Source organism: Cebidichthys violaceus, unplaced genomic scaffold (genome assembly GCF_023349555.1).
Source record: "Cebidichthys violaceus isolate CVI_PGR_0920_01 unplaced genomic scaffold, fCebVio1.0.p SCAF_14, whole genome shotgun sequence".
NCBI lineage: Eukaryota > Metazoa > Chordata > Actinopteri > Perciformes > Stichaeidae > Cebidichthys > Cebidichthys violaceus.
In genome coordinates, this window is record NW_027176307.1 from 11,431,728 (window position 1) to 11,503,816 (window position 72,089).

General features: G+C 41.8%; 3 protein-coding genes and 1 non-coding gene across 5 annotated transcripts; 2 read left to right on the forward strand and 2 right to left on the reverse strand.

Moving 5' to 3' along the window:
• Window positions 1-315: 315 nt before the first annotated feature.
• LOC137871432 (small nucleolar RNA U3) lies at window positions 316-524 on the forward strand. The gene has a single exon (XR_011102802.1). It is a non-coding gene; the product is annotated as a small nucleolar RNA U3 (small nucleolar RNA).
• Window positions 525-21,387: 20,863 nt separating this feature from the next.
• On the forward strand, window positions 21,388-23,927 carry mrps18a (mitochondrial ribosomal protein S18A). Its single transcript, XM_068708267.1, has 6 exons — window positions 21,388-21,544; window positions 21,907-21,938; window positions 22,664-22,768; window positions 22,883-23,006; window positions 23,243-23,315; window positions 23,427-23,927. The coding sequence occupies exons 1-6, from the start codon at window positions 21,409-21,411 to the stop codon at window positions 23,569-23,571; spliced, it is 615 nt and encodes a 204-aa protein (XP_068564368.1). The 5' UTR covers window positions 21,388-21,408; the 3' UTR covers window positions 23,572-23,927.
• A 111-nt stretch (window positions 23,928-24,038) lies between these two features.
• rsph9 (radial spoke head component 9) lies at window positions 24,039-27,866 on the reverse strand. The gene is made up of 5 exons (XM_068708268.1): window positions 27,302-27,866; window positions 27,089-27,203; window positions 26,603-26,732; window positions 26,315-26,458; window positions 24,039-24,303 (listed from the first exon to the last, which is right to left on the reverse strand). The coding sequence occupies exons 1-5, from the start codon at window positions 27,526-27,528 to the stop codon at window positions 24,143-24,145; spliced, it is 777 nt and encodes a 258-aa protein (XP_068564369.1). The 5' UTR covers window positions 27,529-27,866; the 3' UTR covers window positions 24,039-24,142.
• Window positions 27,867-31,769: 3,903 nt separating this feature from the next.
• Window positions 31,770-45,213, reverse strand: tmem63a (transmembrane protein 63A). 2 transcript variants are annotated; one of them, XR_011102783.1, is made up of 24 exons: window positions 45,092-45,213; window positions 42,903-43,104; window positions 42,554-42,633; window positions 42,365-42,434; window positions 42,097-42,134; window positions 41,755-41,897; window positions 41,462-41,513; window positions 41,243-41,351; window positions 40,967-41,037; window positions 40,773-40,853; window positions 40,276-40,393; window positions 39,915-40,048; window positions 39,036-39,179; window positions 38,554-38,707; window positions 38,355-38,461; window positions 38,180-38,266; window positions 37,798-37,863; window positions 37,262-37,424; window positions 36,980-37,085; window positions 36,399-36,566; window positions 36,143-36,258; window positions 36,006-36,056; window positions 35,300-35,550; window positions 31,770-32,197 (listed from the first exon to the last, which is right to left on the reverse strand). XR_011102783.1 is itself a non-coding variant. In XM_068708838.1 (23 exons), exons 2-23 carry the CDS (start codon window positions 43,077-43,079, stop codon window positions 35,410-35,412), a joined length of 2,376 nt encoding a protein of 791 aa, XP_068564939.1. In that variant the 5' UTR covers window positions 43,080-43,104; window positions 45,092-45,213; the 3' UTR covers window positions 31,770-35,409. The 2 variants fall into 2 exon arrangements, 1 of the variants encoding a protein (XP_068564939.1); XM_068708838.1 differs by having other exon boundaries at window positions 31,770-35,550.
• Between the last annotated feature and the right edge of the window lie 26,876 nt (window positions 45,214-72,089).

Below are 72,089 nucleotides of genomic sequence, written 5' to 3' on the forward strand. Positions count from 1 at the left end.
ACAGCTGTTCTGTAGAAATGAGTCTAACTCCTTGCTCAAGGACGACTCACCAGTAGCGCTTGAGAAAGACTGCTTCTTATTAAATGCTCCCTGACCAGCATTGCCAACCTTGTCTGGGGATTTGAAGTAAATCCTGTAAGAAGCCTGCAACCTTCGAGGTTTGATCCCTCGTTTTTTTGTATCCTGTCTTTCACAATAAAAGTGATTTAACTCATTCCCTGCTCGTGAAGTGAACCATCTTTGGACCATCTGTTCACTGTCATAATAATATAAATTAATGTCACACTGTGACAGATTTGTAATCTGTGCTCTGAAAAGACTGAAAATTCAGGGATTGTTTTTATAGTTTCTGACTTGATCAATGTGTTTCTAAAGTGTTTGGTCTCACTGACTATGATGATGAGTTGTGGTGTTCCCTTCCGAGCGTGGAGCAGATAGAGAGTAATGATTCCGTTCTTTATGCTCTTTGTCCTTGATGGCCGTTTTGTACTTCCTTAGGGGCGGCTGGGGCTCAGCTGGGTAGAGCGGGTCGTCCTTTAACAACAGGTTTGGCGGTTTTATCCCCGGCTCCTAGCGTCTGCATGTCAAAGTGTCCTTGACTGAAACACTGAACCCCTGTGCACCTCACAGCAGCCCACTGCTCCTAAAATACTGTAGAATGGTTTCATTTCATTTCATGTATGTACCTGTATGTATATGATTGTTTCAAAATAATATACAATATGTATTAATCTAATATTATTCTCTAGAAAGCTAGCTATGAGCTTACTGTTTGAGGGACCTCAGTAGAGCTGCACATGTCCGAGTCTTCTTTTCTTCTCTTCTAATAGTGTAAAACTAGAGGCCTTGTTTTTACGCTCACACTTGAAGGCATCGCGGGCCCTCACAATCAGCAAATGAGCGACCTCCGCCCGCCACCGAGTGAGGGGGAGTAGGAGCGAGAGACAGAGGGAGGAGGAGAGGAATGCTAGATGGAGTGGGGCAGTTCAGTAGTCATGCTTACTTAACTTTGTGGGTTAATTACCATACTGACAGATTGATTACTGAGAGTGACAGAGGAGGGGGGTCAGGCAGCAGCTCCCAGCTGTACTCCTTAACCTTCAAACAGTGTGTGTGTGTGTGTGTGTGTGTGTGTGTGTGTGTGTGTGTGTGTGTGTGTGTGTGTGTGTGTGTGTGTGTGTGTGTGTGTGTGTGTGTGTGTGTGTGTGTGAGAGAGAGAGAGAAAGTCACTGGAAATGGTAATTGGGGAGTGATTGAAATTGTTGTGTGAATAATAAATGGTTAAAAAAGTATTTCCAGACCTCCATGGATGTACAACATTGGATGGTTGACTGCAGAATTTGTCTCTCTCTTTGTGTTTGTGTGTGTGTGTGTGTGTGTGTGCGTGTGTGTGTGTTGGACACCTGGAGCTTGAAAAGAGTGTTTAGGATGTCTGTGTCCGTATACTTTTCAGTTCAAGGGTCGTTGCAAAGGTCCTCCATGCCACTGCAGTTGGAAAACAAACACATCAACACACACGCACACACACACACACACACACACAATCATTTTCTTGTCAGTGGGTTCTGGCACTGGTCACATGATCGTGTTATTATCATTACTGCCAAACTGTGGCAGATAGAACATACAAACTCTTAAAACTATCACATAGACTCTGCCCAACACACACACAGGTAGTAACCGCAAATGTGTATAGGAATACACTGTAATTGCACACTTGGATTCGAGCTGTGTTTTTTAATATTTCAAACATGGTTGAATGAAACAAGTCGCTTGACCTCACGCGCTGAACCCGACACACAGATGTGTTGACACTAGTTTTAACACAGCTGTTTTTTGTTGAGTCTTTAAGCTTCATTTGGTACACAAGACGCAAACACATCAAGTGTCTGACTACTGCATGAGGTCTGTGTACGGTTATGTGTTCCGTGTATGTATTCAAGTGCGTTCATGTGTACCTCAATATATAATAAATGAATAAATAAGACGTAACTACCAATGTCCGCACTCTAATTTAGAGCTTTCACATCTGCCCCGCGCAACCCCACTGGCCTCATCCCTCTGACATTACAGATCTTCTGTGCAGCGGTGCGAGGGATGAGACAGGAGACGAAGAGGGAAGTAGCTTAAGTGTTTTTTTTGGTCTTCGTCTGTTGGGGATCAAAGCTGGCTCCTGCTATACGAGCTGTCTCTCTCATAAGGAGGATTAGTACGAAACAAATGCAGCTCCGGAGGAGGAGGAGGAGGAGGAGGAAGAGGGGCGAGTTCCCATGCGAGCACATGTGGGTGCATTACAAGCACAAGGAGGCCAAGACGACAACTCATTTGGAAAATATCCTGTAAAGGATTTTGATAATGATATCCACAAACACAATCTCACACACACAAGCCATCCTTTTGATGCTGCGATGGGTCAGTTTGCGGAAGCCCTTGTTCAGCCAAGCACCAAAGCAAATGAAACTCCGGAGAGTTGAACAAGTACACCCTCTTTGGTGAGTGTGTGTGTGTGTGTGTGTGTGTGTGTGTGTGTGTGTGTGTGTGTGTCTGTGCAGTATCTGAGTTAATGGGTGCTTTAGACAGAATTTGAAATTGCCAACAGTTGGGCCCCAATTTGTATTGACCAGTGTTGAGATATATCTAGAAATCTATAATCTGCATTTGTTAAATTCGGTCAATACATATCAGAAACTATTATAGGTAGAAGGGCAGACCCTGTCTCCATGCCTATATTAGGCCGTCCTATTTGATATCAAACTAAAATAGAGTCGTGCAGCTGTCTGCCCCACCTGGCCAGCACCCTCACCGCGCAGGTGACTGCCATCAACACCAGAACACACATTGTAAACTCCTATACAGTATGTCTATCAGTGTGTGTATGTGTGTGTGTGTGTGTGTGTGTGTGTGTGTGTGTTCACAGTGTGTGCCTGTGAAGTATGCGGGACAGGAATGGCTCGACGGATGCCTCGAGTAGTATTCATTAATAGTGCTGTTCGAGCAGTGTGACACATGGCCTGTGCCTTCTTCACACGGTGTTTGTGCCAAAACCAGCATGGCCGCAAAGTCCTAACCTTGTCGGACCATGACGAGCACACATCACGCTGACAACCATCATATCTGTGCATGTGTGGTCAAAAGATGAGTCATGAGGCTGACACTGCAGGGGGATTCTCACTTGTTCCAAATGGACTAAATGTTGAAGCATTTATGGCACCATGAGGATGCTGGGACGTCTGGTACAGGCAGTACGTGGTAGAACACACCGACATGCAGCAGACATGCAGAGGGACATGCAGCAGAACTGGTCATTTCATTGAATCAGTATGGAACCCCGGATGGGTGGTGTTTACTGGACTGGAACTGATCCAAATGTATCATGTTGTTAATCCAACACAGAAAAATACACATTGACTTCAAACATATGCATCATAATCACTCTGATTTTGTTGCTCTAATTAGCAAATTAAAATAATAGACTTAAAGGAATAGTTTAACGTTTTGGGAAAATACACTTTGCTTTCTTGCAGAGAGGTAGATGGTAGGTCTTAAAGAGACAGGAGCTCTTCAGACATTATGAGCTTCAGACATTAGATACATACAGTTATATTCAGACAGACAAATAATGTGTTTTTTGAAAATTAAAGCATGTAATCAAATTCTAGGAGAAACCCAAGTATGAACCTTAAAATGAGCATGATATTATCCCCTTTAAAGCTCATTAATTAACACGTAGTATTGAATTAGTTAAACTTGAAAAAAATGGCATCCTTTTTTTCTTCTTCTTTTTTTAATGTAATGCTAACTGGCTGTTGCAGTAGCTTCATTTTTTTAGTGGACATACATAAGAGTGGAATTGATCTTCTCATGATACTCTCAGTAACAAACGTATTTTACAAAATGTTAATATAATTTAAAAAAAAGCCACTAAGAGCAGCATAACAACATTAAGATGATATATAATTATAAAAGGTTTCTTGGCTGGCTAAACTCATAAAGTTCATTTAAATTCTGCCTGTGTTCAATCTAACTATATGCAAAATGAAGATAAACAAAGTTAAGAAAGCAAACCCCAGACTGAAGACAGCAAATTAACTATGTGTGCACACACAAGCCTCAGCACACTACAACAGTGTTGTTTGGGGGTTACCAGGCTTGTAGTTGTGCCGGGTCAACACACATTTCTCTCTAAAGTGACAAGCAGCGGGGCTGACATGTTCAGAGCTGTTTCACTTTGTTTCCTTTTTGTACACAAACAACGTCCCACTGTCATCACTCCATCCTTCAAATACCAAAGGGCCCCCTTAAGAGTGCGGCCTCAGCGTTGGTCTCTCGTCAGGGCCCCATGGTTTCTCTTGGAAAGCACGTCCCCAAGGAGGGAACTTTTACTCAATGCGAGCTCGGAGCCTCACATCCAGAATAACACAATACACCCAAACATGCTCTGCTGATCTTGCTGCTTTCATCACATCCTCACACGGAGGGTTTTTCTTCATTGAAAGGTGCCTTCCAAAGGACAATGCCCCACCTCCCCCCTCCTCATGTCTTGTGACATTAGGATTGCATTACGCTCTGACTGACAGAGCAACACACCCTCCCTGATTGTATTTTACAGCTGGCAGTCAATCTCTCATCCTGTAAACCTGCCGGCCTGTGTTAGTGTTAGTGGGAGTTTTCTCACAGGTTATCACTCGATCACAGCTGTTTTTTCTTGCTCTCTGGCTGTAATTTAAGCTACTCTGCGATGATAATGGATTTAACAGGTTCCTTTTAACGGCACTCTGACCAGATGTGCACGGCAGCCTCGGGATGGACTGGTAAGTATGACTTTGTCTTCATTTCGTGGTGGTCCTCCATTTTCAACCAGGTAAATCTCACCTGGAGGTCCTCGCCACGCCTCTTGATTACACTAAACATTCATGACTTTCTCCTCATCTGATCCTCTGAACTCTTTTCCTCACAGCTCATCAGACAATCTCTGGTAATCAGGTATTTATATCCCACTTGAAGCAAATTGACTTATAGGAATAGTAATAAGGAATTCAGAATAGTAACATTTCGACAAATATGCTTACTGTCTTTATTGCTGCAGAGAGTTGAGTAGGAAGATTAATACCACTCTTGTATTTGCACATTAAATATGTAGGGCGAGTTTGAAGATGGACAGCGTAGCTTAGCATGACGACGGCTATCCTGGCTCTTCCAAAGTGAACAAAATCGGCATGCTATAAAGCTCTTTAATTATCACATTATACATCTGCGTGAAAAAAAAGGTTTAAGACTCTACATCCCCTCACAGGTGTTTTCAGTTCTGTTGCTGATTAGATCAAGCTCCGCTGGGATTTTTGTGAGGACATTAGGTATTTATAAGAGTGATAAAGTTATAAATTGCCCCACAACAAAACTAACAGGAGAGCCTTACGAAGTCCTAGAACAATTATTTGCTATCATGTTGCACATGATAATGTACAAATAATTATGTTTTGTGCATTAGATAAAAATATATATATATATATATCTCATCTTTCGAGACCCTGAAGGCTCCATAATGTAACTAAGAAAGGAGTCATTTTGCATTGTGAGTACTGTTTGATACTTTAAGTACATTTTGCTGAAACTTTTACTTCTAGAATTTGGAATTTCAAGACGTTTACTTGTATATTCATACCGTGGTATTTATTTTCAAAATCCACTGAGGCGCTCTTGGCGAAGAGATCAAGAAGGCAGTGTGATGCAGCCAGGGGGAGGACGTACGGGACGGGTACAGACACTTTTTCCTTCAGACATGTTCAGACTACACTTCTGTTTAAAGCACATGAAACCCAGACATCTGATTGCTCTGACTGTGCCCTCTTATTTGTTATAACGGCTGTTTCATCCAAATAGAAGTAACAATTTTGATAAGTAATATTTTCCAGGTTCACACATTTTCCTACATCTTAAGAACACGGATGAGAATAGAGTTCTTGCATTCACTTTATGAAGCATCTCAACCTAAATGACCACAAAGCCAGCATCTCTATGCTCCTAACCTTTCCCAGATGTGCGAATCAACAGAGAAGAGGAGGGTGTGGACAAAGAAGGTGCAGCGACGAGATGGGAAAATATCGCTGAGAAGAAAGAAAGAGCGGAGCAGTGAGAGAAGGAGAATATAGCGGGGTGAGCGAGGAGGGGAAAGAGGCTGTCACTGCCTCCAGGGGTGAGGCGGGGGGTCGGAGGTGAGAGAGATGGGGGTCTCTGCTGTCTGGGTGGTGGGACCACAGGGAATGACAGAATTATTAGGATGAGCATCTGACAGGAAATAAATACAGTTTGGGCAGAATCGCCGAGAGCCAGCCAGCCAGACATTGTTGAAAACTACAATAAACTGTGCAGTATATGGGTTAAGAAAACTTTTTATATTGTGCTGCGCTGAATATTTCATAACCTTTGCTGCTCAGACTGAGAGTAAATAATGTATTTGTTCCAGAGGGCCTTAATACTCTCATTCGAAATGTTCCTTGGGGTTTCTTCATTTTATTCATGAACTACACTGTTGACTTTACCGAGTTTAATCAAAACTGTTATTTAAAGATCAGTCTTACGGACTTTTTCAGTCTGTTTTGAAAACATTGCTTCATTAATCTTGTTTCTGGCCGTGTTTGTTGGGACGTCACTGCGGTGGGGTTTACGTTCCGTCGTGTTGTGTCTGGATTTGTTGTGATGTGTTGATTAACAGATGGAGCAGGGAGACAACTGGATACCTCAGTAGCTCCACTGGTTAAGGGCCATCCATCCTCTCTGGCATTTGTACAAGGATATTTGAGAGGAAAAGAATGAAAGGCATGAAGCGCGGTGACTTTGAGGGATCCTCCTCGTATATGTCATTGTCAAAAGATTTCAGCCGAAGCGGTCTCGGTTCCCCCTAAGCAACACAAACAAACAGCTGAAACACTCCACGGCACTGCCTCTGACAGTCGACATGACTGAACGACATGAAAGAACATTTTTGTCATTCTGCCGGCATCCTTTTCATATTGTTGCTTTTTTTTTTTCAGGCAGCATTGGCTTGGTTTCCAACAACCCCCTATGTAACAATTAGTTTGGCCAACGGAAAGGCAAGGAAAGAAATCCCAGAAAAATGGTCAATTAGCTTCAAACAAGTGAAACATTATCTGGCCGTGTTCACAATTTTACTGGCTTAAATGTCTGGACGTAAAAATTGAAATCTCCTTGTAGCTTCAGGGAAACTAGACGTGTTGCCTTGATGTGGTTTCGCCATCCCAGAATGACTCCACCATAATGAAAGCAAATGACTGTGCTAATTCTTCCTGGCCAGGAGATCAGGATATCGCTCATATAATTTGTAATACTTTCAGACCGCTAAACACACCAGACAGCAGAGGCCTTTCAAGAGCTGTGTATGAAAAGTAAATCAAAAGAAATGGATGTAAGAGTCTCTTGAGACAAGGTCGGAGTCAGTTTAACTTAGTTGTGTTGGATCAAATATTGCCTCCAATGTTTTGTTTTACATGCCAGTTACCTAGGAGCTGGTTGGCTGTCTCAAGAACATTGGATCCAAGTTGTTTTGATTGAAGACTTTTCATTGTTTATCCCAGCGGTAGTCTGGTTCCAGACCTCTAAGTTTGCTGCTCTGATCTCCAATTTCCGTCAGTGATTCAAATGGGTCACTGGTTGTGCTCAATGACTGCCGTTGGTCTGCTTGGAGAAACCACCAAACATCCAATCATAGCATTGCAAAGATGATTTAAAATGAGAACATCATCTTTTTGTGCCAAAGCCAGAAAAGTGGCTACATAAAAATTGACAACAAAAACAGTGACAAAAATGAACGTAATTGACGCAGCTTTGCAGGTTGTTACAAGTTGATTTACAAATATAATAATTCTTAAAACATCATATTTCTTCCATTGACGTAAAAGAAATGTTTAAAAAGACGTCCAGATGTCTGAAAGCGTGACCGACCTGACTTCATGGGAAGGCATAATGATATACAACATTTAAGGCATTCTGAGAGTCATTTTACATCAAGTTGTTACTGTGAAGGAGCCGCAGTTAGGTTTAGGAAAAACAGCTGAGCTAGATATCATTACTCAGACGATTTAAGATTCATCCCCTGGGGACCATGAATGTCAGTCCAAAATGTCATGACAATCACTCCGATAGTTGTTGAGACATTTCAGTCTGGAGCTGCTGGTGTTGCTACAAATGTGAAAAAATGATGCTGCATCAAAAACTTCCCCTTTGGTTCCTCAAAAAAATGTTACTTTAATAAGTTAAAAATTCACAAAATAAGATCCAGAATACAAACATGACGCATGACTTTACAGTTATTATACTGAACATGTGTTTTGGTACAAGAACAGAGTTCTTCAATTAAAGGGGGTCAAGCAGTCACCGCTGTGCAACAGGCATGAAGTTAGAGCAACATCCGTGAAAAGTATATTTTCCGTTCTGCACCACACAGACAAGATATCACTTCAGTATGTTGACAGTAAGTTAGCATGTAATGCAAACAAGAGTTTGCAACAGCCAAAGGGAGCGTGTGTCTGCTCATCAACATTATCTTTAGTGATCTAAAAGTAATATTATTCTTTATGTTTTTGTAAATGTGACCACCATGCCTCGACGAAAAAGAGGTAATTCAATTTCCAGCAGGGCCCCAGTCCGCCGAGGCGTACTCTGCGAGGCGTACACTGCTTGGAGCGGATCCACCAGGATCCCCTGCCAGGATGTAAAGATCACAGACCAACACAGACTCTCTGTTGGGAACAAGGCACGGCTCTCGCTCTCGGTACTTTTACTTTAATAATAACATTTATGTCTTTATAGTACCTGCAGAGGATGACAAAGATCATTTCATTTCCATGTTAAAAGGCCGGTTGTGAAGGCTGAGCCCTTGGACATGTGCCCTGAGGTCCCTCTTTAAAGTTATTGTGATTTTCATTATCCTTCAGTTCACTGCTGGGATTCAGCCATATCTCAAGAATGAGGTAAGAAAATTATACCCCTGTGTGGGACGAAAGATAACTGTAGTTGTAGTGCTTCCAATGGGCCATTGTATGAGCTACATAAACACATTACGAGGATGTTGGCTATTGTAAAATTTAAAATTGATAAAGCGAGCTGTTCTGTTTCAGTGTGTCTGCAGAAAGTGTATTTGAAAATAACAAAAAAACATTGCTAAAAACAGTCCTTTCTAAAGTCAGACCCCTGGGGTCTTTGGTTTGATTGGCCGTCAGTGTGATTGCAATCTGGCAGAAGTCCCGGAGAAATGTTCAGAGACCAGTTTCATATACTGTATATGGTCAGGTTAGAGGTTGTCTGTGTCTTGTTCAACAGAATTAGCGCCTGGATAGACAGCTTTCTGTTGAATCCTCTGTAGAGACATATTAAAGGAAAATTCCGGTTTATTTTAAACCGGTGTATTTTCCATAAATTGTGGCTATCGTGGCTCTGTCTTGTGCTAACTTTGCACTCGTCACCTCCGTCGTAGAGATTTGGAGGAAACGAGGACTCGCGCAAGACAAGGTACAAAACAAGCTGCATGAGTCTAGCTCCAACACTGACAGAAAGTAGCACCCCTAGAATGGCCACATGCATTAATAAATGTATAGGGATCTACAGATGGGGCAACTTGACTGCTGACCTTATCACACATGCTAGTTTGTTTGTAAGTGTGATGCTGACTGTCATTGCTGTTATACTGTTCTAAGAAAGCTCAAAAAGCTAAATAAAATAGTGGATTATTGCCATAAATATACTCATTTTATAGTCCTTCACACAGTGGAAAGGAGACACAAAGAATGGAGGCAGAGAGGCAACAAGGGGAAAAGTTTTGCTGCAGAGAGTGAGACTCGGAAAATAGACATGTCCACGAATGAGAGTGATCCCAGCTGTGTAACTACAACAAATGAATTTGCAGCGCTTATCAACATTATCGTCCTGCACACTTTGTTTCACTTTCCCAAAATCCACTGGAAGTATAGGTCTTGGCCAGCTGCACCAAACGGTCAGCAGAAGTGTTAGTCGATGAAATTGTTATTTCTTGTTATTTCATTCTTTTATTTGTTTGTTACTTCTTCTCTCGCACGAACACACTCTAAAAAAAAAAACCTAAAGACTAACGCATGTAGACAAACTGTTGTGCAGGTTTCCCTGGATGTAGATCCCAACCACTCGCTTGTGCAGCTTGCCCCGAATCTCTATACAACAGAAGTGACAAGTGCAAAGTTAGCATGACCCAAACAGCCACAATAGCCACAATCACAGGAAACACGCCAAGTTAAAGTACACCATAATAAAAGGCAACCAAGGCACATGCCAGATGTTTTACATCTGGGTTCATTTTCATTAAAACAGAGTAGAAGGACAAATCACTGCGGAAGTAAGGTCAGTTTAAGTATTTTTAATTTATAGACCAATTCATGTTAGTACAAACAAAATCTATTTGAACGTTATACACAGACTTGCAAATTAAAATATAAAACACAAACTTGAGGAGTGACAGTCCCCCCGGATCACTTTTCTAATTATAAAATACAACGTGATACAATTACTAATATTCAAAATGAAGAAAATGTCATATTTAACACAGGTATACTGTAGTTAGACATGCCGTAATTGCAAAACAACTTTTCCTACGGGATCTGGTGCAGTTGGGAAATGAAACTGTAAAGTTCAAAACACTAAATCCCACCAAAGATAGCGTGGAGCCTTCACTTACTTGCAACAGAGTTGCAAATATTTTGACAGTGCATGAGTTGAATGATGTTGGACTATCCTATTACTAGTGGCATGCAAACCCTATACCTCCCGTCGGTGAATGCTCCGTTGCCTCGGGCTAAGCAGATATTACTTCAGGGAAAAGAATCTCATTCAGCAGGCAGGTAATACTGTCTGCGTCCTCAGAGACTGTTGTCTGCTATCTGGATTTGAACCACCGTGTTCACTGCCCAGAGCGCAATACTTTAACATGATTTTCTGGATGATGACAAAGGTATGTCTCCCTGGTAAGTGTGGCCTATTGTGTTAAAGATATGGCATTTCTGTTTCACATTAGCTTTACCGTGCAACTCATTCAACATACAGCTCGGATAATCAGAGCCACATTTCTGCTGCAGGGAGGGAGCTTTTCGGACTGGGATACATATATATATATATATATATATATATATATATATATATATATATGAGGTCCAGGTCGTGATCATACTGTCAAATTGCAGTGGGCGATTATTCGGTCCTGGATCGAGCATATGCAATAAGTGCAAAGCGGGGTAAATGCTCTACAGTGTAAATTCTTCTCAGGAACAGTTTGAAGCTGTGGGGAATTGTGGGAAAAGATTGCCAGCAGTCAGTTAGCGTAGCTTAGCATAGAGACTGGAAACAGAGGGGAACAGCCTGAATCAAAATCCCCTTACCAACACCTCTAAAGGACACTACTTAACATGTTATATCTTGTTTGTTTCACACGTTTAAAAGCCACAATTTGCTGTTTTATGGCGGGTTGTGTCCAATAACTTCTTTACGTTAATATAACCTGTTAATAAGTGAGCTTTAGAGGTACTGTAGGTGGAAAGAGCCAGGCGAGATGCTTCACTGTTTCCAGTCTTTATCTACATGGCGCCTTTATGTACAAGTGTCTAGTTACTGTCTTTAAAGCTATTAGTGGCATGGCTTTTGTCCAGGTACATTTAATTTTTTGGCTCCGGGTGCAGCACGGACACATGTTCCTTTTGAACTTTCAAAGAGATCTTCCTCAGATCAAATATCTGCAGATTTCCTGTGGATCAGTAGAAGATGAGCTCCAGTAGTGATTGAATCATACAGAACACTTACAACAACAACAACAGATAGATCTCCTTAACTTCTAACAGGTGGAGTCGTCAATGTGAAATCAGTGTCGTGGAAAATGTACTGTACGTATACGTACGTATGTGTGTAAGTCAGATAATCTATGTCCTCAAGGAATATGAAAACAAATTGTACAGGAATGGCCATCATTTACTGCTGGAAAGTATGTATGTTAAAATTTTTTTTCATAAAATAAGCTTTTATTTGAGATGTATAAATCTGTCAAAATACAATTATTTCAGGAGATGAGTATGAGATGAGCTATCTCTGTTTAAAAATGGAAACGGTTCTCATTGTTCACAAAGGGAGTACAGATATGATCCAGATGCAAGTAGAGAGCAATTTTTAGGAAAAGCCTTCCGAGACACAGAACATGAAGTCAGCCTGAGATTAGATTATGGACGCAAGCAATCATTCAAACCCAGAAGCACAGATTCAATGCAAAATCTACATTCATATTTTTGCTATTATCTTTTAGTTTAGTCTATTTATGTGGTCCGTGTTGGCCCACCACTTTGGTTCGGACTGAAATATTAACTACTGGTTGGATTCCCATGTAATTTTGTAAATGCATTCATGCTTCCCAGAGGGTGATCCCTAGCGATGCTGGTGATCCCCTGGATTTTCCTATTGGTCTATTGACAACAATCAACTTTAAATTGGTGGTTTGGCGAAGTGCTGTTAGACACACACATATACACACACACACACACACACACACACACACACACACACACACACACACACACACACACACACACACACACACACAAGCAGACGGACAAAGAGAGAGGTGGGGGGAGGAGAGGAGCAGAATCGTCTGTTGACCGCATAAAGCGTGAATGCAATCGGCAGAAGTAAATTGCTAACGTTAGGCTATAAACAAACTACACCACGGTCACATAAGCTTGAGTTTACACAAGGCTGTAAAGGCGGACTTATCGGCCTGACAGCGTTTTGTAGTCTCATTTACCCACTTGACAGCAACAGGCCTTTTTTAAGAGACATACAAGCTTCAAAACAGGGGTATTTGCCAGATGCATTTCATGTTGTTGGAAAAAACCACAGGCCTCATTTCAGGCATCTAACTCATTCAGAAACTCATTCAAAATACCCATTCACTTCCAGACTAGGGAACCGGAAGTGCAAAAATAGTAACTCTTTTCCCAGTTTTAGGACTCTTGCAGCGCTCTATACTTTGGTTTATGACCAATTATATACCTGCATGCTAACATCAGCATGTTAGTAAGCTGACATTAGCATTTAGCTCAAAACACAGCTGTAGCCTTTTTAGAGCCACTAGTCTGCCTGTAGACTCTTAGTCTTGGTCTAGTTTGTGGGATTCAGTCACGTAGTGATGCTACTCGTATTTAAATAAGAAGCTTCGTTTGTATCCATATTAACTGCATTACTTATAATGAAAAGAATATTCTTGCTAGAAATAAAACAGGTAGAAGTCTCCCATCTCTCAAACAGCTGTGGGGTCAGAAACATAAAAGAGCACATGAGACACTGATCAAATGTAGGGGACATGAGGGACCAGAGTCTTTGATGCTTTTGTGCTTATTCTTTTTCCCTGTGAGAGCATAAGGGGAGACTCTGACAACAGGGTGTTTATCAGACATAAAGAGACTCAAATCAGCTGAGAGGACTTTGTTTGTTCTTCCCGGTACATCACTGTGTTCCTGTGTTTCCTCACTGTTCACTCGCCTCCTTAATTATTTCCTTTATTTCCCTAATCACAGTCCTTGAAGGTCCCTTGTGAGCTCCCGGTGCTTGGGATCATTGTACTCACCACAACAAAGAAAAAACATCTCACATTTGTAAAATGTCTCTTGCCAGTTGGACAGATTCTCTTAAACAAGTATTTCAGCAGGGAGAAAGGAAGCCTGCATGCGTTTTTTAATCTCAGCAGCCCACAGCGTGGGTTAAGGGTGAAATGTGTGACCCAATCTGATCTAACCAAATTTACACAATGTTTTACACAGTTGACACCTTCCTCTAAGCTCTCAGATGCAAGTCCGCTGTGTCTATTTACAGATGTTGAGTGCTGAGTGAGATACTAAAGATTACTTTTATTAGCACTGCGATTCCTGTGAGCTGTAGGGGATTTCTTAATCATAACATTGACTTGTTTCTTTTCCAAGTTCTTCCCTTGGACGTTATTTCATGCTTGTCTTTCTTTTATGGGAATTAATGTCTTATTTCTTAGGCAGCCAGATGTTAAACACTGAGCCCTTTTCTAAGACCAAATAAATACAACTACCACCAAAAAATTGAAAATGTGAAAAAATGTGAAATGTCTTTATCATCTTGGTTTGGCTTCCTTCATTGCCAAATGAGATAATATAACACATAATCAATCATAAAATACTGAACAGAGAAGTTGTGAAAGTGTTTAGCATTGAGTCGGCAGCAGAAAAACCAAGGTGGCAATATGCCGAGGTGTCAAGGAAGATATGTTCTGCAGAACCAGCGCAAGTAGAAAGAACCCACAGAGCAATCCAACACTAACAACAACGACACCGCAAATGGTAAAATAGCCAGATTCATTTCGAATATGTGAAACATCTGGAGAACATTTTAAAATGTGGTGAACGCCTCCATCCAAAGCTCATCTACAACACCTAAGAAGATTTGGGTGTTACAGCTAAAAGTAAAAAATGAGTGATCTACAGAATGACCAGCAAAAAACTCCTAATCATCATCGCTTTAAGGCCGTCCAAGGTATTCAAGCTGTTAGGTCAACTCTAGAAGGTAAAGAGTGAAAAACAAAACAGCTTATATTTTCAAGTGTTTCATAAGTGAAGTGAGGATAATGAGAAAACAAACTAAAGACTTGTTGCAACCTCGCTTGAAAAAAATGATGATATGATGGTCATACAAACACAATATTAATCTTCATCAGCCGTGTTCAGAATGTTTGGGGAAATATCTGATTATAATGAGAACACAGCTCAGAGCCATTGTGATGAATAAACAGACTTTAATCAATGATGAATTCCGACTGAAACATATTTTCAATAAAAACAAACAACATCTTCCCACCAGCCAGTTTGGTCAAGTTTTACTTACTTTAGATAACTTTGTAAAAATAGCCTGTGCTGTCAACCACCAGTACACATGCTAACGGGTTAGCTTGCTAGCAGTGATTCTAGCTTGGTAACCCTGTCTCGTGCAGGTTTGTAGTACATCAAGTGTCTCCTTGTTCCAGGTTGCCTAATTATGTCATTATGTAAAGCAGATGATTCAGGACAAGTTTGTGCAGTTATCTCATTAATTGCTTATTGATGCCTCAATGTCTGCAAAAGTTACGTCGTCCCCCTCTAAAGCAAGACAGTGACTGGTATTCCCATTTAAAGAGACGGAAAACTGAAACAGAGCAACTTTTAAGACTTGACCATAAATGATATTGGGGTATGATGAGCATTACACAATGCTATTTTTTTGGTGTGAATGGAAGGAATTAAACATGTGAGTGCGCTTCCACTTAATGACAAAGCTAGCTCTTGGAAAAAAAGCCGCTCTTCCTTTCTGACTGTTCTTAATGCTGTGTTTGCCAGCCGTGGAATTTTACTGGAGAGTTTGCCTTGTGTTTGACTTCCCAGCCCTTATACATACGAGTGAAGTGAAGAGTGGGAGATGGAAGGACTTCAGGTTTGCTTCTTTTCAGCGTCCACTCTTTTGTTGCATCATGTCTCATTGTGTTGAGAAAATGTCTCCTAATTAAGCCTGATGCATAAAGACTGGAGAAACTCTTGACTGATTGCCGTTCACTGTACAGCTTCTTCTCACCGTGGCAAAGGCAGACTGGACACACACACACACACACACACACACACACACACACACACACACACACACACACACAAAGTAAAGTTTTTACAGTCTCATTCAGGGGATAAGATGTATTGGACATGGTGTTAAAATACAACAAAAAAGAAGGTAGTAAAAATAAGATAAAAGACGGTCTCAAGTTGATTTCATGAATGACCCCCAACTGGGAAAGGAAGAGAACAAGGGACAAAGATCATGTACCCCATCAGGGAGCCTATAACATGTCTCGCTGGTGGAAGAGGGGGTTTTGTAGATCAGGAAACATATTGCTCTGATGGGAAAGTCATTCAGTCTCTCCGCTTTTACTCCACTTGTAGATTGGAGACATTTAATTCCTGCATTAATAATGTTCTTTTAAAATGTATAAAACAGTTTATTTAAAGATTTATAATTATGACTAGTACCTCATCTGCCCAATTAGATGCAATAACTAAACCTAAGTTATGAAAACTGTGTGTAGCGCCCTTGAACATCCAGTTGAATGAGTTTTATTATTTAATCCCCAAGGTCTCACTGACTGGCTGCTGGGGGAAGGCAGGCACACGGCATCAACCCGCACCTGACAATCACCACCGCCCCCTGCTGGGCTCCACCTTGTCTACAATTCGGCCTCCTTCTTCCAGTTAATCCCATTCAACACATTCACCCAGTTTCACTGGGAAAAGGAGACGGACTAATGAGGGTGAAGAAAATGTTGAAGTGACCTTGTGTAACACCGGGTTTCTTTACAAGCCAGGCGTGGTTCACATAAAGGAGGGTATGGAGCAGCCAGACAGCCTGCTTTCACTTCCTCTCTTATGGAGAGACAACATCGTCATATGTTGAAGGGTTACAACTCATGACAGCCCAAGCGTTATTATCCACCGGTGAATAAAGCATAAACATGTCCTTGACGCACTGGACAGTTTAAATATAAACTGCTACAACCCCCATTGTTAAGGGCGCAGGCCAGTTCACATTTAGCTGAAATAGGTATGATATGCTTCGTGATGTACATAGATAAGCAAGGCAACATTAAAGTAAATTGACAAATTTCTCAATGGGAATTTCTGACCCATATACAGGGGGGAAAAGTGGCAGGTATTAAGGCCACACTGAGATAAGCCTGACTGTGATGAAATGCACAGTGGGGAATTAAGTAGGAGACGTGAGATGGAGATGTCAGCAAAACTCATTTGACTGTTTAGTCAAAAGCACCGCTGCACCATATCTCACAAATAAGAAATGGTTCAAAGGCAGCCAAAACTATCATTGGTTTGGGTCAAACTGTCGTGTCAGAGCAGGCTTTTCCCACAGAACTTATAGAAAATAGAACTGTCTTAAAGCTGCTTGAACTGATATTTGGCAATGGATCAAACGACTGTGTAATAAAGGCTCATAGTGATACCTGATTCTGCAGTTCCCCTCAGCCCTACGGAGCTTTTTAGAATCTCTCAGCTCAATGTCTTGGTTTCACGACCCCCAACTTTTTATGTTTTGATTCATTCAATACTATATTCAGTCACAGCAGGCAGCTTTTTCCAGCAAAGAAAGCTTGAATAAACTCACTGTACCCTTACCTGCACAGCACCAAACAACAAATATCATTGTTAGCATCTAGCTGGTGAATATTGGAGCAATCCATCGCTAAAGAACCAGATATTTCTTTATATAAAGGAGTTGGTGGAGACCAAAGCAGGGCTAAAAGGAGAGCTAAATGTTGACATCTGTCACTGCTAGCTAAGACCTTAATAAGGCCATATTGACTTAATAAGGTTATCATATGTCAATATTGTGTTTATAGCTTGTTGTGCTGCCCCTAAGTGGCCAACACATCATCTGCAGAAGGTCTGAATTTACAATAGATAGTAAAATTCATACATTGTAAGCATGTCAAACAGGATGAACAGTTGGCAATTCCAGCAAACAAAGAAAAAAAAGTGGAAGCTCCATAAAAATAAATGGTCACCTCATTTGTCACGTGCCCACTTGTAGACAGCCTCTTAGTAAAAGGGACCGCAGCTGACTGGAAATCTGGTCTAAGTGAGAATACCGCTGCAGGCGTCATGGCAACATGCACAAGGAGGAAGTTAAGAGCAGAGGCAACCGCGGTGGGAAACTAATCTGGGCAGTGCTGCAAAAATCCACACAGCATGAGAGGGCCGTGTGGCACATTAAAACTTCCTTCAGAGCTTACATGAAACACAGGTTACATTTTTTTGTTGCCGTTCCTACAGGTGAAACATGATGCTTTCATCAAAAACAGATGGACGGAAAATGATTCCAGGTTTTGTTTGTAGTACGAGGCATTGATCCTCCTGCTTTAATGGATTTCCTTGTTGCTAGCCAATGGGGGGTTACAAACACAACTCTACCGAAGGAAAAGAAAAATGCAAAGAGTACTAAATGTTTTCAAACATTTGAAGAGGACCACTCAGGAGCCAAGGAGCTATTGTTTGCATTGTATTGCAGGCAATGCAACCTGCATGAAAATAGTACAGATTCTAAAGGACAGCCTGTCATATATACAGCGTGCATATGAGATGCAGGGGGAGCATGTGTTTGTGTGTGAGTATGTGTGTCAGAGAGAGGATAGAAGCTGGCGCTCTCCAAGCAGAGGAGAAAAAAAAAAAAAAACGGGGATAAGAGCCTCTTCAAAGAGCAGTGGGTTGGTTGAAGAAGCCAGTGCCATTTAGCACGTACACCCAAATAAGTGCCGGAAGGGCAGTGAGCGAAGGGGGCTGAGAAATAGAAGAGGCGGGGGGTGGGTGTGGGGGGTGGGCGTGGGGATGAAGATTTGTGTCACTTGCATGAAAGCTTTACCCAACATGAGAGCTATATAAACGCGCATTGGATGTCACTCTAGACCTTGAGATCCTCTGCCCGGTCGATGAGACCTACGTCTCTTGTTTCCAGTTGTCCGCTTTGGCGAGCCTCTTTCCTCTCACCTCATCTTACACACGGTGGGGGCCTTTAACCAAACTCATTCTCTTGAAAATAGGCTAATTGTGTTCAGTTGACTTCCTTGGATGCAACGGCCCTTACAAGTTAATCACCCAGGAAAAGCCTCTTAGTGACAGCTATGCCTTAATTGCATACCAGACTGTGCCCATCAATTTGGATGGCAGCAAATCCACACATTCCATCTGCATGGGAATGAGACCTTCTGTTGAAAAACTTTTGGCTCTCACTGAGAGAAATCTTCACCTCAGGAAACACTCAACTAGAGAGAAACATTAGAAAGCCGCAACAGTCAAATTGTGTAATTCAGTGATTTTGATTTTAGTAACTGAATTCTCAGATCCCACGGTGTTCCTCACATGACCCTCTTGGAGGTCTTTTTGTGTTTGGACTCTTCAGCAGAAACCATAACCAGGGGCCCGTGAGTCTGCACCAAAACATTAAAGGCAAAACAAACTGACCAGTGTGACAATAAAAGGGGAATGCGCCGGGTGGTTTTGGATTTGTTTTCGTGGGATGAGACCGTGGACCACTCATCTTCGCGCCAGTCTCCGCTCCTCTGCTCGTTCCATGCTGCGTTTTAGCAGTTTGTCCAAGGAAGCGGGGGTGAGAACTCTAACCTTTTCCACACAGCAATAACTTCCCACCATGACATCGAACCAACATTGCTTCAGCGTCCCTCAACGCTCGCTGTGAAAATGTCAGAGGAGCTCTTTTCATCTGAGGGAACTCCTATCTGATTTACTCTCCCCCCTCTTCCTCAGCTGAGGCGCCTGTTTGTACAGGGCCATGTTTCATTTGAATATCAAAGCCTGTGAGGAGGTGGCCAGACACTTTAAATGCCATTTTTTTGGGCTTCTCTCAAGGAATGTGACTGCTTAAGTGTCCTTGACGAAGGGACCTGATCACTGAGACAATGCTGCCTTTGTGGCAGCAGGGTGACGGTAATCTCTATCTATCTACTCTCTGCTCCGTAGAGGAGACGGACACAGAAGTACCATTTGCATCTTTGTGTGCAGCTCTTTTAGGCTCCACAGTTTAAATGGCATTTAAAGAAATGGTTCCAATTTTTTTGGGGGGCCATGAAATCAAACAACCATGATGGTGAACATGCTTGGCAAATTGTTACAAGAACTACTTTGTGTGTAGCGTGTGTCACAACAAAGATGTTCTCCACCTATTCTATAATCGCTGTTTTTACTGGAAGCACATCATGTTATCCCAATCAATTTGTGCAATATCAGAAAATAAACAGCTATGATATCCACGGTCTACAATGTGCAGCATCTCTCATTAACAAGGCATTTCCAAATATGCTAGATTCCCGAAAGCCTAAAGGTACCCTACATGTTTTCGAAAACAAACTATTTGAATACTTAAAATTGTGCATTGTTGACGTCGACGCTTGGAGTGTTCATCTTCTGTTTGTTGATGCATTACTACGTGTCTTTGCATGTTACAGCCACCAACTGTCAATCTGTGAAATAACGTGAAACATTTGGCATGAATGTGAATCGCATTTGCCGCATACTTTCTCAACAAAACCAAAAGGCCTCAATCGAAGAAAAGTTGCTCTGGCAAAGAATGCCGCATGTACATTGAAGCTCATAGCCAACTGAATGTCTCATATTCATTTATTTATATTTTGTTTGGAAAATTGAGACCTACCCTGAGGACAAAAAGGAAACGTGTTTGCATAAAGATAAGAATTGTACGGTACCAAACCAAACAGGGGGAGGAATAATCTGCACCGTATATTTGTAGGAGATCCTGCAAAGGGAGACAGTGCCACAGTGTCTGTGCCTCAATTTATCATACAGCTCTAAATTTCACAACAAGTTCCTTACATGTATTTAACTGTATCGAAGAAGGGACTTCTGTAAGCAGATCTATTGTTGCAGCCTGTCTCGGCTTTCTTAGTGCTTTCTTTGTGCAAACAGATTAAGTCATAAGAAAAATGGCTAACAAAAACATGACTGTGAAATGGCATAGTGTTCTCGTGATAACACTATCAAAATCAGACTCTTTATCTTCCTTGAGTCTCTGTATCGTAGCAAGAAGAATCTACCTGTATCCTCCAGTTTCTGCACCAAAGGTTTGGCATGCTCCAAAGCTGCTCCTCTTGGTGCCTCTCATACTTCCATCAGATGAGCGTGGTATGAAAGGAACCATGAGCCGTGGCCCTATCTTTGTTATGAACTCTGAGCATCTAAACAAAGGGAGCTGGCACGTTATGTTTAAATCTTCCCTGCAGACGAATACATTCTAGCGTTACAATCTCTGGGCTCTGTGATATGGATGTCACTCTCACCTTTTCCTGGGAGTCCTCCCTTGTTCTGGACAGGCTATACTTTTCAACATGCCGTGTCTCCATTGATTTCCCCCCTTGTGTTTGATTTTGTTTGATATCGTGCTACAGATTCATTTGATTTAGGCTAGATCTTGTCTTACAATGGGTTGTCCTTTGAGACAAATCTTTTGATTAAGGATCATAAAGCTAAATATAAATATAATCATATTCATCTATATTTTAAATTGAATTTCCTGCTTGCCCTGCAACCATTTATTTTGTATCAAGCCAGTTCATTAAACACGGCCACATGTCATACACGTAGATGGGGGGAATTTAAGGTGATTTGTTTCCTTATATAACCTACTTTCTTACTTTTGTTGGTCTTTTGACATTGATGTAATAACAGGTTTTCGCCGCGAGTGTCGCTGTTTTCCTTCTCGCGAGATTACCAGACCGGAAGAGACGAAGGCGAAGGTCGGGACGTAAACATGGCAGCCCGCAGTATGCTGAGGTCTGTGTGGACCTCATTTTCGGGCTTGAAATTAGTGAACGTGAAGGTCCAACAGAGGATACATTTTCCCCGAATACCGGCGTTAACCATTCAGAGCCGTGGAATCCGCCAAGGTAAGATTTATCTGCAAACGTTAAGATTTTAGCGCACAAACGTAAGAAGAGCTAATGTTAGCTTAGCATGTGGACGTAAAGACACTGACAGTGATTAGAGGCAGTTCAGAAGTTGTTTCATCCTGCATACAGCATGCTCCTCTAAAGAAATACAGCCTCGACTTACCGCAAAACAGCAACAAATAAAAACAACAACAATCATTTCAGTGCATTGCTTATTGCTTTATGTATATAACTGTAGCCTGTAGCCTCATCTAACCACAATGTGAGTTGGCACCATAATAGGAAAGTAGTAAAGATTTTTTTTTCGGTATTTATATTTCTGATCAGAGGCCTAACATCATAAAATGTCTGTTTTACAGTGGTGGAGAAGCAGGAGGGTAAAACAACAACGGTAGGTAAACCCAGACTCTAATGTGTGTAATGTCATATTCCTGATTGCTTTGCTTTGTATTGTTATATTGGGCTATTTACTAAAGAAAGAAATTAAAAGCCGAATAGATAACTAGTATGGAGGTTTAAATGTGTAGTATGCAGCATTTTCTGCTAAAAACAATATATAGACTGACAAAGTAATCCCTCTCAATCATCCCGTATGTTCCACTAGAAGTGTGTGGTGGTGTCTGTATCTACAGAGAGCCTGCCCTCTACCTGTGTTTTCTCATCTCTTTGGGACGTTTCTGGGCATCAGAAAAGAGCCTTTGGGCCTAACATGGGTGTGCAGCACCAAGCCAATAACAGCGCGCAGGGTGTGCAGCCTGTTCTCTATCCGAGGACGTCAAATACCGCCACTGTCACGCCCCTCTGTGTCTGATACCGAGGCACCCTTAAGCTATGATACAAAGCGGCGGTAGTCTCAGCTTGAAGCGCTCAGAGCGGCCGCTGCATTTGGATGTTGGCCCATTATATCATTGCAAAACAGAGCACAGAATCACAAGTATCAGCTTGTTTTTTAAAGGAGAGGCTCCTTTGACCTGCATTGGCACACGTCTACAACCTACACTTTGATCAAATAGTGGGAGAGAAGAAGAAAGAAGGAAATCACTTTCTTTTACTGCACAAATATTCTGTCAACCTGACAAGGAACCTACCGTGACGTATTATATCCCTAACTGTCAGATTGAGGGACAAATAGCGAACGTTCCAGCAGGACCACAGCCTCCAAACCCCACAGCCAAGTGTCCCATCTACAGATGGAACCTGCAGCACAAATACAACTACACGGTAAGTGCGTCTGCAGGAATGTGACGAGCAAAGTAATCTCAGACGTCCTGAAAAGTGCTTCAGCTGTTGATTGTGTCTGGTTTGCCTTCTCGTCTTTTGTTTCCACCCCTCCAGGATGTCCTGTTGCTTAGTCAGTTCATCAGGTCAGATGGAGGGATGATGCCGAGGAGGATCACCGGTCTCTGTCCGGAGGAGCATCGCAAGATAGCCATCTGTGTTCAGATGGCTCACAGAGCAGGTCAGTGTTACTGCCTGCCCCCTTGATTGTGTATTTGAATCTCCTTCCACACCAAACTCAAACTACCCTCTCATTCATAATTTGTTTGACACTGAATATTAATACGTAACATCAATGGTAGCCATCAAATTCTTAATCTGTTGTACTTTTTTGGACCTGCTTTACTAACGTCTGTTTTTGATGACTCATTTAAATTAAATGCAAGCATGTGACTCCTGTGTTTCCCTGTGTTGAAGGTCTGCTCCCTGACCACAAACCCAAACTTCCAGAGGGCCACGTCCCAAAGAGGCCCAAGCCACAACTTAACAGGTGAATGTATACGCGTGTGTCTGCTCATATGTGTGTTTCCCTCCACGATCTATCGATTGTCAGCACCAGGCTCAGTGCAACTGAAACTAGCAATGATTTTCTGTTGTACAGATACCTCACTCGCTGGTCCATTGACACGGTGAAGCCCATATTTAGAACTGGACTAAAGTGGTGTAAGAAGCGCATGGATGTTGGCGACCCAGTACTCGTGGACAATGTGCGCTACGGTGTCAAGCGCATTTCTATAAAACACTGAAGGACAGAAGGCTTGACGAATCGGTACAGCAACTGGATGAGAGTGGGTGGGCTGTTTTTGAATGAGAAGACGCAGTTTCAAGTGAATTGACTTTTGAGATATCCCCGTGGGAAAGGGCTTAAAAGCTTCAGCCATCTGTATTTATTCTACCTTCTGTTTATCAAGCTGCGTCATGCCCGGCCCGAACCCAGAAGCATCTTTTTCCGTTTTCGGCTGGTTTTCAAAAAAGCCCTTGAAGTGAACTCTGCGACAACTTAACGTGAGCAACAACTGGGTCAGTGTAACAGTTTCAGAGTAGGTGGTATACTGTATATACGCAAGGCCACACAGATGTGCAAATAAAATGTGTCTGCTTACTCTGCCTCGTAACGTGTGTTTACTGTAAAGGAACAGCTTTTGTACATGAAAGCTGAACGCAACAAAAAAAGCTTGTAGACAAACTGCGTGACTGTACTCTTTCTAGTTTATTTATTAGAACAAAACGAACAAAGTCCTAGAATATGTTAACATGAAAATACATTGTGAGGGTTGATATGAACAACAGAGACAAGCGTGTGTAAGATGTGTCTTTTCACAGCATGAAGGGAAGGTCCACATTCTTTTTCCCATCACCGATGTAGATGTATCCATGCTGTGGCGTCATTGGCACATGGAAGAAGGTTAGGCCAAGCCACAACTGGCTGCGAAGCACACACACGTTGCTGGCACATTCAAACTGAAGACTCCATGATCCTACAAACACACACACACACACACACACACGAACACAAAGCAGGTTTGCTGTAAACATTTGCTGTTAAATGGAGGAGGCTGCCACATCATGTTGAGTGGAATTTAAATAGAGGATGCAGTAGTCTTTGGAAATCAGTCCAAGATGATTAAATTCTAGGGCAGACAAGGCATAATGATCCAATAAATCAACCTTTTGTGCGTTTGATATTTACAGTCTAACTTGTTCCTTAATATGTGTGGGTGTGACCATGACCCGGGGATTTGAGAACAAAAGCTGGATCTGCTACTATGTAAAAACAACAAAAAAAAGCCCTTTGATGCTGTTACATAAAAGAGAGATGATTTAGATAATTAGATGGTTCTTTCACCACTTTTTTTTTTTTTGCCTTTTTAAGTATGACTCAACTAAAAGTAAAGACATGTTTCAGGTCATAACTACACTGCTGCAGGAAAAAAAACAACCCAGAGCCATAAATCAGGAGCTGGAAAACCGTTTGCAAGACTGTTGTAGAGAAGAGGGGGAGCTCAACGTAGGGTCTCAGAGGAAAGCACCTGTCTTTTAGTGGAGATACATCATACCACATTCTCTCCAGAGGCCCGTTTTGAAATATGTTAACTCATTCTCCTTCTCAGCAAACGCATGCGATCTGGTGCAGCGAGTGTGGCATTCACACAGCTGTGTAACGTCTGCTGCAGTGATGATACCGATGACATCCGCGTCAACTCAAAGAACACACGCAAACATATACACATGTGAACGCCCTCCTAATAACTCAAACAGCTGTTGCATGTTTGGTCATGGGCGCTGAAGGTTTTTTGCTTTTTCTCTCACACACATACACTTCCGTCAGCCTGGAGTACACTCGGCTAAGCAACTAAGCTCAAAGCTAGCTGGACATGACTAAACACGACTAAGTTCACATTATTTTCACAGTATCCATGTTTGCTTATCGTTTGCCTCCTGGGTTTTGATTTTTCCAACACATGTAGTACTGTTAAACAGCTCAAATATCTGAGCTTCCCACCAGGATTTGACAACACAAACCTGAAAGACTCATCATCATTTTATGCTTTTAAATACACAACAAAAATACATATACAAGGGAATTACCCATCTCAAGAAAGCTAGTCTCAAATCCACTGTCATACTGCACTTACATTTTTAATGTACAACACTTGTGTGCTCTGCATACTAATAGGCAGTGGTAATTTGTAAATTGCCTAAAATGGTAATATTACTTGAATTGTTGTAGTTTGATTCCCTACAGATGTGAGCAGCCCTATTAATCATTTCACTTCAGTTCGGGTTCAGGTGGTCCTCTTCCCATGTACCGACCGGTTCCTGGTCTGGTTTTGTATGATGGTAGCATAATTATCTGTAATTTTCCTATGAAGAAATTGAGAACAGCCTCTGAGTAAGTTGGCCATGAAACCGGATCCAAGAGCCCAGACATTCCTCATCCAGCATTAGTCGTCTGGTTATCAGAGAGACCGCTGTATGCTAAAGTTCTTCCAACATATTCTCAGAAAACCTGTTCCATCATGGCAGGTAGGTTGACCATCGCATGTTTTTTTTATGACTTTCCTTAGTTAGTTGAACCCTGGCTTAACTGACCATTTTACTGTTTAATCGCATCAGTTTCCACTTGGAAGAAACCCCTCTTGACTTTCAGTCAGTTGAATCGCCGTAATGATTTGCGCTAAAATCACACCTCATTTAGTTGTTATGTAGCATGGCAGTTGGAACACGAATGATTTCCCAAGAGCACTGTGAAGGCCTTAATAACACTGCTCAAAATAGACGCGTATTAATGGATCATAATCTTTCTGCACTGGTTTGATAGACTGTAGTTTTCTAAACGAACCCTCTCACATGTCAGTGATCATAAGATGAATAAGGGCGTTAAGATGTGTCCATGTACTTCAACACAACAAATTCAGAAAGCAAAGATATCTGCCTGCGTGTGACGTAGCGACTGGTGACATCATAGTCTGAACTCTGTGGTTTCACCTTTAGGAATGTCATCACTGAGTCCATCCAGGAAGTCCATTCTTTGGTTCACAACACACATTTCCAGGATGCTTTTCTTAGAATTCTTTGCTTTGCGGAAGTGAAGGAAGTTGTCAAGCCTCCTTGCTTCTGAGTGAGACAGACCTAAGCAAAAAAAAAAAAAAGAAAATGCACAAAATGAATACATATCCCTTATGAAACATCTCAGCGTCATTCACATGCTGCAGAAAATACTGACACTGACACACAGTGACCCACCCGCCATGTGACAGAGTGATATATATTTACCACCAAAGCTGCGGTTGATCTGGATAAGGCCGTGTGGATTTTTGACGAAGGCGCCGCATGGTACCACAGACACTTCCTCATCGATCTGATGAACCGTCACTGCCAGCCTGCTTTCCTCATTGACTGTGGTCTGAAACCAAGAACAGTCCATCTCTAAACTGGCTGTACGGATAGCATCTGCCAATAACTGAATGAAACACAGCTGTGCACTAATTCTAAACACTTGTTTGCTGCAGAGATAGCTGAACTTAGATATTGTGAGCCGTAATGTATCTTTTGGCAAAGATAGGACATTGTCTCTTCTGCTGTTTTTGTTCATTCAACAGCATATTAAAATATTTTTCTTTGGGTATTCGTAGATTGATGGATTTATATTCATTAACTACCCACTGGATAATTAAACTCTCAAGTGTTATAGTATTCATTCTGAATGAAAGTTTATTCTGACAGCTCAATATTTTCACAACTACACAGTATTGCTCATACTTCATTCTCTAAAGAAGAGGGGTCTCCGATTAAGCGACCCTTCGCAGCTTTGGTCACTTCCTCGATCATAGAGTCTGTGGCCGAAGGCAGCAGGAACCAGTCCATGCAGTTGAAGCTGCAGACCAAAGGACACGCAAACAGGTGATGTTATGTCACACTGTGCAGATATAAAGCAGCTACAAAGACACAGAATCCCAGATGAGGCTGTATTACCTGTAGAGATTCTTTTTATCCTGCATCTCATCTTCTCCTCTGCCCTGAGCGATAAAATAATCTTTTTTTATGCCCAATATTTTGCCCCAGAACAAGACACGATGGAACTTGTAGTTTTTCTTCAGGAGCACCAGAGAAGTCTGCAGAGCGGCTCTCTGCTCAACGCTTAAAGTACTCCCGCTGCCGGCAACGAGTTCCAAAGAATAGGACAACAAACTGGAGTCCATTGTTGTTGTAGTAAACGACTTTAACGCGTAGATGTTAGTTAACTTAAAGATATCTGAGCGAATGAAAGAGTTAAAGCCTTTCAGGTCCGAACGTTTGGTTGCTAATGAAAACAAACCCCGTTGCGCCGGAAACGCACTAGTTTGTTTAATTATTATTTATTTTTTTTGTAAACGCCATTTTTTTAAAGCTTGTAAATGTACAACAGGAACGACAGACACAAAAAAACTGTTGACGTCTAATTTTCGGTGTGTTTGCTTGTCGTGTTTATACAAACCAGAGCACTCGCGAGTCTGGTCTGACGTCATGCCCCAGCTTTTCAAGTGAGTGCGTGCGAGAAGAAGTGTAAATATTAATATGGCTGTATTTAGTTTAATTTGTTGCCTGGGGAGACATTTAACGGCAGCTTTCTGTCTCATTACACTCCCGGTACAGAGTTAACCCCAAACCACTGGGGCTATAGGTGCAAATTCATTTTAAGTAGAGCAGTCAATAAAGTGAAGAATGTGTGTCACTATTATCATAACTAAAATCGAACACACTATCTTGACATTTCTTATCTCTAAGTGTCCCAGAACTAATAATTGTCCTATTAATGATTCATTAGTATAGGATCTGCCAGTCTGTTCTCTAGTAACTCATTATCCCTCATTAGTCCTCTATTAACAATTTTAGGAACAAGTTGTTTCCGATTTGTTCCTCACTCGTTTCTCAATTAACTAATCGTTAAGTAATTATTACCTACTATTAAAAAGTTGATTAGGAGTTAATCATTAACTAATAGTTAACTAGCAGTTAGTTTCTCATTTCCTTTCCTTTCTGGAGCTCTGTGTGGAGGCTGCCAGCTCTCTCTCTCTCTCTCTCTCTCTCTCTCTCTCTCTCTCTCTCTCTCTCTCTCTCTCTCTCTCTCTCTCAATCATTGTGTGTGTGTGTGTGTGTGTGTGTGTGTGTGTGTGTGTGTGTGTGTGTTTGTCTACATATTAGGGAATAGAAAAAGCCTGAGAGCATGTTGATGTTCACCTGAATAGTTAACAATACTGCTAGTCTTGCAGTATTTGCGAGTTTTCATCCTCCAATAACCTTGTGTTGAAGCTTTGCTATTAGATGTAACTTCCTGGTCTCAGGGAGACTGAGCAGCGCTGAAATCATTGGTTTCTCTGAGCAGCATGTGGAGCAAATCCTGTTAAAAAGACACATCGGTTGTTTGGTTTATCCTGGCTCAGACCCAGCAGTCTCAACCAGTATACGCAGTGTGAAGCTGGCTTAACTTACTGTACACTTAGAAAAACATGATTGGCTTCTGTCCAGCAAATGATTTTGGACAGTCTGCCAGGTTTGGGCTAATCTTGTGGTTGGTGATCCTATTTTGGTCCCTCACCTTGCTTGACAATCTTGGCTTCGACTGCATTCATTTTGATTGAATTCATTCCAACCCTCATATCCTCACCACTTACAGTTATAACCCTAAAGATGTCCATGAAATCAAACCCAGTTTTCAATACAATTTATACTTGGCATTTTTTCTGCGTTAGTATTTATATTAACCCATCGATAGAGTCATTTTCATTTTAAGCGGCGGGGTGTGCCAGTGAAATTGCTTTCACACACACACACACACACACACACACACACACACACACAAGGGATTCACTGGAAATGAGGCATGCATGTAATCCAGCGTTACTGTTTGTAATTTTATCTCACTGATATCAGCCTCATTGCTCGCTGCTCACTCGCCTAACCCTGTATCAGAAGCTGCAAATCCAACATTTCCTACTGCTGCGTCCAACCAGCCACTTTCATGTGAAGCAAGCATTGTTTGTTGTGAATCCCTTGGACGGGGGAAGGCAATTTGAATCCAGCATGGGAACAATGAAAACTACTGTCTAAAGAGGTCATTACAGAATATAAATACATTGAATGGCTATTGCATAAATAATACCAACTATAAATGGTATCAAAAATGAGGTTTGATTTCATGAAAATAAATCTTGAGGGTTGTAACTTTAAGAACCCATTTCAGGCAGTTTCTCTGAAGAACACAAGCAGGTTTTAATAATTCCTAATGGCCATTCATTCCCATGCCTGCCTATTCCCATGCCACACTGCATTTCCAGGGCTCTGTGTGTTGGCTGTAATTGGCCAAACAAAAGGGCCTCGGTCTGGAGTCACATGCTTCATCAGCAGCGGTGATTTCAGCTGTCTGGCGCTCTGCCCTTCTGGCTAATGTAGTGCACCAACAGAAAAGGGAGGGAGAGTGGGGTGACTTTTTTTTTTTTTTTTTTACAGAGTACCCCACACAGAAGAGAACACACAAGGACAGCCTCTCACCAACCCATCCACTCACACAGACAAACACACTTTGAGCTTGTGGCTCAGGATGTCACCCCATTAGAGTTGGCAGTAGAGGTGGAAGTTTTGGAGTTGGATGCCACAGAGTGACCCACACAAGACACACAACTCCGGTTCTGTTCCCCAATTGGACGGGAGGGAAGCAATACTTGGAGTGAAGCTCGTCCTGTTTCTGTCCGGGTCCCGCTGCTCTGGGAAACTCACCTCCCAGGCGACCAGCGTTGCCACGGCACTAATCCTGACGGACAAAAGATGGGAGTGCCACAGAGCACGATGCTGCCAGACGCTCCCATTGGCTGGCACCATCCCACGCGATGCTGTGATTGGCCAGCGCTATGTTTATATACAAATTGGAGCAGTCAAAGGTCACATCCATCGATCTTGGTGGTGACATGAAGGAAACCTGACCTCAGAACCTCAGAACTCTAAATGGGGTTTATTCCTATTTGATACACACACACACACACACACACACACACACACACACACACACACACACACACACACACACACACACACACACACACACACACACACAGACAGGGGCTGTTTCTCAAGTTCAGTGGCCTGGGAGTGCAGAATTATGTGAATACTGAGAGAGAGAGAGGGAGTGAAGTGGCTAAATAATAGTGTCTGTGGTATACAAAAGAACAGACGACAACTATACGAAGAATGCATTGAGGGCACTGAGTTCAGTGGGTTGCACACCTACATACAAACAGAGGTTTTGGATTAAGACTGGGTAAATATTTTGATCCAGAGAAAGGCGTGTTGTGTAAACTAGTAATACCGTACAGACTAAATTACTGCGATTAATTTCACCTGTGGTGCCGACAAACTGTTCGAAACGGATAATTATCATCAACAGGTTTTTTATCGGTTTTCCTCAAATTTCAAAGCGTGTTCTTTTTAGTTAGTACTCTCCTCACACTGTACTTTCTAAATCTAGTATCGCCACTTTCCGCTGACAAATGAAAGCCAGATTACAAAACAGATTACAAATATTAATTTGTCCATGCCAACATGGCGGCTAATGTTAGCTTGTTGCAGATATATCTGTGTTGGTGTACATGTCGCCCAATAAGGGTCAAGAAATTCCAGTACAGAAATGTATGTTTACAGTCATTTAGAAACAGTGTCTCATTAATATGCTGTCCTTTTTTCCACTGTTAAGTTTCCTGCTTACGTATCTTGGTCACAGCTCTGTGAAGGAATAGTTTGACGTCATAAAGAAAACGCTTATTTGCTGAGAGGATTGATATTGTTTGTGTCTGCACTAAATGCAAAGCTGCTGACAGTTAGCTTTGCACAAACACTGGCAGCTGCTGGTATCTAAAGAAGGTATCTAAAGCTAACAAATGAACACCTTGTTTGTTTAATCTGAACGAACATCCCTCCTTACTGTGTAACTTCATATTTAGAGAAGGCAACGGTCGTCTCATCTAACGCTCAGCAGGAAACAAAATAATATTTCTTTATTATTTTAAAGGTCTGTAATTTGTAAATATTGTGTTCTGTAAAGTTTCTAATTATTTCCAAGACAATTCAAATTATAGCCAAACTAGCAGCTCAGTTGCTTCCAATTAATGGATTCAAATGAAGTTCTAGTGAAACCTGGAGAGTCACTTTTGGTGCACATAAAAAAATGACTTGGGTTTAATTTTCTTTTTTAAATACATTCCATTTTCCACTATAATTTGAACTAAATTACATATTGGTTTTCCAGGAAACTTCTTGGAAATTATTAGCAAATCATTTCAATAATTATAAGGTGTGACCACACAGATTTGAGAGTGTCTGATGATGTCATTGTAACAGAAAGCTAACACAGAAGACTGGGGGCATGAGGTTTAAAAGACTTTGGCAGTTACCAGACAAAAAGACACTAGCAAAAAGTTTAAGGAGGGAAATTTATGATTCAGCATTTTTAGATCTTCTCTCTTGTGAGGGACTGAAGGTCAGGACGACTTCTTTTTCACCATCCCTTTATTCAAGTATCCCTTTAAGTGTCTGAGTGAGAGGAGCTGGATAGGTGTTCAGTTGTAGAGCATAGTGTCTGTGAGAACATCTGGCTGAGCTGTTTCAACATCAGATGCCACAAACCACTCCCAGTTTGCATGTCGTTGGATCAAACTTTCACACACCCATTACTAGAAGCCCAAAACCATGTGGGCCGAAACTGAGCCAGTGAATTTGGGGTGTGTTTAACTTTGGGTCACAGTTTGGGTTTTGGAAAGCTGTGCAGAGCTGCTTCCCAGGCTCCTGCAGCCTTAACGTCCACATTTCTCCCACTCGGCTGAGCTCGCAGGAGACGGTCTTCTGTAACAGCAAGTGCATTAAAACACACATTTCATACACACAACCCATAGACAATATATCAGGTATCTAATATCAAACGCTCATCTCTTTCCCAGCTCATCCTGGGAGCCACATGAGGATATCTGCAAGTTATTAGTGCCCCCGCATCCTGACCCTGCACAGCTTTCTCATGTGACTTTGTTGAGGTATGTCTGTTCAAATCTGTCTCCAAGTCTCTTTGTATGGGGGTCATGCAGTGCACGTTTTTGTGATTATTAGATTTTCATTTAAAAAAAAAAAAAAAAAAAAAAAAGCTATATTGTGGGTTATATTATTACTTTTGGCATACTGGAGATCATTCAGCACTGAGGACACCATTTTTTCTCACTCACTCACTCACACACTCACACACACACACACACACACACACACACACACACACACACACACACACACACACACACACACACACACACACACACACACACACACACACACACACACACACACACAACAAGTGAGAGATTGTTTTGAAATACTTAATCTTTGTCCGACATTAGGGCTAAGGCACAGTCAATAACCTTTGTTCGCTCAGATCTTACAAAATTGATATCACTATAAAATAAAAACGTACAAAACTTGTAAAAAAAGTGTTTTTTTTTAAGTCTCTTTCTAAACAATCTTTAAACCTTGTGTGTGCCCAGTGACTAAACATGCTGTTATTAGCAGCAGCTTAAGTGGGATGAATGTCTTGACACATTGTGACTTTTAAGTATGTAGAATCATGAAAAGTGTGTCAGATGCTGTTAAAGCTATGAAGGAGCGTTTCAGTAGCTGCTGCTCCTGATTTTTATTGGGCAATTTCAAGAACTATTGTGAGGCTCCATCAGGGTCCAAACCCGTCTCTAAACCACAGCTAATAACCCGTATATGTTGTTAGCTTAGCACTTCATTACCCATATTTAACAACTACACTAATCACTACAGAATGCTAAAAGTCCTCAAATGACAATAGAGGTTGTTATCAGCTGAGGCAGGTACCGTGGTGAGAAAGGGGAAAAGGGCAGAGGAAAGAGGAAGCAAAAGAAAAGGGAGACAATAGCGAAAAATCAGGTGAGGAGGTGGAGCTACTGGAATTGTCGCCCAGTAAACTGGCTCATACCAATGTCGGAATAAGTTAAGAATCCTCAATGAAACACTGTGCATTTGTCCTTTTTTCACTTCTGTGGATTTACTACCCCACTGCAGCTCAACAGTGCCCCCACATGGCAAGACTGTCAAGTTGTTCCTGTTTGTACTCTAAAACTGCATGAAGGAATGTTTAATGTTGACATTTTAATCACCATGTACAAAGCTAAAAGTTCATCTTAACATATTCAATCTGAAGACATCATCAATCGCTGTACAGTTACAAGTATGCCTTTAAAATGTAGTTCCTTGTTAGAATGCACATTTTAAAAAAGCTGCAAAAACATAACTTCAGAGTACATTAAATACAAATAAACGTTGACCTGTGTGAAACGTTCCTTCATTAAATGGAACAGCATGATTGTCTTAAACAATCATGTAAAATAATGGCTCTCACCATTGTCACGTGTCAACTAAACAAAAATGTTTGGTTGCAAAACTCCAGCAATACTGATACAAACGCTCTCTTGTCTAGTTACAAATCTTGTAAGTAGACACTAAACAGGCCCCTCTTGATACAGAAAGTGCATTATGAACATGAGGCAATATTAATTATTCCCTTGGCAGGTGTTGTCCTCAAAAAGCATCCCACAAAAGGCACTGTGAAGAAATCTAAACTTGGACTAAATAACAAGCAGCGAACAGAAAGCTCTGCATGTCCACCTCTTTGGCGCCAGTGTTGCTGGATTGTTCTGGTAATTCTTGCATAATAAGCTTCAGCATGTGCAAATAATGGACTCCATGGTGTTGGAATCCAACAGCATGGCTTGTTTGAAATGGCAAGTTTTTGGCAAAACAGTCCTTGGTGAACGGCGAGAAAATCCCCAGACAGAAAATCCATGACTGATAAGATTCAAATAGAAGACTCAGATGGTTTGTCATGGATGTGTGCGCTGCGCTGATCAAGTGCAAATAATGACCCGAATATCAAATAAATTCCTATTTACCGTCTTTCCTGTAAGAAGCAATTCAAATTCAACGCACTGTCCCCCACTGGCACTTTTAACTCATATCTATCCAAAAGCAGAAGGTAAGAAAGTTGGACTGGCGTTCGGCGGCACAATGCTGCCGTTTAGAATTCCATTGCACGTCATTCTCTTGTACCATCTGGCGATTTTCTCTCAATGGGGCAGGCTGTGTCTGAGCAGCAGGGTCGAGGTGAATTCAAACTCTGACTTCAATGCTGAAATCATTGGACGTCATGCAAGAACACTTTTGTATTCTTATCTTTCTTTTAGTTTTTGTACTGTGGGCTCGTACGAGTGAGCCACGTAATGACCAGCGTAAACATGGTGATCGCCACCTGTGCGTAAATGAGCGTGCATTAACGAGAATTGTACATTTGCATAATTATGCTTCAACAATGCCATATAAAGCTACGCGTCCTGCCTCACTTCCTGTATTGAAGTTGGGGATCCGTAAAGGAAAGTCTAGTGTTTTTAACAGCAGAATTAAGGGACCTGCTGTAGTCGAGCAATGTGGGGAAAATAATGAGTGCTTTTAATGCCGTGTCACCTGAGGGTCTGATATGAGAAATGTCTCGCCACAGCAACGCTATCAATGACTGCAGCGAGAGGGGTCAAATAAAGTAATTCATTTTGCTGTTTTAAATGTTCATATTGATATTGTAGCGTTAGACAATTTAAATTATTGGTGATATCGTTAGGCTAAATTAAATCATATAGAATCATATTAGCCTATAATTCAAATTGCAGAGTCAAACAGGATAATATAATTATGAAGTGTTATTTATATAGGGTTTTATAGAGAAATATTTAGGTGTTGATAACGGCAGACTAATTGCACGACTCCAACAACAAGTCTGGACCGCTTTTAAATTGTGTTCGTTCCCAAGAGAAAATTCTAAATACGAGGAAATTGGTAACCACGTCTAGTTCTCCTAAATCACTCGTACAAGCCACTTAAGGGACAAACCTGTTGGTACGAGTTGTTCTTGCATGAGGTCCTTTATGAATGAAGCAGATTTATGGTCAGGAGTCGTGGGCGTCCTGACTCCAAAGCTTTGAGTCGGAGTCAAAGCTGATTCAGCCATCTGACATACTGTCCGGCAATGGGCTGGAGCGGCGGACCGGGCTGCCCTCTGTAGAGCCGTAAGACGGCTGAGGTTTAGACCCCTCTTCTGTGCTGGCAGGTGATTTGGGATTAAGCACTCTGGGAAGGTAGACCTGTAATTACACAATACAAAAGAGATGAGTACTGAAAACAAACAAAGGGCTCTTAATAAAGGGCGTTTTTCAACTTTCAGTTGTGTAATCTTTTATCCTCCCTGATAGAACTCCTTTATATGATGCAATACTGCATGCAATGCCCAAAGTATGATTCTGATACAAGACAATGTTGAAGGGAATGAAAAGAATCCTCAAAATGTATGAGACAAACGGCTCATTGTGAACAATCAGGTCTTTAGCATATTGTTCAGAAACCACAGATGAAACATTGACCTCAATAGCGCTGGTATTTTACTTTGTTAATGAATAACAAACCAGAGAGGGGGGGGCAAATAGCATTATAGAATTCATGGCAAAGCTCAGGTGAGTTAACTTAAGATCCGGCCTGCCCTAAATACATCTGATCTTTTTTCATTCACGCTGTGGACTTTGTCATGGAACAAGTACAGTACCGTGGTGTTTTCTTCCACTCCCTCTACTGTATCCTTGTCCTCCTCTTTCACCTGCAAAAGAACACAAACAATATGAACGCTCAGTGGGAGGGACGACGAAGAAGTGACAGCATATGCACACGAAACCAAACGCTCACCGCATAGTTGTGTGGACTGAGGTACTTCAAATGGCCAAAGCAGGTGAAGCTGAGGCAGATCAAGACAGTGATGCACAAGACCACCAGTGTGAATAGAGATGTGGCAGTCCAGAAACCTGAAACACACACACACACACACACACACACACACACACACACACACACACACACACACACACACACACACACTTAGTGAATCTCAGGTCACTTTACCGATGTTAACTTTCTCCAGGTTGAGCACACACTTGTTTCCTACCTGCTCTGAGGACAGAAAAGAAGTAAAGCCATATTAGGCAGATGATGGGCGCAGCCAGAGCTTGATTGACAGCTCCCAGGTGGACCTGGCGGTCTATGCGAGCGGGCAGGTAGGCAAAGTACATGTTGTGTTTGTCCACCAGGTGCTTCAGCATCATGTACAGGAGACCTGATGAGAGTCAGACACACAGCCATTTTAGAACCCCGCTGTAGAAGTGACAGGAAATATGTTTAGTATGTATAGAACGCAATCGAGAGAATGTCAGATAGATCTACTGATGATACGCCGTGTATGATGGACTGCGATTCATGATTCAAGATGTTTATTGTTACACCAGTTTTACTAGTACAATCGTGTGAAATGCTTTTGCTGGGAGGATCCATTAAAGAAAAAAAAAAGAAATGGTAAATATAAAAAGACATCTAAAATATAATAGAATACATGTAATATTAAAAAATATAAGAAGAAATTAAAAATATCCATATAAGAAACATATCCAATAAAGAGCTTGCATCTTGCAGAGGGGTTGGACTGATTGTGTGTGTGAGTGCATGCTTGTGTACTGCCTCATAACTACTCACCAAAAGGCACAATGATGGGACATATGATGCTGTAAGCCATAATGACAGTGAACACGCATAGGGACCAGCCATACATGGCTCCATATTCAAACTCATAGGCCTGATTCTGTAAAAAGAAGTTAAATAAAATTAGTTGACATCTATTTATTGCAAAATAAAAATTCATAACTGGGCAAGGCTCAATACACAAGTGGGCCCCGGTGTTCTGTTCCAGACATACAGTAAAATACATCACTGACTTTTAGGCGTCGTGTTCCTTTAATGGACAATGCCTCTACAAACCTGTTTTACATATTTCCTTTCAGCAGCAGAGCGGGCAAACGCCATACGAATGGTGTAAAGCAGTAACCCTGGCAATCGCAGCAACTCCATCCCAGAGCCCACCAGCGCCGCCGTGATCACATAGTTGACAAAAAACGCGCCTTGGTCAGGTAAGAACACACACCTGGTGGAAGGGAAAACAAAAAGTATGAAAGAAAGGATGACTATAAAGCAATGAGAAAAGGATTAAATGATTAATGAAAAGAAGGAATTTGAAGAAAGTTAAATGAGTCCACACAATCTAAAGAAGACATTATAAAGTTATAAAAAGAGTGCAACAATAGTTGGTCACACATTGCAACTAAATAAATAATGAGTAAATAAATAGCTACTTGCATTATAAAATTGAACCTTTATGATACGAGTTGAGAGTAAAACAAACTTAACATCAATGTGAGAACAACAGTCGTAAAATCCATAATTCAAATTAATGAAGTAGTTTCTTTTTTCTTACTTTCTTTTAAAAAGCAAGACGCAAAAAAAAAGGGATTACTTACTCAAACCTCAGTTTCCCATCGGAGAGAAACTCTGTATCAAACAGCCAGCGGAAAAACACTGCAAGACTAATGAGAGGAAAAAGAAAAAGTAAGACAAGGTTCTTCCTGAATTCAATTTTACCAAAAATGTGTCCATTATCCTGGGAAGGACATTCACTTTTTTTTTTATTTGTTTTTTTAATAAACAGTAAAATACCAAATAAAAAAGTGAATGTACCTATTGTCAATTGCAAATCACGCCTTCCCCATTTATTAATCACTATATCTGAAGATATACTGATTGCTACAGTAAACAGCAACTAAAGTATTACTGAAAAAGAAACAATAAACCTAGAAGCTGGGCAAACTGTTGCTTATTGAAAATGACAGTAACGCAAATGACCTTGTGAGTCCCAGCGAGGGGAGGATCAGCACCATGAAGAGCAAGAAGAAGTAGAGTTTACGCATCATGCTCAGCTGCTCACTGGACCTGAGACACAGATGGCACTAGATCACAACATTTCCTCCACTAACAGAAATCAATCACTGCACTACCAATATGTGTGTGTGAGTAACACCTGCTCCAGTGTGCCTCTCCAATTGTAGAATAGTAAACTACGGTGGGCAGCAACGCAGAGAAGGACCACAGCAGGAGAGTGGGGAAGAACTGACTGATGATAGGGCTCTAGGGTGGAAAACAAAAAACAAAAAGCTGTAGATTTTACAGATCTGGAAGCATAATTGTGACACGTAGGTGTCTGCATGTGAAAGTCTCACGTTGAGATAGCGGATCGGCTGAGTCACGTTGAACTTGTCCATGGTGCTGATAATGATGGAGGGAGTCGTGAGGAAGGTGAGCAGGAAGAAAAGGAAAAAGTTGAGCATCAAGTAGCGCATGAACCAGCGAAAACCTCTCACTGACAGATTTTCCCTGTAGGAAAGGGGGAAAATAGGAAAAACAGAAGCAACAACTGTTACACACAAAGAGGCAGTGCAAAGTATTGTAATCGTTTTCCACTTTTATGAATTACATCAGACAGAAAACTTTAAAAACATTTTTCTACTTATTATTAAATTGGAATGATGCATTTGGCCATCAGAATTCAATAAAACAATAACACCAAATGATTCCACTAAAAGTCAGTTAATGATAATATTGAATTATTGCCCAGACCTATGGGCACCAGTGCTATAAATACCAAATCATATGATCTGCAAGGAGCACATGCTGTGTGAAGGGTTGGCGTTTCAGGCCTTACCAATACACGTTCTTTGGATGGGGCGCATAGCTGACGCTCCACTTGTTCACTTTCAGAGTTCCACTCTCCGATGAAGGTTGGGGCACTCTCCCGCTACAGCAGCTTGTGCCACCACACTCGAGCGCATTGAAGTCTTTCAAAATGCTGAGGTGAGTAAATGACAGCTGTTAGCGACACACATTAACCAGCTTTCATCGACGGCAGCGGCCCAGAGGCCTGCTTCCAGTAAAAAAAGTCACGTGGTGACAATAAAATCGAAGAGATCGCCGTCTTGATCCGTCCGGGGCAGAAACAAGCACAGTCAGCATAATACTGCTGCTTCTACACCGTCGGACAACTACTCATTGCAGAAAAACATTGGCACCTGACATATGCCAGCCAAATCATCTCTTGGTATGACAGTCATGTGACAAACACACTAAATACCTATGGATCAACTAAAACTATTTCACAACTAGTAATTAACTCCTTGCAGTTTACATCCACGCCTGTCCAAAATGTCAGCACTTTATCATTTAACCTGGTAGAAATGTGTGTGAAATTGTCACAATTTGCATATGCATTCTTGAGTTATGGGCAAAGAAGTGCTTTATGAGGTCACAGTGGCCTTGAACTTTATAAAGATGTTGCTCAAGGCGAGGACATTGTGTTCCCAATGAACCGGACAGACAACCTGAAAACACAATGGCGACAGCCTTGGCCGGAGGCATAGAAAGTACAGTAGAACTGGTTGCATTCCTGCTGGACTGGATTGTATTATTATTACGTGTCGGGGTGTTACATCGGGTAATACAGATGTTCCTGTTATTTACTTCTCCTGTACAGTAAAATACAGATGCAAGAACAGACAGAAAAAGACACTTTTAAATTGGTACTCACTACTTGGCCTGAGCCTCGGTCTGCAAGGTGACGAAGGCCATCCCCAGGGGGCGCTGTGGCACCAGTTCCGCCTGTTTCCTCACCTCTTCCAGCAGGTCTTTCTCTTTAGTACTGTAGTACTCTATGGCATCAACCTGAAGAAACACACACTTTACTTGAAACCACCTTTATTTAAATCTTAAAATTGTTCCTGCTTGCTTCATTTCCTGCCACTGTAAATTAAGACAACCGATGCTACCTTTTTCATTTCATCGCAAGAGTCATAACAAACCAAAACGCTGCGTTTGCTTTTACTTCTCTTCTTCGTCTTCTTCTTCTAGACACCCTGTACCAAAACCGTCTAACATCTGGTCCATCTCACCTTCTCCGATTTGGCGCAGCAACAGAGTTGACCACACAGGCGGGGGTTAATCAATTCACGTTTCCCTGTTTTCTCTTGGGCGCGCTTGTAGTAGCACAGGTTCTTTCCTGCTCGCATCCTGTGGTGAAGATAATTAACAGACAAACAAAACACACACACACAAGTTGGTTTAACTTGGTAAATATATAAAGCTTGAGTAAATATCCCTCAACATTATAAACACATAGTTCTATGCCCGGAATATGCTTCACATGCTGCTGCTTGCAACTATTTCCTCTGCAAACATGCGTTTAACATCTGAAACCATTTAAATATTAAAAGAGAAAGTAATTAGTTGCATAAAACTAAAATAATGAGCTATAAGATGCTAAAAAGCTCAGTAGAGCTGCCGAGTTAGGTGGAAATTCTCTCTGTGGGTTTGTCACTGCACACAGAACGTAGATACACAGTTAAAATGAGAAATATGTATTTTGTTGCGTATTGTTCTGATGTCTTACCTTTCCTTATCAAGGTGCATGAGCTTGGCCACGTCATAGCCCAGTGTCACAGCACACACTCGACAGGTAAGGTACGCCTCTCTACACAAACACAGTGCTGACAGTGATGAATGCAGCAGATGGCTACTATTTATGGGAACATGCAAGGACACATGCAGGGAAAATTCAACTTTATTCAATTCAATACTACTCACGAGAAATGAGTCTTTAAATCTTCGTCCGTTGCAGCTTTGGGGACCGAACACACAAACAACGTGTTTCTGGTCTACAAACGGAAAGACAGACAGGCAGTTACCATCACAGCTAAGCAATATCTACTTAATATAATTAAACACTAATTTGACATTCATTATATGGGTGAAATATAAATAAGAGAGAGCAAAACAAGTAATGTGGACACAGCTGAAATCTGTAGGTTCGTGAGAGACATTCACATCAAATATCTTGTGGTCTAGAAGTCAGAGACTCACCGTCTCTCTGCGCATGTCTTTCATTTGTGAGGTGTGATGTCGCAGCAGAATAACAGTCAGGATCAGGTACAGAACTGCAAATACTGTATGCAGCCACAACAGGTTGTTTCTAGAGGCGAAGGATGACAGACACCAAGGAGCATTTTGTCATCATGACCAACCCACACCACAAACTTTCGTTTATGTATCCAAACTGTTTTTTCGTCATACAGTAGTTACCCCATTTGAAGATTCCCAACAGTTGTCCTTCCAAAATTCTCTGGCTCATTACCTGGAAGAGAGGAGGAAAAAAAAAAACATACTGTAAGTATAAATGTTAATAAGAAGAGAGAAGAACATGAACAGAAAAAGATCAGAATACAAGCAGCCTTATCCTGGATTTCACAAAAAAAAAAAAAAAAAAAACTTTAGGGACACCATTAAAAAAATACACACCTGACCCACTCTGTCCATTAAAAAAAAAAGACTTTAAAATATGTAAGCTAACAGACAGAGAATCGTGCAAAACGCACCCAGCAGGTCTCCAGTCATGTTGACAGGCAGTATGATTGAGAGGGAGGTGATAGTTATGACCAACAGCAGGACGATCAGATGGCGCTGGAACGACAGGTAGTGAACAGCATCCATGCCACATCTGGCTTTCATCTTCCCCTCACTGAAACACACACACACACACACACACACACACACACACACACACACACACACACACACACACACACACACACACACACACACACACACACACACACACACACACACAGAGATAAGAAGGGAGCTGGTACACACAGCATGATAAAACAGCTCTGGTTGAGGCACAAGTATAGAAACAATGACCAGCGAAGTTCACTCACTCCATTCTGATGATGAAAGGCAGCCAAGAGCAGAATCCCTAAACAGAAAGGGAGATATTTTGACTACATCAACATACAATGAGGATTATAGTAATAAGGATTATTTGGTACGTTCTTCATGATTCAAGACTGCTTTGAAAGTATTACAAAAAGTGCTTTGATATCTTAAAAATGAAGTGTTGACAAAGTGAAAAGACCCGATGTGATTGTATGCCTTGTGCTGATTTTTGGTGCTGAAACTGATGACAAAAGGTTTTCTTTTACTTACCAATTCATTCTCAAAGTCATCCACGCTGGATGTCATGCGTCCATAGCGGCGGCGTATTGACTCGGTGAACCTGACACACAAAAGTACAGAGTCGAGGAATAAAGCAGTTTGACGAAAAAGATTCATCTGAACTTCACATCTGAGATCTGTCATAAGACGAATTTGACGCGTGTGAGATCCTGAACTGACCCGTCGTTGTCTGCCACCAATGCCAGACGCCCATAGTCCCAGAACTTCCTCCTGATAATAGAGAAGATAGTCAGCAGCACCTGTAGGTAGAATCAGGAGAAGAACCAATCAGCTTTCACCTCATGCCACAAAATAACCGAAATAATGCGCCTTGACACAAATAAAGCAGTGGTTGGTAAAAAAGTTAATGTCTTTTTTTATATTGCATAATGGAAAAAAACTTTCTTTATAGAGAGAATATGAAGCATTTTGGCAGGGATTTCTCTTGCCTAAATGGACATTACATAAAGATTTCCAATCTTCTCTCACTTGACCACATCACAGGAAGACAGTACATTTATAGACATACCAAAAAGACACAGAAATCGAGCAGTAGCACAATCGGCACTCCTCCGAAGCGGACTCCATTGAGTACACTGCTCTGTCCGCTGCTGGCGCTGAAGCAGCTCTTGTTGTCTGGGAAGCCAGAGGGAGTGGTACCATTTGTGGTCAGTAGAGGCCACTGCTCCAACCACGGGAAAGACATCGCCGGAGTGGAACCAGCGGTTTGTCTGCAGAGATTGACAGGAGTATATGTTGAGAAGCGACCTCTATTACATTAATTGTTGTTGACAAAATGTCTGAAAAATGTAGGTCGCGGTTTCCAAGAGCCCAGCTGCCAATCAGTACAACACCAGTACAAAACCCTAAAAAATGTTTTAATATAAAGCAAAATAGCAAATCCTAGAAACACGAGAAACATGAAGGCAATGTTAAGTCGTCAGGAGTCTCAAACCATGCACAGCATGTGCAGGGATTTTAGTTCAGTGATTTCACTGATTAACACACCTTTGATCACGGGATGTAGTGTTACAATTACAACCTGCAACACTTAACAGACCTTAACAGCACAGCACAGAAGGGCTGTAGCTACCAATTATATAAAACAGTTAAATACTGTAATCAGCAAGTATTTGGCATTTTTGCTTTAGAAATAACTAATGATTTCAGCTCTACACAGTCGACTCCTTGGCCAATCAATGCTGAGCAATAATGTGCCACAGGAGCACCAAGAGGCTGCAGATTTCCCCAACAACTAAGCAGCTTTTAGATTTCTTTTTAAAAGAAGTTTTCATTCCTACAGCTAAAGATTAAATCAGAAGATGTCAGTGATTAGTATACCAGCTAGACCAGCTAGGGGGAATTGTCTTTGATTGCAATGAAGGCACTACCGGCCCTTGGTACCAGATGCAGGAAACGTTTTAGTAAGTAGAATTACTATGTAGAAATACAAAAAGGAGTCCTGCATTCTAAACCTTAACTTAGCTCTGGCATGCTATTCATCGTCCCCTTAATTATACAGCCAAAGTGCTCCTCTCTGGTTTTATTAAATCATATTTTATATCCTTGGATTATTTTTTTACAGATGAATATCCTGTGAGCAGCTTTTTGTAGCTGAGCTGAAGCTGTATTACTTTACATGTTGTGGAGTAGTTTATTATATTATATTATAGATTTTACAAACTGACCACCTGTTTTGTACGTTGAGTGTAATTCTTCAAAGTAACTGTGGAGGAGGAAAAAGTGCAATATTCACATATGAATTGAAATAGAGCAGCACATACTAACATAAAGAAATACTGAAACATGTACTTAAGCACAGTACTTGAGTAAGTGTACTCAGTCTACATTACACTACTGTTTGGTTAGTTTAACACCACTCGTGTATATCCTGAAAGACGTGTATAATCATAATTACGACTTTGGTTTTGAATTTTTCTGTGTTTGAACTCGGCATTAGGGGATTTTGTCACGCTGAGCCATGACTTGGCCCCGGCAGCGAAGATAAAACATATCTGTCAGTGTCTGTGTGTAGTTTCCGTACTGGACTCCATGTCAAATCCCACTCGTCACAAGTTATTAACGAGGCTGCTCGCGCCCCGCCTTCCATAAAGTAGATGAACCACGTTCCCTGAGTCACGCGAACGCAGTTGAAACATCGTTTCAATTAAACCACCCTGACGTTAAACCTGACGCGTAACTAAAATCACAACTAATGCTATCTGTCTGCTCTTAGTGAGACAGAGGACACTTATTCTCTAGCACGAAGTGAAACCTCTTGTTTTGGCGCAACAGCTGTTTAATTATTCAGACAGTGTGACTGAACACACACACACACACACACACACACACACACACACACACACACACACACACACACACACACACACACACACACACACACACACACACACACACACACGACAAGCGGCTACTGTTGGGACCCTTAACAGATCCACTAGCTTAAGGTGAAGCACGCGTGTACTCTCTACAGGTTTGTAGGTTTTTAAAGCGACACTTACGTGGAAGCTAGAGAGTGCACAAGTTACACGTAAAGATTGCTAATGCTAATGAGGTAAGCAAAAGTTTGGCAACGGCCTATGACAACATCCGCTAACACAACTTCCTATATTGTCCGAAGATATTGTCCGAAAATGACACGATTCGTGGTTCCACGTTGCCTACGCGCGTGTGTTTGTGTCATGCAGTCTGTCCTACCTGTATGGTTGTTTTTTGTGTTATTCCTGGCCGAGGGAAACTTCTGTCAACAGTAAATACTAGAAATATGATGGTCTCCACTCCCTTCCCCTTTATGTTCCGCGTATGCGCAGACGCAGCAGCAGCAGAGCAAACAGCTGTCTCACGCTCAAGGTTCCAATGAATCCTCGAGCCACAACAGAAACAGTAAGGACCTCCCTCCGTTTCTCCTGTGGACTGCTTACCGTTGAAGGGAGTTACTTGACGAATGGCTCGGCCTTTATGTGATTTATTGGCACTATTTTCAGCGCAATGAAGCAGTGAGATATTTAAATAAATATGTCAAAAGTACAAAATGTACTTAAAATTCTCAAAAGTAAAAGTAGGCCTACTTCACAGGCCTTGTCAGAGTGTGGATTAATGTTGCACTTAATCTATGACAATGTATCATTCTATATTTTTAATACTACTACTACTACTAATAATATTTTAATTTTCTTATTGTAATTATTTTGTATACTCAAATACGTTAGCATTGTATCATTACTTTGAACATAAATCGTTTATTAGCATATATTCAAGAAACGCTACAAGTTCCCATCATAAATGTTTTATTCAAACCACAAAACAAGAAGGGTTTCTGGAGATTGTCAACTCTCAAACAATGCATGCTGGGAAGTCTTTTACAACTTTAGTTAATGAGTTGAGTGAAATCTCAGCAGTACATTTATTCAAGTCAAGTTCTAAAGTAGTCTAACTTGAAATTAATTAAACTAATATAGTTACATGAGGTAAATGAGAAAATAATAACAATATTCCACCCAATTCCTGTATGATTTAAAGTTTTGCTTTATAGAATACCCTCTGAAGTTGGATTTCTGTGTGTTTTGTCCGAGCAAGAAACGTATAGGAAATGAGCCAAACGGAGACAAGGAAATACGTTTATTTGCAGTAAAGAAAATCATTCAAAATGGGTGGCAGAGCTGGCGTCTTTACGTCCTTTAGTAAAGCCTGACACCTTGCTTTTTCTTCTGGCCCAGTTTAAATTGGACGAGATGCTGGACTTGTATCATACTGCTGTCATCAGGCATGGTTGCACTAAATTGTCACCACAATTCTCCCTCCTCATAATGGACAGGACTTGTATTGCTACACTACAGCAGAGCTGGCTAATTAAAACATTTTGTTTAATATGTCTAATCGTCTGCTGAATCAGTCTCATGCAGCCACAGGACTATAGCCTAATATTACAGTAACAAGGAGAAAGCCAACATGTTGCTTTACACATCCACTACCCCAGGTGACACCTAACCGATGCGTCTGTTTTCCCCTGTTTGTAGTCTTTATGCTAAGCTGAGCTGACAGACTTTGTGCTGTAGCTTTATATTACCGTACAAACACATCAATCCTTTCATCTAACTCTCAGCGGGAAAGCAAATTCGTACTTACTGGTGCTATATTTTGGAGAATTATTACGTCGTTCCTGATGTACAATAACAGTACCTTGCTCTGTAATAATTTCATTATTTTGAATCATGATTATTGATGTCTTTGTTTTATATTTAAATGAATTTGATAGTTGAGAATAAGGAGTGTCTCTCTTGGGGTTCAGCTCATTTTCTACAAACATTAGTTCGTATTAGTCTTGAAAAAAAAGTAATTCTTGAAGTCAAAGCAAATCTTCAAATCTCATGAACAATTAAATGATTAATACATTGCAGACTCTGGGAAATTGGTATTTTTCTCTTGGTAATCTTCAGACTGAAATATTTCAACTGATGATCTGTTCAAAAGAACGTTCTTTGTTTGGCATCTTTTGTAAAGAAGTGAAACTATTAATGACTCATGGTGCAGCTGGACAACCAATTCAACAATGTTTCTCTTCCCCTAATTCTGCATATTGAAGGAAGTAGACCTCTTTCATCTGGTGAGTTTTGTGTTCCCTGTTGGGCAAAAAGAGAAGAAAAGGAAAGTCCGTGGCATGTTGTGTGAGACCAAACATAAAACGTCAAACATAAATCCACAAAGTTATTGCTATAATGTCAATGCGGTGTACACGCCCACTCCTCCTGTAGCTCTGCAGACGTTCCTCTCAGTGATCCCACCCAAAGAAGTCAGTAACACTCACCGTCATAAATAGAAACCACAGCAGATCAGTCTGTCTTCTCCACTTTTAACCCGCCGAGGAGGAGCTATACTATGCTCTTTGTGACTTCTCCCATCTCATCTGATCCGCGATTTGTCAATGCTGTGCTTTACTGAGATTTCAACAAGAATTAGCATAACATCAGACATGGCGGAGAAAATCTGAATTGTTCCACATTTAAGACATCATAGAAGGGCTGTTGTTGTGGTTTGTAGGACAGAGCATTGCTAACCAATGTCACAGGCCCCTATCAGATGTGCCAGTGGTCAAATTAACAAATCCAATGCAATTAGTCATTCAATTTACTGTGAGATTCTGGGGTTGCTCTGAGTATGTCTCTCTGCCTCTCTCTCTCTCTTCTCTGGTTTTCCATTATGGGATTTTCTGTTTATCTGTTGTGGTCTTGACTGTTCATTTCTGCTTCCCATGTCTTGCTGTGTGGATTTGTGTGTGTTTCTTGTCTCTGTGTGAATGTGTGCACACAGTGATGTCCGTGTTGTCAGTGTGTATACACCAACATCAATCTACTTGTGTGTATGTGTGTGTGTGTGTGTAGTGACTGTTCATGCCTCACTGTGGGACGCGTTGATTAGCGCTCACTGCGGCTCAGCTCCCAGCTGTCCTTGCGGCTGGCTGCTGATTGAAACCAATCAGGCTTGCGATGGCCCCATCGCGGTGACCCCTCACCCCTCCCACCCCCGGCCTAATCACCTGCTGATTGGCCCACGCAGGGCCCCCTCCCGTTGGCACGGAAGGTTAATTTGACCGGTGGATGAAGGCTCCAGGAGGGAATAGGAACGTGCGCTGGGTGATATTGCATGGATATAGCCCACCTGTCAATCACCGCCACTTAAAGGGGAGCAGCTAGGGAAACACTGACAACCGGAGAGAGAAAGATGTGAATGGAAGGAATGGTGATGTTGGTGTTAAAACCTTTTTAGCAGAAGTTTATCTTTGGAAGCTGCTTTGTTTTCTTATCTTCACTCAAGGTCCACTCACTAGCTGTTTTTCTTTTCCAGAGCATCTTGTTGTCTTCTTCGTTAAATGGTGTTTGCTCAGTAAACTCTGTAAACAGTTAGAAGTAGTCTGATATAGTAACAACTAAACCACCACCTGAAGGAGACAGCAAGATGTAGTTTAAATCTCAGATAAAAAAACTTGTATGTGTGCGTTATTGACAATGGTTTCCAATGTCAAGAATTAACTTTAATGCTCAAGTTTGTTTACAATCTGTTACTTCACTCCTCTATCCCAACAGATAACAGACTTAAACCATCTATACCTTTTGTTAGCTTTTTGAAAATGTTTATATGGAAATTAACTATTCAGTAGATTTGAAAAAGATATGACCACAACAAAACGATAATATTGTGACAATATTCCATAAACGTCACAAAAAACTCACGAGTCACCTGAACAATACATATATTAGGTTAAAGTGATGTTTTATTCATGAGGTACATTGTGGTATTTTTCCATAATGTAATCTTTTTTTTAATAGACAGCTTATATATAATATATGGCTGAACTCACCGGATCTAATTTCCTAATAAGCAACACTTCCTTTTAACCGCCATCCAGGTTACAGTGTAGAGGTTTATCCAGAGGGTGGCAGTGTTGTATTCGATGTAGAAAGTTGCAGCCTGTGTAATAAAAGGTCTATTAATAGTCCACTGCTTTATGGTCAACTTCTCTATTTGATACTGTAAGTCTGTTTCTATTTTATTTTAGCCTTCTCCTATGTTTATTTGTAAATATACATATAAAGGCTCTCTATATATTTAAGCTGACAGGTTAATTCTTGACCTAGATAAAATAGCTTGACAATATATGTTTTTGAAGTCAATGTCCACTCACTAGTTGTCTTCCGGGGCTTATCTTCATCAGTGGATGAAGGTTGCTCAATTGTCATCAGAGGTCATTAGGCTCAATAGTTAAAAAAAAAATTGTTTAAGTGGACCTTTAGTTAAATGAGCTGTATTTAACATTCTGAACACTAATATAGCAGCAAACAACTATTTTGTGTAAAGATGTAGCGGACAGTGGCGCTCCTTCTGTGTGTGCTGCTATCAGAGCTTCTCCTTGATGCATACAAGCGTACCCCTCTGGTTCGCTCACGGGTTGCCGGTTGCACCCATCCCTCCTGTTCCCCCTCAGGTAAAAACAGTCCGTCAGCACTTTCGCCATAGTTTTCAATGCTAGCAGTGTTAGCACAGTTAGCTATGAGTCGCCGGCTCGCTGTCGACATGTTGAGAGCCGTTGAGAGTTAATCAATATGCTCCCAATCTCGGAAATTGCAAATTTAAGATTTTTTTTTACTCTTAATATGTAGATTATTTTCCCCCTCAAAGCACAGCACTGATTTTCCTTTGAAAGTTTTGAAAAGTGGTGCATTTTGCGATATATAACAATTTACTGCTAAAATGGTGTATAATCAACTAAAGACACATTTTCTCTCACTATCATCATTTTGACAACGGAACACCCCTTCCCCCACATTGGTCTTACCCTCTTCACCCATGTCGGTCCATAGATTTCATCTTATCCCTGCGCGTTGGTGTGTATGCTTGCTTGTACGCATGCTTGTGTGTGTGTGTGTGTGTGTGTGTGTGTGTTTGTGTGGGGGTGTGTGTGCGCGTGTGTGCGTGCGTGTGTACATGTGTGTATGTGTGTGTGTGTGTTTGTGGCAGGTTCTTCTCCCTCCTAGTCTCTGGTGGGCAGAATAATGTTGCTAGATTACCATATCATTACCATATCATTTCCATGTCATTACCACACTTCTGCCTGCGATATGTGTGTGTGTGTGTGTGTGTGTGTGTGTGTGTGTGTGTGTGTGTGTGCGTGAATGCATGTGTGCATGTGTCTGAACTTTGCATCAGATCTTCAACTGTTTCTCTTTGTGTTGCTCTTAAACACACATGTTCACACAGTCACACAGACACACACACACACACACACAAACACGCGCACACACACAAACACGCGCACACTATCCCCCATAGGAATACACACATCCCTCTGACACGCTCCCTCTGTTTTTCACTGTCCTAGACTCTATCTCTCTATCGCTGTCCCGCACCCATGTAAGCACATCATAATTCTCAATAATCTGTCATTCATGATCCATGCTTGCTTATTTGTTTCTGTTAATCTAAATGCCAATTAAAGTTAACCTGTTAGTGGAATAGCAACAATTGCTAACACTTATTTTAGAGAAAGAGGTGGACCTTTTTTGTTGCCCTGCAATAGCAAGAATCGTACTTTTACATTTGTTCCTCTTCTATTTTTTGCTGCCTTAGTGATAGTGTGAATGTTTCTAAATTAACTTCCTATTTAACTGTTATTGGAACAAAAACTATTCAAATTAATTACAAATTAAAAATGGCAAAAAACAATTGGTTCCTGCTTCTTAAATATGATTATTTGCTGGTTGAAAATTGTTTGCAGATTAACGAAATATTTGTTAGTTGCAGCCCTGATAGTTATTACTGGATGAACGGAAAGATTTGGACCATTTCCATTCAGACTACATACAAATCTGAGATTAGATTCCACTTTTAAATCATCTTAAATTGATTTCCATGGTTATTATGTATCTTTGAAATAGCTACATGGTTCTGCATTTAAAAAAATAAATAATCTCAGATTTATTGAGTTGTCCTGATAATTCATCACATATTTTCTTTTTCAAATGTACAATGTTATTGAACCAGACGCCGCTTTTCCTTGGTCATCCGTCCTCAAAGTGCTCGAGCGCTAAACTCACTACTACTACTAACACATTTTGGATAAATGACAACCAAACATCTTTTGTACACAGTCGGAAATGCTGCAGTAATGAAGAACAGAAGTCCTCCCCTGTAATACAGTCAGTCAGCCATTCTGGCTCCAATTCGCACCCCACAAGGTCAGCCATTTTGGGGTCTGCAGCTGCCAGAAAGAGCCCATTTAGTGAGGGGAGCATGTTTGGGGTCGCGCCCTTGTTTACATGGGGAGCCAGAACTGATGGTTTTAAAATGGCGTCCAGATGGTGACAGAGGCTTGATTGCGGCAGAGGGGGCTTCTGTGTCCCGCCCACTCCTGCTGTCCAGCTACTTCAGCTGAAGCTGCATGTCTCTATCTGCTCCCTCTATACTTCCTATCATCAAGCCACCCCTCCCTCAATTATTGTGTGTTTCCTCTGAGGATGTGACTTCCTGCCTTTATATTACACTCTGTGCTACCCCCCCCCCCCCCTGTTTCCCTTCTTTGCCCCTTGTGCTTCCTACAGGTTCACTCTTTGGCTCTCTCTTACTCAAACACACCACATCCTGATAATGCACACACTCGCCTGCAGGTGATGCATGGCAGCGGTGTGTGTGTGTGTGTGTGTGTGTGTGTGTGTGTGTGTGTGTGTGTGTGTGTGTGTACATTGTCTGTGTGATGGATTGGACAAACCGTTGTTGAATTACAGTGTCGCCGCCGCCACCACCCTCCCCCTGAAAGCACACGCTTAAATAAGAGTGCGCTGTATTAAGATGGAAAGGAGAGAGAAAAAGAGGGGAAAAGAGATACACAGTTTGATGAAGGGAGACAGAGGGAGAGATGAAGCAAAGGAGAGTAGGGTGAGAGGGATGTCAGTCCCAAGCTTTCAATCTCTGTGTATTCCGTGTCTGCTTTATTGCTCCAGAAAGGGGGGGAAAAAAGTGGACAGAGATGAGAGAGAAGGAAGTGATAGAACATGATGGAACGGGAAGCAGGGGATTGAGGTGAAAAATGCAGAAGGGGGGAGGAGAGGGGAGGGAAGCTTCTGTGCATTGGAGGAAAGGGGGGGGGGGGAGAATGAGAGGGCGGGCCACAGTAGATACAGATGTTGTCATTGTGTTTGTGTCAGTGGGAAATATGATTACTGTTCCCTCTCATTAGGGAGCTGATCACCCTCGCGCCTGCCACACACACACACACACACACACACACACACACAGACACAGTGGGAAAGCAAAGGCGCTAAATGGGTTTGCAAGAGCGTGTCAGGATGTCTCGACTGTGACCTGCGTGTGTGTGTGTGTGTGTGTGTGCGTGTGTGTGTGTGTGTGTGTGTGTGTGTGTGTGTGTGTGTGTGTGTTTGCAAGTCTGCATTTTGCACATTTTTGACTTGCGAAACGGGTTTGTCTGCATCCGCGCTTGCACACATTTGACCAAAAGTGTCTGTGTGCGTGTGATTTCTTGCATTTGTGTGTGTGTGTGTGTGTGTGTGTGTGTGTGTGTGTGTGTGTACACGTCGACATGCGTGCGTCCTCTCCCCCGTCGTGGTAGCTGGTAAGTGATTCCACAGGCTGTTGGCGGAGCTCCAGCCCATCTCAGAGAGGAGGGAAGACAGAGAGAGAGAAGTGAAGGGAGAGGAGAAACAAGCAAACAGAGAGAGAGAGAGAGAGAGAGAGAGAGAGAGAGAGAGAGAGAGAGAGAGAGAGAGAGAGAGAGAGAGGAGGCAGCGGCTGTGTAATTAGAAGCAGGTTTTCTCAGCCCTCTACTTCTGTTTAATTAAAAACTGAAAGAGGGAAAGAGGAAACAAGGAAGGAGAGGGAGCCCACAAGAGCGAAAGAGAGTTTTGCATAGTTATTTTGTTTTTGCCAGGGGCAGGTGTGAGACTGGCGCTGGGAAAGATGCCCAACAGCCCAAGGCGTCTCCCACTTGGCTTTGGGAAGAATAGTTAAAGGGATGAACCGCACCAACAGTTTGATTCATTCAGAAAGTGAATTAAAAGTTAATATGTTGGATTTCTCTCACATTGAACGACACACATGACGGATTTTATCTTGTGCAGTCGTAACAACGAGGCCGATGAGTGATAATGGAGGTGATGATGTTCGGGGCTTCTTCTTCTTTTTTTTTCGTCCTGCAGCTGTATATCCGAGCGATGATGACTCAGCGATATCGGCAGCACTCGAGGTGCTGATGAAGAGTTCTCTGTCTTCACTAACCTAGGGCTATGGATCCATATTGCTGAGCACGCTCTTTCGCTTCCACCACAAACTCCTTTGTCTCTTTACTCCACCTCAATCTTATCGCCAACTTTGTTGCTGTCATTAGTCTTGGCTTGTTGGGGATCACTGCCCTGTTTTTCTGTTTCTCAGTTTCTATTTGTCCTCTGCGTTGCTCCTCTGAGCCTTTCCTTTATCTGTCTCCCTCTGTTCAGCCACATATAGAAGCTTTCACTATCAGGATTGTTTTGTTCCGTAGTTTTCTCACTTTCACACAATCTTCACCTTAGTGAAACACAGTGGCAGAAGCTGCTGTGGTGTTTATTTCCCAGCCACATGTTGACGTGGAAATCCCCACTCCAGATGTTTCAAAACCACCTTTTGTATTCCTGTAAACTTGTACTAATTGTTAAGCAATTTTTGGTCACTTGGGGGCAGCACAACAAGCTGTAAACCCAGCATTGACATATTATCACCTTTTAAAGTTTTTACAGTAAACATGTTGGCAAACAGTTGCCTATTTAAACATTCAGCAGACACATAGCAACGTTAGCATTTCTTTGGAGTTGTGTTTCTGGCCTCCTGACGAAAGTAAGTCCAATATTCACTCTTCTTTTAGCTCTGTTTTGGTCTCCATCAACTCCTGATGGGAATATTTGATCTTTTAGTTGCTAAATGCTCTGTATCTTCCCCAGATAATCACCAACCTCTGTCTGATGTACGGTGCTGAACAGGCAGTGTTTCGCTTTTTCACAGAGCGGTGAGAGGGAACCAAACCAGTGAAGTTGCGGGTCGTAAAGCCGAAACATTGAGCTGAAAGATTCTAAAACGCTCTGAAACACAGGGTGCAGCTCAGCTTTGAGTGATCCTTTCACATTACACATAGATGTAAACCGTGGTAAATATAAAAAAATGATTTATGCAGCAGATAAACACAGATTTAAATATTAAGATATCTGTTTATGAATGATAATCTGCCTTCACCCCCAATACATTGAAAGCAAATGGAATTTCATTTGTGGTCCTCACACTGGATTATTCAAAGAAGGTAATGTCAACAGCTGTCAAGAAAAAGTCCCTATGAAAACTTTTCACAGTGTTTTCTGTGGATCAGCTGACTAGAAAGAGTTGCTGTTGAACTGATGCAAAGCAAACAAAATACCTTTCATGTCCATTGCATTGTGGTGGTAGCAGAACCCACAGAATCAGATTTCTTAAAACAGAACGATCTTCTCAAGAAGAACGACAGCATCAGTCAAACAACATCACAGCAAAGGAGGACTCAGGTTCTCCACATAGGGAAGAAGTCAGGGTGGATGAATGGATCAACAAAACAATAGACTTTAAAGCAGACAACCGTTGTTCATTTCTCGAAACAATCAAAGTTTGTTTTTTATTCATACGCATTATCCTTCTTTACCTAACCATGACAAAGAAGCTCCCCTAACCTTAACAAAGACGTTATTTAAACGCTTTCCCTAAACCCAACCAAAACCTTACCCATATTGTCAAGTCATAAATCTGATTCATTTTTCAACCATGATTTGTAACTGTTTTGCAAGGCACAAGTCCTGCCGATAGTGGCCTGAGATCAGATAAAGGCTTACGTGTTGTTCTAGAGGGCACAGACAAATTAGGTATTGTGCTATTTAATTTGGAGGACTTGTTGCTTAAACCCTAGACAGATAAAATCAAAACCATCCGCATGGCTACCGATACCACTACAAGTGAGAAAATACTTTTTTCAGTAATTAGAATGCGTCAAACCCTTATGTATTGGTGTGGTTACTTTATGGTGAGGGAGTAGGTGTGTGGGGTTGCTGCATACATTCAAACACTGGGAGCTGCTCAGCATGTCTTGAGCTGCTGGAGATGGCTTACTATATCTTAGCTACATTCCACTGATGCAGCCTGAACCCAAAGAACTACGGGTTACCTCTGCTAATCTTCTCTGTCTTCGCCTCTTCTGCTTCTCTCACTTCTGTTTCTCTCACTTTATATCAATATATTTCATTGTCAAACCATGTTTTTCTTTCTTCCATACTTTGAATTTTTTTTTGTAAAATGTCTCCATGACATGCTCTGCTTCTCTTTCTTTCTCTTTGCAGTTTCTCTTTCATCTTTTGAGTCTTCCCATCCTGAGAAGTAAATGAGAGCGATGAACTAGCTTTCGGTCTGGTAGGAAAATAAAGACAGGCGGAAAATATTGATGGGGGAGAAAAAGAGAGGGGAATAGAGGGAGAGAGAGAAGAGGAGGGGAGCTGGGGAGTGAAGGTCTGCTGCCAAAGCCAGTCAGGTGGAGGAGAGTGAGGAGTAGTGAGATAAGGAGACAGCCAGAGAGCGGGAGCTAGCAGGCACCCAAAAGAAAGACACTGATACCCTCTCTCTCTCTCTCTCTCCCTCCACCCCACCACCACTTCCTCCCTTCCTCCCTCTACTCCCAGCCTCCTCTCCTCCTTTGTGCAGTGTCTCAGCGGAGCTGCGTTTGAGTGGCAGGCCGTCACAGATCAGCTAGCAGCTAAAGCAGAGGGCTCTGTGTGTGTGTGTGTGTGTGTGTGTGTGTGTGTGTGTGTGTGTGAGTGTGTGTGTGTGTGTGTGTGTGTCAGCCAAGACAGGGGGCTGCCAGCCCAGAGCGAACAGATCAGGGGAGAGTCTAAGTGGGTTTATCAGTGCCGCCGAAAGCCAACACACACACACACACACACACACACACACACACACACACACACACACACACACACACACACACACACACACACATACATACATACATACATACACGGCATAAACATGAACGCACAACTGTCGCACACAACAGAAAGTAAAGAAACAAAGAAGTCGTGAGTTAGACACACGTACAGTCAGATTTCGGCATATGCTCATGTGAGCGAGCACACACACACACACACACACACACACACACACACACACACACACACACACACACACACACACACACACAAATATACATACACATACAGAGAGAGAAAGGGGTATTAGACCCAACCAAAGCAAACCTGTGAGCGTGAAAGCGCCTTACTGCCTGCCTGCTAGCAAGAGATGTGACTGGATTCTTAAGCAGCCAGCTAGAGAGTGAGGGCTGCTAAGTACACTCACACACACACACACACACACACACACACACACACACACACACACACACACGCACACACACACTCACACACACACCGCTCATATCTCAAGGTTCAGATGAAGGCTCGTGCCTCATTCTCTTGTAGCTCGGTGCCTCGGATGCCCCAGCATGCTTGTTGCGGTAACGATTAGGTGTGTTTGCTTGCTTCTGTCAGTGATTTCCCCGGGTAGCATATCTTTGTTTTGATCACATTTATTGACTTTTAAGATTATTCTAAGGAGGTAACATTTTTATTAGATAGTGCAGTTTAGACAGAGGGAAAGGAGGATGAAGACGGGGGACGTTAAAGTCACATTCTGACTGATGCAATTTGTTCAAAATTACGGCGGCCAGGAGAGCTAAACGCACAATACTTCATAGCTGCTTTAATCAATATTTTTACATTTAAAATGGATAAAAATGACTATTTGTATTTGAAAGGGGTTGCTCGAAGTGATGAACCCACAGAGAATCATCACCCGACTCTACGGAGCATTTTAGCATCTTCCAACTCATTCTTTTTGGTTTTAGACCCCACAACTTGCCCATTCACTCTCACTGCTCTCACCAGTGTCATTTACAGATGCAGCAGGCGCCTCTTATGAGAAACTTTCAGCACCAAACAGCAAACAGACAAAGTTAGCAGCTAGCTGGGGAACATAGTGGAGCACTCAGCAGCTATAGAGCCGAATATTTCCCTCTGGAGCTAAAAAGAGAATGAAAGTTGTTCCACATCTGCTCGATGTGTAAATAAGCAACTGTTCACTAACGACTTGTATACAGTGCTAATATATCAGTGTTGTTTTTCTAATGTCTCTAAACGTCCAAAAACTCATATTTTGCAGGTTCAGTCAAACAAAACAAATGTATTAAAGTATATTTGCTACCTTTGAACAACAAATATAGACATGTTATTTAAAAATAAATTCTACAAATGCAAAAGACAAGCAGAAACGACACAACAGAAATGAACACACAAGTTTCTGAGGGACACTATGCACATGATGATGAACACACTCGCAAATGGTTTTGCCATTATCTCTTAATATCTGATGAGTGAGTGACACAGAAAATCTTGCGCTTGGGTCCTAATTTGCTCGTTTTCTTAATTTGCAGCATATTTTTCTCACGTGACATTTATGTTGTTAAAGTAATGAAGATGTTGTTCTTTGAGTTTTACTCATTTGCATATATTTCCTTCAGCTGCAGTGCATTGAGTTCTCCATTGTGAAAACTCAACCCATAGCACGTAAAGCCAATAATGACCCATTATATTTGTTTCCCCCGTTGGTTTCCATATATGTTAAGTGTGCACGATTAATATGTTAATTAAAACACGCGTGTGTGCGTGTTTTCTTTCCTGTGTGTGAACCTTCTCCCTCCTGGTGCACTGTGTGATATCTCTTTGTGTAGCAATGGAACAGGCAGGCCTAATTACGTCTTTAAGTGTGTAATTAGGAGCGAATGTAATTGGTGGTTTGCGAACACAACACACTCCTGGTTGGAAAACACAAATCATGTCTGACACAATGCCTAACATGGCTATATGCTGCAGCAATGACAGGTGGGATATGGGCTCGCATGGCGGTTCTGTAGACACATTCTCACACACTCACACATAGGCGCACACGCAAATGTATATGTAGTATGTATTTGTAGCAAGATAGGACTGCAAGATTATTTTTGCTATTAAATGAAGTGTTGATTTTGTGGGGGACATTTTTACATTTATTTGAAAGCTAAAATACAGACAGAAAAAGGGGCGAAAAGACGCATAACATGCAACAAAAACTGTTAAATATGTATTTCAATTAATTGATTTTTTTACTTTTGATTGTCAGGATATGTTGATACATCCCCATCACATCTTAAGGTTGCATCTTTAAATAGCGTCTTAGGTGCAAACAAAAAATATTAAATTTAGAATGATATAATACGAGGAAAGGCTAGAAATCCCTCACTGAGAAGCTGGAACCGTATAATGTTTGGTATTTTTGCTTGATAAATGACTCACTGGGTGTTCCGACTGTAAACAGCTGCTTTGATGGGGGTCTGTAGTTTCAGGTATTTGTGAGATGCTGAAATTAAACCCCAAAACTGTGCACAGCAGTAATACTATGCGAAACAATTTTAAAACACTGGAAAGTTATGTTCGAAAGAAACATCATGCGTCCATCTGTGATGATCACATGGTTACCTTCTTCATGTTACAAAGTAATCTACCGGAAATGTGGTTTGCATGGTTAAAGTTTGCCAGTGGTTTTCTGCATGACACCTCATTGTTTTCAGTGTAAAAAACCCATAATGCAACGCTGTAGTGTATTTCATGACTGCTGTCTTTCTAATCACATTCCTCCTACAATAGTAACATATCTGTCTACTTTACAGAGCTCCACAGACCCACAAAAAACATTATAGAACTATTTTAACGGGTTGAGTAGTACTCCTGCATGCTGAGTAAAGTGATCTTTAATCAAAGTTGTTGTTGAGTGATTTCTGTCCATCACCCAATCAATTACTTCTGCATTAATTTTAGAGCAAATAAACAATGTTTGTGGGTCCATGATTGACACGACTGATACTGTATACTGTACTTTCGTTTCCACATACACCTACACACACACACACACACACACACACACACACACACACACACACACACACACACACACACACACACACACACACACATATAGAGGAGGTGGAGAAGGACAGAGGGAGAGGCGAGGAGAGAGAGATTGACAGGGCAGGCCTCCAGCCTCTCTCCTGTCCACAGAAGCGCTGTTTGTTTAGCGGAAATGACACGTGCTGCAGAGGAGGAAATGATCTGCTTGGCCCCATGTAAGATCCTCCCTGGCACCAAGACCACTGCACTCAGCTCTTTTTTTTTTTTCTCCTACAACACACCCACACACACACACAGACACACATGCACGCGCGCACACACACAAATACACCCTCCGACCCTTTCTTCCCTTCATCTTCTCAGCTCTCCATCCATCGCTCGTCTGTCACGGCAGGAGTGCAGCCAATCCATCACGGGTCGGAGCTAGGCGAGCCGTGAGGGCGTGTTTGTGTGTGTGTGTGTGTGTGTGTGTGTGTGTGTGTGTCTGTGCGTGTGTGCTGAGTGTGGTGTGTGTCTGTGTGTGTTTTGTTTTTGTATCAATGCACCACTGTAGCTTACACTGAACACCCTCTGTGCGTGATTCCACATTATGTTTGTATGCAAGCTTTCACACACACACACACACACACACACACACACACACACACACACACACACACACACACACCTTTCCTCGCTCCTTCACCTTTAATAAACAGTGTGACTGGTGTGTGTGTGTTTGTGCTTGACACCAAGGAAGTGGATTGGCCCTGCTTTCCCTTTGCTCTGCTGACAGATCGTTGGACCATGGCAGGCTGCAAAGAGCCACACCATGCTGGGATGGAGACTTATGATGGAATATCAAATTATGTAGCAGAGGAGTGTCTGCGTGGGGGCTCGCATACACACACACACGACAATACGCCTAATCGAACTGTTGCTGTATTCCTCTATAAGTCTCCCACTGAGTCATTATGATCTGGTGGCGGCAACAAGCCAGCATTACTGATGGCCTGTTGTTTTATTTACATAATACATCTTCTTTAGACCGCTGATGTGGTCTCTGTGAAACCACTTTGGATTTATGAGGCCATTTTCACGCTTGTTACCACAGGAAATATGAGTGTCTATCAGCATGTGTTAGAGGGGGAAAGAGTGAGAGTCCCAGCTACGAACAGCACTGACAGCTTCACACACACACACACACACACACACACACACACCCACGTGTGAAGATACACACACACACAAGTTGCCGCGCTTTGTTTTCTTGTGACAGTGAATTGTAGCTGTGTGCTGAAAGCCAAATTCAGGCTCATAAAACATACCAGAGCTGAAGCTTTGCACGGCCCTGTGGGAAGTGTGTGTATCTGAATGTGTGTGTGGATATATGTTGCAGGTTAACCACAGAGTAGGTCTCCAAAGCCATCCAGGGGCGCATGGGGATCAAGCTAAGCCCAGCAGGGAGCTCTTGGCCAGGCATCAATATGCACCACCACAGCCTCTCTGCACCGGATTTCATCAGTCGAATGTGTATGTGTGGGATGGTAAGTACCTCAGCTGTGTGTCTGTAATTATCTTATGTAAAAGCATTGGTGTGTGTGTTTTTTGTATGTTTGTGTCCATGCATCTGCATGTGTGTTTGTACAGAGGCGACACGTTTCCTTGGAGCACTTTGTGGTCGTAACCACAATCAAGGTTGAAATTGGCAGAGGTTCTTTGTCGAGAGTCATGATATTAAGTCAGTGGTTCCCAGCATAAGGGTTGGGACCCCGCCATGGGGTCGCAAGATTAATCTGAGGGGTCACAGGATCATTAATGGGACCGCAAAGAAGGAGAAGCTTAGTTTGGTTGAACAAAACTGAATTTTTCTGTGAAATGTGAAGATGTAGTGAAGTAATGTCTTCCATCTGTGTGTGTCTGTTTGAGGACATAGCTGGCTCGGACGTGTGTGCATTTTAGAGCTAGCGAGTCTCTCTGTTGTGTCCCACTGGCTAGCTGATGGCTGCTGCTCTGCTCAGCGCTCATACGCCGGTTACCGCTGATAACGCCGTCCCGACCCATAGTGTCATCGCGACCCCACCCCCAGATAAACACTGTTAGCGCTGACAGCAATGTTACCTTAGTTGCACAATTAGCGCTGCTAGCATCGTTAGCTGTGAGCTGCGAGCTATGGGCTCAGCCGTCGCCATGTTGAGAGCCATGTGGAGGCAATATAAATGCTCTGAATTACGTATTGAGCACCTTTAAGCTTCCTCTGATCTCTAAAAACAAAATTAAACAGTCTGAGAAGATTTAAAAAGAAAATCACACTTTGGAACAGTTTACAACTTATAGACACACTCAATGTTGGACAAGGGGTCAACACTGAGTCACAGTACATCGACGAATCCAATCATGTCCTACAATCACGTACTTCAAATATAAATGATGAAAGCAAGTGTTTGACCATTTAACGTACAAATTTAACAAGTCAACAAGCAACATAAATTCAAATTTCTCACAAAATCCATCTTTGGGTGTGCTGTTGAATTGATGGATGATTTAGGACCAAATTCACAAACAGCATAATCTTAGAGACTTCAATCCAGAACACAAAACAACCTCACCTCATAGTCTTGAGCTTTCTAGAACAGCATGTTCTTCATCAGCAGGTGGAATTTGCTGCAGTGTTTTCCTGAGCACTTCAACATGAGATAGTGCTCAGATAAAATAGATATTTGAACATCTAACATTTTCAGGAGATGGTGCAAATCCCATCTGCTGATGAAGATCATGTGTCATGACTGAAAGCTTCAAAATAGCTGTGGACCTTGAGGTGAAATAGTTTGGGCAAGTGATGTTTCCAGAGTCAAGAATGAACTTCAAAACTTTGAAATTTGTTTTGATATTTAATATGACTAGTTACACATGGCTCATAAATGTTATAAATAATAATAATAACTATTACATTTTCTAATTAAAGTCAAACTAAATTTGTTTTTCATTCAGCGTAAGAGCGTCAGCACAGGAACCCTAGCCAATTTCATTTTGTAAATATCTGATATTAATTTGTGTGAATTGAAATGGTTTCTCCAGCTATTTATGAGGTGTGGGATTTATTTGCAAAACTCAAACTATGACATGAAGATGACTGAAATGACAATCAAATCCAGTTCATGCCGTTCACTAGGGAAACAAACACACGTAATCAAAAGCAATTTCATTATCGATGGCTCATGTTTCAATAAAAATCAATGGTGCTTGCCCTGTGTCAGGGTGGGTCAAGTCTCCAATTCAATTTCCTCCTGAGGTAGAGCTGCACAGGCAGGGGTTAGAGGGAGGAGGGCGTGTGTGTGCACATGTGTGTGTGAGAGAGAGAGAGAGAGAGAGAGAGAGAGAGAAGAAAGCGACAGTGATGACTGTGTTTTTTTTTTCATATGCACAGACACATTTTGATAGTCTATAAAAAGAGCATATTTGAAAGCACTTCTTCTGAGATGTATTGTAGTTTGTTATTTGGAGTTTTACCAACTAAGATCATTGCAGATTGGTGTGTTCCAGCATATTTACTCTACAGTGGCTGTCAGCATTAAGTCTTAAGCATTTGCTTATTTGAGAAGTTTAATCGAAAGTTATGCAATCCATCAATAACAGCGTCTGACTACGTTTGAGAATTGCCAGAAATCGTCACGATTTTGCCAACTTTGTCAACAGTTTTTATTTTTGTCACCCAACATCTTACAGGTTAGAATATAAACATCCAAGTTTTCTTCCTTTTTTTCCATTACGGGCTGTTGTTTGTGTTGTCTGTCGTTTACACGGCTAACATACTTTTTAAGAAGCCAATGCAAAAGTGCATTCAAATTGCATTCTTTCTAATGGCCATCAGGGGGCGACTCCTCTGGTTGCAAAAAGAAGCCTAATTGTATAGAAGTCTATGAGAAAATGATCTTACTTCGTCACCTCAGTAAACATTGTAAACATGAGTTTATGTTCTCAATCAATAGATTCAAGTCTTCTCTAGTACAGCATGATGTTCATTTAGTAAATTCTGGTCCCAATTCTGGCCCTAAAGCATACCCCAAGCAGGGTATGCTTTAGGGCGGGACTACTTTGTGATTGACAGGTCACTACCACGGCGTTGTCCAGTCTGGTAATTGTCTGTGATTTCATCTTACAACTTCATGAAAGTTAATTCTAACATGTTGGTCGTCTAAAAATATCGTATTCAGCGTCGGTTGTACTCAGCTCCATCCTCTCGTTTCACTTCTATTTGCAAAAAGCCAAGATGGCGATGGCCAAAATGCCAAACTCGAGGCTTCAAAACTGTGGTACACAAACCAATATGTGACGTTACGGTGACTCCACTTCAGTCTATGGTTCGACCAATCAATGTACACTTACGTCACTCCCGGCTCCTCTTGTGCTGGGAGAGTACCTACTCTGAATAAGGAGCTAAAAGAATCCTGTAAAGCGCCGTTCTAAGAACTCTGATCGTTCCTATTTCTGGTGTAAACATAATGCAAAGGTATTTGAACTATCTTAGAACTATGGGTCTGAAAACGCCTCATCATATGAGCGACCACAAATAACTAGGCTCATAGGACGAACAACGTTCTTTCTTCTTATATTTATATAGCACTGAATTCAACAATCACACATTTTTCACAACATATGACACCCTTGTTTCAAGTTAGGAAAAACTCAACAACAACCTTTAAATGCCTGAACAGCTTGAATTCAAATCTGTTACAGTGGATGCACTAGCATGCATAGTTTGTGTGAGTAAAAGACGAAAAGCATTACATTCATCATTCCTCATCCTACAAAGTACCACATTAGAATCAAACTGCTTTTACAACCTGGCATCCCCATCCTCTCTGATATTTTTCCTCCAAGCTTGAGATTTTTTTTTTAACAGAAGCCCCTGTAAGAATAAAAGAGCAGGGTTACCTTACGTCAAAAAATTCAATAACTTCTCCTTCGTCCTTCTCTGCTGTATACAATTGGCACCGTAATGTATTTCTCTGCTTGTCAATGCTGGAACGGCATTGGGCGCGATTATGAAGGACAGCGCATTTGGAAGTCAAAGTTCAATTTATTTGAAAAGTGATGGCGCTGTGCCACTCGTCATTGAAAATAAAGGTCTCACCCTGCGCAATGTCAGACTTGAATATTTGGTGTGAATGGAGGTGCGCACTCTCCGTTCTCTTTCACATTACACATATTCACTAAACACAAGATCTGGAAGTGGTCTGAGGAATTGGCAAAGGTTTTTAAATTGTCCCCTGGGCCCATGCGCACAAACACACACAACCTAACATTACTAACATGTGGGATGTGGTGTACACATACAAAATACATCAGAGATGAAATATAGCCCTTCAAACGGACAGCAGAACACCTCCCATCTCCACTGAAAACCTGATCTCTCTCTCTCTCTCTCTCTCTCTATCTCTCTCTCTCTCTCTCTCTCTCTCTCTCTCTCTCTCTCACACACACAGAGATACACTTGACACTGGCTACGTGCTGATTGGACTTGGGCGGGGGTTTTCAAACAGAACTGCTAGTGACGGGAACTACACTGAGCGAGAGAGATGAGAGGAGCCCCTGCAGTGCTGAGGATTGGGCCGCAGTCCTTCATGCTCTTCACGATGAAAACATAAAAAAAGAAAAAGAAAAAAAAGACAAATGGGGGAAGACACAGACAGCAGATGTCTTCATGCACACATAAAGAAATACTGCCAGTGGCCTTGACGGTGGCGAGAGTTTTCTGTCTACCTTGTAAATCAGAATCTTTCTGGTCATGTGAGTTTCGGGGTTTATGAATGTTCAGGTGCTTTAACGAAAGAAAAGCTTGGGAGAAAGGAAAAAAAAAAGGAGTATGGATCGCTGACCCCCAACCATCCCATTCCATTTAGATTGTGTTGCTATTTCCCGACTGATCTATGCCATCTGGCTGCGGATCTAAATTTTGGCACCCCATCCATGTGGAATGCCCCGACGCACGGCTCAGCTCGCAGTGAAATGAAGGGAAAATGAAAATGAAATGAGCTGAGCTTCTCTCCTGATCCTGGTCTCAGCTCTGTCCTCTGCTCAATCTCATCACCCCCTCCCTTCCTTCCCTTCCTTCCCCTCTGTATCATCATCCTCCTCCTCCATCCTCTCATCCCTCCCACCTCCCCCACCCTCCTCCTCCTCCTCCTCCTCCTCCTCCCCTCCCTCCCGCCACCCCTGGGTAATCAGTGTGCTCTCTCATTCCGTGGCACACGGAGACACATTGATCTGGCGGTGCGCACTCACACAGGCACACACACACACAGACACACACACACACACACACACACACACACACACACACACACACACACACACACAGGGGTTGTCTCTCACACACATAAACACACACACACACATTGATCTGGCCCGCAGGTCAAGTTCAATAGGAACAGCCAAGCGGACCTTTTTTTTTTTTTACAGACTCTGGCTCTGCGGTATACTGCAAGGAGCTCTCTCTTTCTCTCTCTCAATCTCACACACACACACACACACACACACACACACACACACACACACACCAATGCAACACATACACACTCTCTCTTTCTTTTCATTTTACATGCACAGACTCTGGTACCTGAATTTGACAATAAAGAAAATGCAGAAAATAAATGAGCTCACATATAGCTGCATGCTTAAATTATTCTCAAGCATCCATCCCTTCTAATTTTCATCTTCACCAAACAAGTCAGAAGGAAAAGACATTTCCACATGGTCATACGTCAAACTCAAGGTTAATGGTTATAATTGAATCAAACATATTTTGGTTGATATCATTGGGATAAGGTTTTTGGTCGTGGTTTAATTTAACATCAAAGTTAAAAACAAAAAAAACCCTGGTTGGTCTGCTTCTGTTTTTGTACTAGACACCAAACATGTATTTGTTGTACAAATAAGTGTGACTTTTCCTGTGAAATCAGGCTGATAAGAACACACAAATGCTGTAAATACATGCATCGTACAACCAAAGAGACAAGCACAGAAAGACAGACAAAATCAGAGAAAGACTCACAACACGCTGGAGACACATAAGCCAACATCTCAGTAAGCAAGAGCATGCTGGGATTGTTTGGGGAGGGAGAATCCCACTTGACTAAAATCTCTTTTTTCCTCTCCCTCTGTAATTTGTTCTACTCTTTTATGATTCTGGAGTAATTTATCCCTCAGAGAGAGAGAAGGAGACAGACAAACGGACACACAGAGAGGGAGCGACAGCGGGGGATAGAGAGAGAGAGACAGTGAGAGAGTCACATTTAGCACTACACTTTGATTTAGCGAAGTCAATTTAATTTTGTTTGTTTTATGCAAAAAAGCGGAGTCGGCCTCGAGTTCTGTTGATTTCCACTGAAGGCAGAAACATCGCTAATGGGAGCTAGCGCCGCACTCACCACAGCTACAGGGCTACGACACTAACCGAATTAGCCTCATGCATATATTTAATACAGACCTGCAACACAAATTAGCCGAGTAGTATGTAGCCTAGCACCTCTCCAGTGAGGCTTTGAGATCTGAGCTGCAAATTAATTGGCTAGGTTGCCTCCAAGAGTAGCTCCACTGCTTTTCCTCCACCCTGAATTATGCCTTCCAATTGCCGAAACACATTTGATATGCATGGGGGGGGGGGGGGGGGTGAGAGCATGTAAAGCAGTGTTCCTTCACAAAAAGCAATGTTTGCTTTCGTTCCTTCACTTTTGTGTATCTGCCACTCAGAGCAGCGGTTATATTTGTGTGTAATTCCCTGAACATATAGGCGAAATAAACATGAAGAAGTACAGCCCTGAAAATACAAAATAATCATACAGACCTACGACACCGCTTTGATTCAAATTTGTTTCTGTGTATATTCATTAGGAGTAACACAAATTCCACATGCTCAGAGACACTGTAATTAATTTGAGAAAATCTGTATCCTGGTTGCTAGAGACAGGAAATACTGAGGGATCTTAAAAATGTAATTCCCTGAAAACTGTCACTGCAAAGTGAAGACATAGAGGGGGTTAAAAGACAGACAGATACGTCATTTGTGCTTGTGTGTTAGAGATTGAAAACAAGTAAGAGAAGAAGACAGGGATTAGTTTGATTACCACTCTGAGAACAACCATTATTGCTCCCTGAGGTCTCTCCCCTATCCATCTTGGTTCGATCCCTGAACATACATCTTGGCTCGGTTTCAGAACAAGATCTTTAAATGTAGTTGTGGTTAGAGTAAAGCCCTGCGCCATTAGGATTTGGTAGGACTCATTGCACCTTACATTTTCACCTTGGACAATGTTAAAGACAAATTGGTAGCACTGTCATTAATGTCAGTAGGTCGTTAATAGGTGTACAAATAAGGTTGCTAGGACTGATTGTAGATTACTGAGAATGATGACAAAGAATAGTATAGTACAAAAGTACAAAAAGTTTTTTGCTACACATTTAAAAGTTAAAATTTAAAAACTGCCGTTTTTCCCCGTATAAATCTAGGAGAACATGTCTTACTTTCTCCAGACTTCAGCTTTCAAATTTGGGCCCGCTGTGGTTGCAGTATGTTGTAATGGGCGGGGGGGGGGGGGGGGGGGGGGGGGGGGGGGGGGGGGGTTCTGTGTGTTTGGGAGCGTGTTTAAAAGGGCGACACAAAAGTAAGAGGTCCATATAATAGAGGGCTCCCCCAAACCCCCCCACCCCCCACCCTAGCTTGTAGACACAGTGTGATGGAGGGACAGCTGGGGTCTCTGGTCGAGGGACGGAGCAGCAAGCTAAGTGTGGTTGATGCAGAATAAATAAACAACACAAATGACAATATCTGGTAGCCTATCTGAAATACAACTCACAAATATAGCTTAATACAACCCAATATATCGTAATATAACTACTGTAACTGAATTTAGAGAAGTAAAATAAAATCCACCTTTTATTGATTCATCTTGTGTATACATTATCTTTATAGCAGTTCTTGTTACTTCATCTTGATTATATAAATGTCACTACACAACAAGCGTAACACAAAAACAAGTAAACTGTGAAATGAACACACACATTTCTATTGAAATGTAATATATATATACCCAGCTTTTGCAGATACCAGTGGAAGAAGAAGTAATCAGTATATAAAATTAGTGATACAACAATGTAGGAATACTCCATTACAAATAAAAGTCCTGCCATTTACAATTAGTAGTAGTAGTAAAACGTTACACAGTGCAGCTCACTTGCATATTCTCACTTTGAAAATACAAATAATGGGAGTGACAGTGAAGTGACCTGCCTTCACATGAATCACCACACTGGCCCAGACCTCCATTCAAGATGCAACTCCCTCTTCCTCTTTTTTTTACCATCATCCTCCTCTCCTTCATCTTACCCTCTCCCTCCATATCTCGGTCCATCGTTGCCATCCATTCATCTCCAAAACAGTAGAGCTCACCTTAGCACCCCTGCTATGATTTGTAATTGACCAATTTAGTAACTAGTGTTTGCACCTGTGAGTCATCACAGTGGCCAATTGATCATTCCGCTTCATTTTTGAAGGACAATGCTGTCCGCACGAACACAAGAGACATTAGTTATGAAGATTGTGTCAAATGCTGTAAATTGTGTGCAGGCATTTTTTTTTTAAAAGTGTGATTTTGAATTGACATCTGAGTGAAAAGCGGAAAATGTGCCTGTATTTTTGGGGAATTGGCTTGAAACGGGGGGTGTCAGGTATTTGTCATTGTATTTTAGAAAATGTATGCTACTTTCGTCTGTGCAGTAAGCTTGACTTAGCTTAGCGTAAAGACTGGAGACAGCTAGCCTAGCTCATGTCCCAAAGGAACAAATATCAGCCTGCAGCACCTCTAAAGCGCAAGTTAAATCCTTAATGAAGCGTTAAAAAGACAAGTTGTGGTTTCATGCGGGGCTAGCTGTTCTCCCCTGTTTCTAGTCTTTGTGCTAAGCTAGGCTAACCGGCTGCTGGCTGTAGCTTCATATTCAGCGTACAGACATGAGAGGTTATTGTTCCTCTCATCTAACTCTCGGCAAGAAAGCGAATGAGCGTATTACCCAAAATGTCGACGTTATCAATTTTACTTTTTTGTGGTCAGAAATCTATCTCTAATGATTAGTGGAATCAGATAACCATTTAAGAAAGAGACATAAGTCTCTGCATGGGTGGAATTAGCTGATCTGAATACAGGTTAGACGTGCAACAGTTTTTCCTTGCTGTTGTCTGTCCATAGCTACATTGATTGGTATTGGTAATTGATAAGCAGACCTGTGCTTGTAAGATCAATTGGAGCGGTGATGTCCGTCCTCCATTAGGGTGTGAAACCGTCAATCATGCATGTCAGCTCTCTGTCTATAAGTCATTTTCTCCTCTATTATTGCTGGGCTGTGTGTATAACCGCATACTGTTTGTTTCTCCCTTTCACACATGCTGCACATCCTCAAACACATTTATGAGAGCTTCACTCACTCTGCTCATCCCCATCGACGAGTCCAAATTTACTGCCTCAATCTCCTAACTAGACAGAGTGTATATCTACATAGATACAACTAGATATGTCGCTGCTGAAAGCCCATACGGCACTCATTCATATCGACTACACTCGCACGGTAACCCATTGTGTGTCCATTTGCATGGATAGCTTTAGATTTATCTGTACTGTAGGCCATAGTGCCGACTTGTGTATGGACAAGTATGGAGATTTACTCCTGTTTTAACCCCAGGGTTAGCCATCAGTATTGATTGGAACAGACTTAGCCTGATTTTAATCCCTGCTTGGTCCAAGACTATCGATCAGGGCGCTGAGCTTTCAAGTGGGTTTAACGACCTACCTGCCCCTCCTCCCGTCCCTCGCTCCCCTGTTTCTGATGCGTTTTTTTTTCTACTTGGGTAGAAAAAGAGAGAGGTTTGTTATTATACCCCAAAAAAAGAATTGACGCGAGGTGTTAAGCCTGTACCCAGGGCCACGAGCGCACTCATTCCTCCTCCAACACCGAGCCATTACAGTAGGCCGGGACATCAAGCTGCCCGTAAAATATGACTGCGCTCATGCTTTTCCTATCTGGAGTTTGAGCTGGACATTATAAACCAGGAGGCGAGATGAATCTGTGCACCGCGACAGCAATGTCACGGTAAAAATACCTGCAGGTGAATTATGACCACTCACCTAGAGGTAGGAGCGTCCCTTTATGTCTTTATGGGTTCTCTGAAGACAGTTATATGGGACAACATGGGAAGTCTTATAGGAGTCCTGGTACCTTGGGAGTTGGGGAGTGTTGTGAATTTATAGTTCTCCTTAATGGTCACCACTCTGATTGGTCTAGGACAGTAACACTAGAAATAGAGAACCTAAGCTTTAAAAGTGTGTGTGCGTGCGTGTGAGTGAGTGCGTGGTGCGTGTGTGTGTGTGTGCGTGTGCGTGTGTGTGTGTGTGTGTGTGTGTGTGTGTGTGTGTGTGTTGTGTGTGTGTGTGTGTGTGTGTGTTGTGTGTGTGTATGTGCACACATTTGCTTACCAGCCTAATGCAGAAATACAAATTTAAGTGCATTTCTGCTTGTGGAAACATTTGTCAGTGTTTATTGTGTGTGTGTGTGTGTGTGTGTGTGTGTGTGTGTGTGTGTGTGTGTGTGAGAGAGAGAGAGAGAGAGAGAGAGAGAGAGAGAGAGATAGAGATAGAGAGAGAGAGAGAGAGAGAGAGAGAGAGAGAGAGAGAGAATGTGAGAGATGGTTACTGTGCTTGGCGTTCTCCTCCATTTGTCCTCCCAGAGGCAGATCAGGCGAAGGGGAAATAATTGGAGAAAGAGAATAAATCAATGCTAAACTGAGCACCAGTGAGACCTCCTAACCTGAAACTGTCACAGACACGCACACACACACACACACACACACACACACACACAGACACACAATGTGAAAACGTGTCCAGGGAAAATGTTGTGTAAGTTCCACATAATCATACAAACCTTAACTCACACCCACAAGCTAAGAGAGCAGAGATGAAGGGATTGGTTGGGTTAGTGTTCTGCACTGGTGTGTATTGCACATACTTACATTTACACTATTAACAGTGCACACACTTCAACTATCACTACCTCTTCAAAAGCTCCAGCAGAAATTATAAATGCACCCAGCCTACACATCAACTGACACTCCATCTAATTTGTACTCTTCAAATGACGTTTCAACAGATTTCACTCTTTACATAATCAACTGACACGGCTATTCTATTTCAATTCCGATTCAATATGCTTCATCAGCATAACGAGGATGATATTGCCATACAGGCGCACTTAGTTATCTGTGGAGATTTAACTTTAAATGACATGCTTTCAGTGTTTATATACACACGTAAGAGTTTACGTTTAAGAGTTTAGATTTAAAATACAAATTTTAACCACGTTCTGCCTCTTTGCATCTACTGACACTTCAACTAATTTGTACTTTTCAACTGACAGCTCAAACACTCAAAGTGACAACGTTGAAACTGCTTTTATTACTTACATACCAACTAACAATTCACATTGTACTTGAACTATCCGTGGCACTCCAACTTCTGTTATTATTCCAACTGCATTCATTACTTTTTAAATATTTCAAACGCTTCCATTGTTTACAATTCAACTGAAAGTTAAACTGCTTTTCACTGCTAAATGAAAACAATTCAAATTCACTTTCATAATGCCAATTCAAACCCTTTCAGTGCTTCCACTTCAGTTGGACACTTCAAACCGCTTTAAGTGCTGAACTGTAAATTGCAACTCCCATTCAACATCTCAGATTGCAAGCAATTTACATTTGAAGACATTTTTGCCACGTTAAACAGTGTTTGCACCTGCACCTTTCAGCGTCAGCGAGCACAATTCAATTTTATTCTTTTCTAGTATGTTTTTAGGATTGTCTCACACAACTCTCTCTGTCTCTCTCTCTCTCTCTCTCTCTCTCTCTCAACATACACAGCAACAGACACGCCGCAGTGCGCATAATATCTGAAGAAATCAATGTATCAGTGAGTGTGAGGAAACAAGTTGGATGTATTTTCTGACTGCAAAACCACCAAAACAGGACATCCTGACATCACCCTGCAGATTTCACAGACACAAACTGCGATGTACCGAGCTGAGGCTACACAGTTCAAGCTATACAGATGGGGCCGAGCACTGGCGGTTTT

What these genes read in the sequence shown, in the direction of transcription:
- mrps18a (XM_068708267.1), top strand. Translation starts at nt 21,409, where the DNA reads ATGGCAGCCCGCAGTATGCTGAGGTCTGTGTGGACCTCATTTTCGGGC. An exon ending in GAGCCGTGGAATCCGCCAAG is followed by an intron (nt 21,545 to 21,906) that starts GTAAGATTTATC and finishes TCTGTTTTACAG; the next exon opens with TGGTGGAGAAGCAGGAGGGT. An exon ending in AGGAGGGTAAAACAACAACG is followed by an intron (nt 21,939 to 22,663) that starts GTAGGTAAACCC and finishes CCTAACTGTCAG; the next exon opens with ATTGAGGGACAAATAGCGAA.
- rsph9 (XM_068708268.1), bottom strand. Translation starts at nt 27,528, where the DNA reads ATGGACTCCAGTTTGTTGTCCTATTCTTTGGAACTCGTTGCCGGCAGC. An exon ending in GATAAAAAGAATCTCTACAG is followed by an intron (nt 27,204 to 27,301) that starts GTAATACAGCCT and finishes TTTGGTCTGCAG; the next exon opens with CTTCAACTGCATGGACTGGT. An exon ending in GATCAACCGCAGCTTTGGTG is followed by an intron (nt 26,459 to 26,602) that starts GTAAATATATAT and finishes TTTTTTGCTTAG; the next exon opens with GTCTGTCTCACTCAGAAGCA.
- tmem63a (XM_068708838.1), bottom strand. Translation starts at nt 43,079, where the DNA reads ATGTCTTTCCCGTGGTTGGAGCAGTGGCCTCTACTGACCACAAATGGT. An exon ending in ATGCACCTTGATAAGGAAAG is followed by an intron (nt 40,394 to 40,772) that starts GTAAGACATCAG and finishes TCTTCACCACAG; the next exon opens with GATGCGAGCAGGAAAGAACC. An exon ending in TCCCATCATTGTGCCTTTTG is followed by an intron (nt 36,567 to 36,979) that starts GTGAGTAGTTAT and finishes GACTCTCATCAG; the next exon opens with GTCTCCTGTACATGATGCTG.